This window comes from Amblyomma mixtum, chromosome 4 (assembly GCF_055824585.1).
Source record: "Amblyomma mixtum isolate Tamu chromosome 4, ASM5582458v1, whole genome shotgun sequence".
In the NCBI taxonomy this organism is placed as follows: Eukaryota; Metazoa; Arthropoda; class Arachnida; order Ixodida; family Ixodidae; genus Amblyomma; species Amblyomma mixtum.
The window spans coordinates 18041049-18113137 of NC_143015.1; the positions used below are offsets into that span (position 1 = coordinate 18041049).

General features: G+C 44.7%; 1 pseudogene; it reads left to right on the plus strand.

Annotated features, from left to right (window-relative positions):
- Positions 1 to 2970: 2970 nt before the first annotated feature.
- LOC149345799 (uncharacterized) lies at positions 2971 to 47228 on the plus strand (annotated as a pseudogene).
- The last annotated feature ends 24861 nt before the right edge of the window (positions 47229 to 72089 follow it).

Here is a 72089-nt window from a genome sequence, read left to right on the forward strand (position 1 = left end):
TGAAGCATTGCAGAAGTTGTAAAGGCTGTATCCCTGTATATGACGCTACGTCTGTGATGCATGCGGGAGCCGACAAAAAAGAAAGGGAAATTATCGAAGCCTTTCGTATTCAAGAGGCGGGCGACATGTGTGTAAGCACTCCCTCCCTGGCGTTGGCAGAAAAAGAGATTGTTTATCTGCGCAACCGTATGCCTTGCAGGAGAGGGGAGGGCGTAGTTAGACCTGATGCGGATGACGAGGCACCTGCGTGTGCTCAGTGATACATATTTATATCGTACAAGTGTCCAGTAAAGATAGTTGAAGTCTAGCGGGTGTCCTGTGTGTGTGTATCTTGGTGTTGTGTCTGTTTCTTACCGCTAAGAATATGATTCCTTCAAGCCGTTACCAACTAGCCCAACTTAATGTTTTAACCATTTCAGAACGCTGTAGTCGATATTCAGTTGGGTTAGCTTTAAAAATATTAAGCGGTGACATACCTTGTCAAATGCCTTAGAATAATCAAGGAAAATGCAGTCAGCTTCTGATGCGCGATCTAAAATATGATGAAGTTTGATAATGAAGCTGGCAAGCTGGGTTTATCAAGAAAATGACTTACGAAAGCCGTGCTGTGCGGGTGTAAAAAAAGAATTAGACTCGAGAAAGTTCACAAGGTTAGCGAAAATGACGTCTTCTAATAGTTTGCAACAAGTATTAGTAAGCGAGATGGGGCGATAATTTGTAGGAGAGGTTCGATTTCCTGATTGGAATAATGGAACCACCTTCCCGACTTTCCATTGTGTTGGCAGAATGGAATTATCGTGAGTCTGCTGAAAAATCTTTGTTAGTATTAAAGAGCTAAAGGCAATTGTATTTTTTTTTAATTTAGCATGAATGCAGTCAAAACCGGGTGATGAATGAAGTTTTAGGGCATCAATAAGTTTAGCAACGCCAGAGGTATCGATGAAAATTTGAGGCATAGAAAGGTAATTATGCCGGAGTGGAACGGGATGTGTGCTGTTTGATGTGCGCGAGAAGTTCTGAATAAAGGTTTTGTTAAGTTCTGATGCGCATAAATGAGCCGGAATAGGGTCCCCTGACACGTCAGTTAAGTTAATAGATTCTTCGGTATGTGGGTTGATGACGCGCCAAAATTTTTTAATGTTAGTAGATAGCATGGATGGTAACGTGTTGGAAAGGAAGTTATCTTTTTCATGCTTAAGTGCAGTAGTATAGGCATCAGCGGCAGTCTTGTATGCGTCCCAGTGTGCGTTACACGGAGATAGCGTAGCTATACGATATCGGCGCTTTTTTTCTGTTAGAGAGGCGTCTTATATGGGCGGTGTACCATGGGGCTTGAGGATTAGAAGTGATGGTGCGTCTTGGAATATATTTCTGAGTTAGTTCGGGAACTTTGGCCGTAAACATATCCCAGTTAGTTTGCACAGAGCGATTGTCAAAGTTTTTCAGGAAGTTTCGAGAAAACACTGATAATTCATTGTTAATGGCATCGAATTCTGCTCTAATATAATCTAGTATGGTATTTTTCTTTCTTGCAGGTTTAGGACAGGCAGCGTTAATGCTGAAAACAAGCAAAGAGTGATCGCTTATATTAGGTAAATAGGTGATGGCGGAAGCAAAGTCGGCTCGATTGGTTAGGATCCAATCTAAAGTGTTGGCAGTGTTGACAGAGATTCTGGTAGCATTAGTGACTAATTGGGTAAATGAAAAAACAGAGCATAAATATAGAAAATCACTGGCATCGGATGAAAATTTAGAAAGGATGGGAGGCTGCGTATCCCAAGAAATATTGGGAAAGTTAAAATCACCTAGCAAAAACAAGGAAGCCGATGGAAATCTAGTGTGTATTATGTTAAGTTCGTCGTGAAGCTCGTTAATAAACGAGCGCGAAGAAGAAGGAGCGCGATAGCATACGCCGAATATTATTTTCTGATGGTGCAAAGTAACTAATGCCCATACAGTTTCCAAGACGCAATTAGTGTAGATGCATGATGACAGTATGTCTTTCGGAATAGCAAGGAGTACGCCGCCTCCCCGCTGAATAGTTCGGTCATTGCGATATATTGTGAAGCGGTGTGCGTTGTGAAAGATTTCGTTATCGTGGATTTGATGTGAAAGCCAAGTTTCAGTAAGTGCGATGATATGTGCAGAACAGGTGTCGATAGTCGATGAAAGAGGTGTTTTCTGGTTCAAGATACTTCTGATGTTAGTGTACAGAATCGTAGCATCAGATGGTGATGAATGACCACTGCCCCACTCGCGCCCCTAGGACGCAACAAGTGGCGAAGCGTCTGATCCTTGGGGCACGTGTTCGGATGACAGCTCGATTTCATCAACTGTGTCGTTGGATAGATTGTACATGAAGCATTTGCCGCGTATGAGTAGCTTATTGTAGCGAAGGCGAAATTTGGGTGATCCCGGATAGCCGATTCCAAATTCGGTTAGTTTCCGTCTCGCAGTTCGAGTAGCGGGTGAGAAATCTTCGCTTATTCTTCGCTTATGGCTGAAGACGAACACCCACGGGCCGCCCCGATTACCCAGCCGGTTTTCTGCTCTGGCTCCTTGCGCCAGCGCGACCCTGCGCTCTTTAGCGGCACCGACGACACAGCCTGCGATGACTGGCTTGCTTCATACGAGCGAGTTAGTTCCTACAATAAGTGGGACGACCTCACTAAGTTAATAAATGTCATCTTTTATTTGACCGGAGTTGCCAACTTGTGGTATCGTAACCACGAAGCCGATATCACGACATGGGACACATTCAAGGCCAACCTTACCACCGTGTTTGGTCGTCCTGCTCTACGCAAGCTCCGCGCCGAACAACGCCTGCACGATCGATCACAGCGGCTCGGCGAAACTTTCAGAAGTTACATTGAAGATGTGGTCCATCTCTGCAGTCGCGTCAACGCACAGATGTCCGAGAAAGACAAGATCAAGCACATCCTGAAGGGCATCGAACATGACGCCTTTCAAATGTTAACATCCCGGGATTTAACTACAGTTGCCCAAGTAGTCGACCTTTGTCAGAGCTACGATGAGTTGCGCAAGCAGCGCTTCATCACTCCACCGCCTTCCGGGCCTGTGGCACCACTTTCTGGTCTCTCTACACCTGGGAGCTCCACGCTGCTGCAGCAGCTCAAGGACTTAATCCGCGAGGATGTTGCTCGCCAGATATCGTTACTCCCCACGAACTGCGAGCTGTCCCAAAATTTGACGCCCCTTCGACAGGTCATCGCCGACCGCGTCGCAGATGCCCTCCCCTCTGTCGCTCACCCAGCGCCCATGACTCAGCCCAGACCAGCCGTTGAGCCCCTCGCATACGCCGACGTCCCCGTCGCTTCACCAATCACGCCCGCTCCTGTCGTACCGCTGACGTACGCTGCCGTCGCTGCCCGGCCCCGGCCATCTAGCTACCCTTTGGTCTACACTACACCTGCAGGACCTGTACAGGAATTTCTTCAGGCGCCGCAGCCTTTTATTCCACCTCGTCCGCAGCGCCGCAATCCATGGCGAACAAGTGATAACCGTCCCATCTGTTACTCCTGTGGGTTTGCTGGCCATGTCGCCCGGTACTGCTGAAATCGCTCTCCCGATGATTTTGTACCGCGCCGAATGACAGCCAGCCGCCCCGAAATCAGTACGCCGCTGCCGATCCATCTGCAAGTTCCGTCGCGGATGACTATGCGACCTTTTCTCCTCGCCGCTCAACCTCGCCGCGTCGCCGCTCCCTATCTCCTCTGCGACGGCGTCCCAACCTTCCGCAAGAGGAAAACTGAATGCCGCAGTTCCTGAGGCGAGAACTGCGCAAGGAGCGAACTCTCAAAGGCCTCACGTATCCCCCGCAAATCTGCTTGAAGTTTCTATTGAGGGCGTTGTAGTACTGGCTCTGGTCGACACCGGCGCTGCTGTTTCTGCCATGGCGGCAAGTCTTTGCCGTTGGTTGCGCACAGTAACCACACCTATTTCAGGATTCTCACTATGCACGGCAAGTGCCCAGCCTGTAGAGCCTATAGTGGTGTACACAGCACGAGTCGTCATTCAGGAAGTTGTGTACGCAATAGAGTTCGTCGTTTTGCCATCCTGTTCTCATGATCTTATCTTGGGATGGGATTTTATGTCGTGTAGTAATGCAGTGATCAACTGTGCCCGTGCCGAACTGGAGTTTTTTGCGCATGAAGAACCGTTGCCGGACGTCCCTTCTCCCAATGTCGTCGTTGCCGAAGATACTGACCTCCCTGCGTGCTCTATCGTTCTTGTGCCCACCGCTTGTGCTTTTTCCCGCAGTACTGATGTCCTTTTCACACCATCGCCCATCTTTCTTAACAGCAAAAGTCTTCCCCTGCCTTATGCCGTACTTTCTATATCAGCTGGCCTCACCGCGCTCTGGATTTCTAATCTGTTCTCCTTTCCTGTCTCCCTGCGTCGTGGCGAATGCCTCGGCACCGTACAGCACATTGATTCCACTCTCTCCGCTGACGCAACCACCGCTTCGCAGCCTGGTGACTTGGCTGCACTCACACCACCTGTTGTGGCGCCGGACTAGTCTTCTCCCGACGTTTTCCTCCGCTCCATCGACGCCAATCTTCCTGGCCCTCAACGCTCTGCACTTCTCGCACTGCTTCCTCAGTTCCGTTCTTCATTCGACTTTCATCAGCCTGCTTTGAGCCGCATATCAACTGTCGCCCACCACATTGACACCGGTTCTCATGCTCCTCTGCGTCAGCGCTCCTATCGTGTCTCTGCCACCGTGCACCGAGTTATTGAAGACCAAGTTCACACTATGCTTCAGAATGGCGTGATCGAGCCTTCTAACAGTCCGTGGGCCTCTCCTGTAGTCCTCGTGAGGGAGAAAGACGGTACTATTCGCTTCTGCGTTGACTACCGTCGCCTAAATAAAATCACGCGGAAAGATGTATACCCTCTACCGCGTATAGATGATGCATTGGACTCTTTACAAGGCGCTGAACTCTTTTCTTCGCTCAATTTACGCTCCGGTTACTGGCAGGTACCCATGGCTGCGGAAGATCGCCCTAAAACCGCATTTGTCACCCCCGATGGCCTTTTTGAATTTACCTTCATGCCTTTCGGTCTGTGTAATGCTCCTGCTACATTCGAGCGTATGATGGACACTATTCTGCGTGGCCTGAAACGGAAGACGTGCCTGTGTTACCTTGACGACATCGCGGTGTTCTCGCCGGACTTTGCGACCCACCACTCTCGCCTGAAGCAGGTCTTGACATGTCTTTCGAATGCCGGTCTGCAGCTCAATTTGAAGAAGTGTCGTTTCGCTGCTCGTGAGCTGACTATTTTAGGCCACGTTGTGCCCAAGGAGGGTATCCGCCCTGATCCCGCCAAACTTCGAGCTGTGACTGCCTTTCCAAAACCTACTACCATTAAGCAACTCAAGAGCTTCTTGGGCTTGTGCTCATACTTTCGGCGTTTTATACGGATTTTTGCTTCCATTGTTTCCCCGCTGACTCAGCTACTTGACAATAACTCAGACTTTTCGCTGTGGTCACCAGCATGCAACACCGCCTACAACACCTTGCGCCGCCTCCTCACAGCCCCGCCCATTCTGCGCCATTTTGACCCCCAGGCGCCCACCGAAGTGCGCGCAGACGCCAGTGGTGTCGGCCTCGGCGCTGTGCTTGCTCAGCGCCCCTCTGCTTTCGGCGAATACGTGGTCGCTTACGCCAGCCGTACTCTCACGAAAGCCGAAACGAACTACTACTCAGTAACGGAAAAAGAGTGCTTGTCCAGTGTCTGGGCACTCACAAAGTTTCGACCTTACCTTTACGGCAGTCCTTTCGATGTAGTCACTGACCATCATGCCCTCTGCTGGCTTTCATCGCTCAAAGATCCCTCCGGCCAGTTGGCATGATGGGCTCTTCGTCTCCAAGAATATAATATCCGTGTCGTTTACTGATCTGGTCGCAGACATACAGACGCCGACGCTTTGTCTCGCTCGCCGCTTCCGGCCGACCTTGCCAGCCTCTCCGCCTTGGACACCGTGGCGTTTACGCTCGACGTCAGTGACATGCCCGCCGAAAAACGAAAGGACCCATGGATCGCCCCTCTTATTGACTATCTCTCCAACCATTTGAAGATTACCCCTTCCGTGCCCTTCGCCGCCAAGCTTCCCACTATGAGATTCGGGATCACCTCCTTTGCCGGCGCAACTACAATTTAAGTGGACGGGATTGGCTCCTCGTGATCCCGCGCCATCTACGGACAGAAATATGTACAGCTTTCCACGCCGATCCGCAGTGCGGTCACGTCGGAGTTTTCGAGACGTACACTAGAATCCGTCTTCGCTACTATTGGCGCTACTCGGTTCTTCGGTACGTCCGCTCGTGCCTGGCTTGCCAACGCCGCAAACCTGCCCCTCACCGTTCGGCTGGTGAGTTACAGGCTCTCATATGTCCGCTTAGAGCCTTCGACCGCATTGGAATTGCCTCTACGGCCCACTTCAGTACATAGCTGCCGGTAATCGCTGGGTCATTGTCGCGGTCGACCATCTGACGAGATATGCCGAAACCGCCCCGCTCCCAGCTGCAACAGCCCGTGATGTGGCCGGTTTCTTATTGACGCACTTCATTCTCCGTCACGGTGCTCCTCGCGAATTTCTCAGCGACAGAGGCCGTGCTTTCTTATCTGACGTCGTTCAAGCCCTGCTTGCCCAGTGTAAAATCATTCACCGCACTTGCACCGCCTACCATCCGCAAAGAAATGGTCTTACTGAACGATTTAATCGCACCCTCGGTGACATGTTCGCGAAGTACGTCGGATCCGATCACACCGACTGGGACATTGTCCTGCTTTACATCACCTATGCATACAACACTGCTACGGAATCTAGCACGGGTTTCTCTCCGTTATTTTTGCTTTACGGTAGGCATCCATCACCTCCCCTTGATACTGTGCTCCCCTACAAACCTGATGCATCTGAATCTACCACCGTTACCGAAGCTGCACAACATGCCGAAGAATGCCGCCAGATTGTCCGATCGTTCACGACTGACTCTCAATGGCGCCAGAAACATCACCATGACACCACTCAGAAGAATGCACTACACTTCGAGCCCGGCTCACTCGTGTGGCTATGGGTTCCATCCAGCAGCCCCGGCCTCTCAACAACACTACTCTCCAAGTACCATGGGCCCTACCGTGTCGTCGAGCGCACTTCGCCAGTTCATTACATTGTTGAGCCTCTTACACCACCTTCTGATTTTCGGCGCCGTGGCCGTGAAACTGCACATTTGCAGCGCCTTAAGCCGTTCTACGACCCCATCGTATCTTCGTCCCCTTAAGTCGCCAGGATGGCTCCTTTTTCTCTGGGGGGGGGGGGGGGGGGGGCATTGTGAAAAAGAAAATGGACCCCTTCGCTGGACGCCGACGAAGAAGAAGCAGCTGTGGGATTGTCATCGCGCAGATCGTGTTGGTCTTGGTCACCCCGCTCCATCGCCGACCTCGACGCCGTCCCCGACGTCCTTCTTCAACAGACTATTTATTTATTTCAAGTTAACCTCTTGGCCCAGAGGGCATTACAGAGGGTGAGTGATGGAGCACTAAACAAAACAGTGCAACATACGAAACAAAAAGTTCGACAATAATACAAAAGCGGCTAATGTTAGTGTACAGTATTTCGGGAAAGCGGGATAAAGAATGATAATAATAATAAAAAACTACATATAGAAAAAAAGACAGGCAAGACTGAACACAGCCGTGAACAGTGGATTACTCTCCTGTCTGGTCTGAAAAGCAGACAGGACAACAAAAAGCACTGACATCGCATGGGAAACATAACTAATGAGCGGCAACACTCGTTAACGTTGGTCGTTAAAAACGGCGAAGAAAGTAGAACACAATATGAAACTACAAAAAACTCACAACAATATAACTGAAAACTTGCAAACTAAAGGCGTTACAAGAAAGAGAAGAAGAAAGAAAAAGCAGAGGTTTTCTTAAATACTTCGATATTGTTATTGTTATGTCTTTAGTTATTGTTAATTAAATATGGTGCGCCACAAGGATCTATCTTTCGCCCTTTGATATACATGTTATGCATAAATGATACAGTTAACATGACACCTAATATTATCCCTTATGCCGAATACACGGACGTTTTCTTTTCTGGTCCAAATCTAGCCTCAGCTGAACAAAATGCCAATCTTTGGCTTACCCAGTTAGAGATATGGTTGGATAATACAAAAACTTTTTTGAATACAAAGAAAACACACTATATTATTTTATGCCCAAAATTAGACCCTTGTATCGAAATGTTCAACTAAGGTTTATAACGCCATTCTATTTACAAAAACTTCTTGCGTATCCAAGGCGTCTGTTTCATACATGATGTTTTATAGCTTTATTTTTCCCTAGTTCACTCCCATTTCATGTGCTGCCAACTAGTTTGGGGCACATGTAACAAAGCAGAGTGATACCATCTTTTCGTCACCTTAGAACTGGGTAGTAACGGCGGTATTCTGTACTCTAACCTTTACTAAAGCGTCCCTGCACGGCACAGTTAGAGTAGTACCGTATTATCAGCTTTATGGTTTCTCTGTGATTGTATGTATTTTTCATATGGCTAAGAACGACTCTATATCTTTTCCGGTCAGTATTTAAACAGAAATGTCATTTATAACTTGCGCACTATATCCATAGCTTGGTCTAAGTCACACAGAAACTGTGGCACTCAGAATATAGGCAACCAAACAGTAATTTTATGTAACACACATCCCTCCATGATGAACACCACGTAGGAATGCCAAGAAAAGAGAAGGAACTCAGATGTATGTTTCTTTTTTTTACTCTGCCTCTGTTTCTTGAACCTTTTTTCTGTCTCTTCTATCTTGAGTGAGTGTAAATATATATCTAGTGTTAGTCAAATGTTTAGGGGAATCCCCCAAGGTGGAGTAGATTTGTAATAAGGGAGTAGTTACTCATTGGCATCCACCCGAGCGCAGCCATACGGCTACAAAGGAAAACTATACAGCTTTCTCAGAAACGTCGTAGTTAAAGAAAAATTAAAAAAAAAAATTTGTGGTCCTGGGTTCGAACCCCGGACCAGGACAAATTTCTCTTTAACTACGAAGTTTCTGAGAAAGCTGTATAGCTTTCCTTTGTAGCCGTATGGCTGCGCTCGGGTGGATGCCAATGAGTAATTACTCCCTTATTACAAATATATATCTACTTTTACTACATCGTTCTTTTTTAATTAAAACTCTAATCTGGGCAAGTTGATTCAGATCTTGATAGGGGTACGTACTTGCGCAAAAGACGGGACCAAATCGAGTAAACACAAACGACATGTACAATGCGCATTGTACATGTCGTTTATTTGTTTTTTGTGTTTTGTTTTTGTGGGGTTTAACGTCCCAAAGCGACTAAGGCTATGAGAGACGCCGTAGTGAAGGGCTCCGGAAATTTCGACCACCTGGGGTTCTTTAACGTGCACTGACATCGCACAGCACACGGGCCTCTAGAATTTCTCCTCCAGAGAAATTCTAGCCGCCGCGGCCGGGATCGAACCCGCGTCTTTCGGGCCAGCAGCCGAGCACCATAGCTACTGAGCCACCGCGGCGGCACATGTCGTTTGTGTTTCCTTGATTCCGTCCCGTCTTTCGCGCAAGTACGTACCTCTTTTAAGCTATGAACCAACTCGCCCAGATTAGAGTTTTAATTGAGCATCTTTCTCCTAGATTGGGCTCTGTTCAGTCTACTCAGAAGACTCTGGACCCGGCCATCACGTGCGTTAATTTCATTGCCAGCACGGTCTGCCAAGCAAGATTTCTTACCCCATTGCGTACAAAGGAAGCAAACACCGTTATGCGCATTGTACATGTTTATGGGCCGCCGCGGTGGCTCAGTGGCTATGGTCCTCGGCTGCTGACCCAAAAGACGCGGGTTCGATCCCGGCCGCGGCGGCTAGAATTTCTTTGGAGGAGAAATTCTAGAGGCCCGTGTACTGTGCGATGTCAGTGCACGTTAAAGAACCCCAGGTGGTCGAAATTTCCGGAGCCCTCCACTACGGCGTCTCTCATAGCCTTAGTCGCTTTGGGACGTTAAACCCCATAAAACCAAACCAAACATGTTTATGTTTTCCCAATTTCGTCCCGTCTTTCGCGCAAGTACGTACCATGTTCTTTTTTGTCAGTTGTCAATGACGTAATCAATGTGCACTGTCCAATCAGATAATACATGATGGGCAAAGTAGCATGCTTTGGTATATTGCCATTGATCGCCTTGACTTCTCATTGTTTTTTAGTGTTCTGTGTGTTGTATTAAAAATGCTAGGAGCGCCAATCTACTGTCGTGACGCGTAACCACGAGGTAAAAGCCTTGCCAGGAGGCATTGTTGTCTCCTTTTGACATCCCTCGTGGCCATACCGCACCATCTATGCATGTCCGAATAAACGATCGGATGATTCATTCATTGATTCAATGATAAACAGTCTAGCTCGAAAGAAAGACACAGGCAAGCACAGTGGATATTTTTAGAATGCTTCCTTCTACGGATAGCTAGGGATTTTTTTTTTTCAGCTTCACGTTTTTGTACTTTTGTTGCTCTCAAAATCTGAGCGTCGCCATTCGAGCTGGTTGAGTTGGAAAGTTGCGGAGTGTTGCAAATCTAGAGTGAAATGAACCGTTGTTTTGAGCTGTACTGCTTTAAGTATAGCTTTCGGAATTGAACCCGACAACAGTTTTAAATAGCAGCCGTACAAAAAAAAATGCGAAAATAAAGGGCAATTTTGTAGCAAAACTGTGATCAGAGCTAGTTGTGCATCTTCACAACTCCACCTTGTCCCTGTCCTTCCTTCTCTGTCTTTGTTCCTCGTCGCAGTGCTGGTGAAGTTGTGGCAATTTTGTCTACCGCAGAGAACTGAAACACACACAGAAAAAATAAACGTTAACAAAGAAGCCAGCTCAGAGAGAGTACTACAAAAAAGTGTATTTTCAGGCTGTAAGCTAAGAAAGAATACCGATATGCGCGAAACCAAAATATGTGCGAACACAAAGAGAACGGTATGACAAGGCGTAGAAGCTGCGAAGCTACAAAGAGCTGCGTTGAAACTCCGTACTTGGGGTGAATTCGTTTAGCGACCGCCTTGCCGCCACCGAGCGCCGTCAGCAGAGCGGGGCTGTGATCGCACGAAGAGAGGGGGGGTTAGCATAGCCAGCGGCAAAGCCTCACATCAAAGGGAAGTGAGCAGGCGGACATACTGAGGCTCGCTGCGGCCTCCAGAGGGTCGAGGCTACTGCAGTATTGTTCCACTCATTTTGCATCAGAAACACACAGGGAAGAAAGGAGCCTGCGGTGGTCACTCAGAAGCGGCCAGGTCTACTATCACCCTGAGGGAAAAGGGCAGGAAATAAAATTTTTGGCGCCCGCTGGCTGTGTGCAATGCTGATCCGGTGTCAATTTCAAGGCAGCAAGGGAAATCAACTTCGCGAGTCGAGTTGACCAGGCTAATATTGCGCATTTTTTAAAGCATTCTTCGCGATCTCTTAGTAAAACGAATTCACAGCTACTGCCAAAAAATAAACCGCCTAATGAAAAGCTAGCCCCAACTATTCTCTCAGGAAGAAAGCAGATAGGTTCTTTAGTGATAACCGGGCATGTTAGCGTAGTAATGCACGTGATAGGCGAATAAACATCCAAGGATGACATGATATACTGTCTGAAATCACGTCCATTTAAGGTTCACATTTATTCCTGTCACCTTCAAAAATATGCAAAGTGCTTTTACGCGCACGTTAGCCAGGCTAGGGTTAGATCCCTCACTTTTCTACGCAACAACGTCAAAACGAATGCATATGTGAAACGTATTCTTCGTTTTCACGAACAACGTATGTTTATTATTGCTTATTAGCTTGGATATCTCCACTGCGTGTAGATCAGACCCGAACAGTGCACGCTGTGAATCCTATTCCTTGCCACTGTTCACTATTGCAATTTCGCGCATGCATACTTCTGTGCACCGCAGAGTCAAAGTGCTTGTCATGAGAGTTGCGTGAGGAACGCGTATATGTTCATGTGTTCAGTAGCACACTGGTCCTGAGAGCGTTATTATCTGCTGCATATCAAGAGCGGGCGCCAGTTCTTGTAGTTTCCTGAAAAATGCTTATTTCTTTGAGGATCCATTCTTAAAAGATGCACGAAGATTCTGGAAGGGAGCGCCCCCAGAAAAAAAAATAACCCAATTGCAAATGATCCACTCGTCACGGACGATTATTAAAATTTGTGCGTACGGAAAAGCACAAGAATTTATGCATGCATTTTTGCCTCCGTGAATGATCGCCTCCGTGAGCATAATCGCAATGTAAGTAATACAAATGAAAATGATGGAGAACTCGTGAAACATTACAACGCATGTGTAAAGTGCAAGCCGTTACTACACAAGTGTTTATTTAGTTGCGAAAAATAAGGACAAGCGCACTCGTGAAATTATCGAAGCAGAAAAGATAGCCAGATTAGGAAGAGCTTGTGTAAGCACTCATTCTGTCAGACTCTCAACAAAAGAAATAGCTTACCAACGCTCGCAGTGAATTTGCGCATGCCTTGGGATGACATGGCAAAAATGCATGTATAAATTCTTATGCTTTTGTTTCTAATAAAGTTGTTGGAAGTTAGTGCTGTGTGTGTCTACTCATTCTTGGTCCCTTGTCCTGTTTGCGCTATTGCTCCGAAGTATGAACTAACAAGCCCGAATTTCAACGCTATTGTAACTTCAGTGTGAAAGAGCATTACGCGAGGAACTAACCTGCAAAACCAGCTGAGGACGCTGAGCCAGGCGGTCCCACAGGCGAGTGCCACGCTCAGAGGGTGGCCGCTTCTGCATACCTGCCGCAGATGACGGAAGTGCAGGGGAGAATTTGAGAGCGAAATTGCAACGTAACGCTTTGCAGTTCAGCAAACCGGAATATCTGCAAGGGTAGCAATCACGTAGTAGCATTCCGTGATGCGCCGCCTGCTATGGAATCCGGCAGGTCGAACAGCAGCACATTTGAAACTGTTGTTTGTTGCATCCAACAGCCACGATACGACCTACAAAACAAGCAGAAGGCGTTGAGACATGCTGTCCCACAGGCGAGCGCTGTGCCCTCTGCTTGCTAACGAGTAACCCTTAATTTCATCATCATCATCAGCCTGAATACACCCACTGCACGGAAAAGGCCTCTCCCATGTCTCTTCAATTAATCCTGTCCTTTGCCAGTTGAGGCCACAGTATCCCCGCAAACTTCTTAATCTCATCCGCCCACCTAACTTCTGCCGCCCCCTGCTACGTTTGCCTTCTCTTGTAATCCACTCCGTTACACTTAAGAACCAGCGGTTATCTTGCCTTCGCATTACGTGCCCTGCCCAAGCCCATTTCTTCCTCTTGATCAACTAGGATGTCATTAACCCGCGTTTGTTCCCTCACCCACTCCGCCCGCTTCTGATCTCTTAACGTTACACCTATCATTTTTTTTCCATAGCTCGCTGCGTTGTCCTTAACTTAAGCTGAACCCTCTTTGTTAGCCAGGACAGCAGCTTGGGCATGTTGGTTAATCATTCTTGATGGAACAGCGCAAAACATCGGGACAAGAGACAAGCGCTGACTTACAATTGGTTTTTATTTCGAAGAAACATTGCTTCTTATACCTTCTTCACCCTCTCAAAAAGCACATGCGTCGCAACCATATCGTTCAAGCGTCCACAAAAAAGCATAAGACAAATAATCACAGATATTTATAATCACATTTTTAACATGTCAAATTCTTTCTTAGTCAAAGCAACAGACGGCGTGCTGACACAATCGTCGCGCAGACTCGCTATCGAAGCTGCCTCGATTATTTCCCGGACTAACTGGTCTTTGTGATTAGCCAAAGCTTTGCATTTTTGGAAAACCGGTGCACAACTAGTTGAAGGGCAATCTCTGCAATGGATTCCCAGGTTCCTGCAAGCTTGCTCGAAATTATTTTTGTGTTCTAGCAGCCTTTCATTCATGCACCTGCCAGTCTGCCCAATGTACTGTTTACCGCAAGTCACTGGCAACGAATAAACAAGGCCTTCGGTGCACTCCACAAAGGGGGTTCGATGCTTTATCGTGCATCCCTGCTTCTTTTTGGTCGGATCGGAGTTGACTCGTCTGCACAGACTTTTGAGTTTATTAGGAGCAGTCATCACTACATTCACGCCAGCTTTTCGACCTATGCCTTTCAGGCGATGGGAAATATTGTGAAGATACGGAATTGCTACTATCGGCCTCCTTTCTTTCTGTTTCTGTGCATCATCTTTCTGCTCGGGCCTAGCCTGCATCAGGTGCTTTTTAATCTGCTTGGCAACAGATACCAACAGGTGCGAGGGGTAACCCCAGTTGCCAAGCCGTTCCGCCTGGCGAAGAAAGCTCACATTCATTTTGTGAACACAGGATTTCCTCAAGGCATTCGTGAAACACAAGTTCACAATAGCCCTCTTGGTCAGCTTAGAGTGAGCTGATTGGAAGGGCATTGGCGCTTTCTCCGCTCTGCCGCATGCTCAGTTGATGTAAAAGATTTGTATTATTCCATACCGCATGACGAGCTGATGGTGTCTGTAGAAGAATGCATAGATACGCATGGTGCTGTTGCATTTCAAAACGCCTGCGGAATGTCTATTAGAGGGTTCCTGGAGCTATTAGCAGTGTACCTCAGGTCAACTTACGTCTGTTGAGAGGAAAAAGTGTATCTCCAGAAACGCGGTGTTTGCATTGGTTCATGTATCGCGCCTCTACTCAGTGATTTGTACATGGCGCGAAAAGACAGGTTCCTGAACGTAACCATTGCTGGTACTAGTGTTAAAAAGGTATTTAGGTACGTTGATGACTACCTAGTTCTTTGTGATGGCCAAAGGGCGAATACGCTAGAAGCAGTAATGGAGGAGGTGGGTCGCTTTGCGCGGGCTTTGCAGCCACTTATTATCACGCACGAGCTTCCTGCTCAAGGGTCACTCAGGTTTTTAGACCTGAGACTTGAGTTCACTAGAGGGCACGCCTGCTGGGCCTATGAGCCCAGAGCGGAGAAAGCGCCAATGCCCTTCCAATCAGCTCACTCTAAGCTGACCAAGAGGGCTATTGTGAACTTGTGCTTCACGAGTGCCTTGAGGAAATCCTGTGTTCACAAAATGAATGTGAGCTTTCTTCGCCAGGCGGAACGGCTTGGCAACTCGGGTTACCCCTCGCACCTGTTGGTATCTGTTGCCAAGCAGATGAAAAAGCACCTGATGCAGGCTAGGCCCGAGCAGCAAGATGATGCACAGAAACAGAAAGAAAGGAGGCCGGTAGTAGCAATTCCGTATCTTCACAATATTTCCCATCGCCTGAAAGGCATAGGTCGAAAAGCTGGCGTGAATGTAGTGATGACTGCTCCTAATAAACTCAAAAGTCTGTGCAGACGAGTCAACTCCGATCCGACCAAAAAGAAGCAGGGATGCACGATAAAGCATCGAACCCCCTTTGTGGAGTGCACCGAAGGCCTTGTTTATTCGTTGCCAGTGACTTGCGGTAAACAGTACATTGGGCAGACTGGCAGGTGCATGAATGAAAGGCTGCTAGAACACAAAAATAATTTCGAGCAAGCTTGCAGGAACCTGGGAATCCATTGCAGAGATTGCCCTTCAACTAGTTGTGCACCGGTTTTCCAAAAATGCAAAGCTTTGGCTAATCACAAAGACCAGTTATATTATATTTATATTATATTTTTATTTATTTATATTTATAGATACTGTGATCTTCTACAGATCATAGCAGGGTGGGACAAAACAAAATACAAGCATATAAACACACACGAATTCACAACATTTACAGGCACTTTTCAAACAGAAGTAAAGAATTTTGATTAACAGTCTCGCTATTAAGTTTATTCCAATCAGTACTTGTCCTCGGGAAAAAAGAATATTTAAAGCAGTTATTTCGCGCGTTCAAAGGGGTGATTGTTAGTGCATGCCTTTGTCTCGTGTTATAACCTGAGGAGTAAGAAAAATAATTAGAGGTATCAACTTTATAATGTCCTTTTATAAGCTGGAAAAAAAACTTTAGTCGACAAACACGATGGCGCTCTACGACGGTGGGTAACCCACTTCGCCTCACGAGCTCACTTATAGATGCACGGCCATATGAGTTAAAAACAAATCTAACCACTTTATGCTGTATTCGCTCTAATTTCTGAATGTTTGTTAACGTGAAAGGGTCCCAAATGATTACGGCATATTCTAGTAATGGACGGATGAGATAATTGTAGGCCAATAGACGAACACTAGATGGGGATGACTTTAGGGAGCGCCTCAAGAAAAATAGCTTCCGCATTGAGTTTGCTACTACAGCGTCTATGTGTTTTGACCACGAAAGGTTGTAGTAATCCATAGGCCCAAATATTTATACTCTGTCACTTCTAATAATGATATGCTGTTAGTACCGTACACATAATGAAGAGGCATTTTCTTGTTTGTAATTTTCATGAACACGGGATTTTCAAAATTAATGCACATCTGCCATTTGTTGCACCACGCAACCACTTTCGCTAGGTCATTATTTAGACGCACCTGGTCGTCAACTGAAGACACCACTTGATAAAGGATACAGTCATCCGCGTACAGCCTCACGCGAACTGAAATATCTGCCACAATGTCATTAATATACAAAAGAAATAAGAGTTAGTCCGGGAAATAATCGAGGCAGCTTCGATAGCGAGTCTGCGCGACGATTGTGTCAGCACGCCGTCTGTTGCTTTGACTAAGAAAGAATTTGACATGTTAAAAATGTGATTATAAATATCTGTGATTATTTGTCTTATGCTTTTTTGTGGACGCTTGAACGATATGGTTGCGACGCATGTGCTTTTTGAGAGGGTGAAGAAGGTATAAGAAGCAATGTTTCTTCGAAATAAAAACCAGTTGTAAGTCAGCGTTTGTCTCTTGTCCCGATGTTTTGCGGTGTTCCATCAAGAAGCCTCTTTGTTAGCCTCCACGTTTCTGCCCCATAGGTGAGCACCGGTAAGATACAGCTGTTGTATACTTTTCTCTTGAGGGATATTGACCCCACAGTTTCTTTCTTATTGCTCTCTTTGCTCTAGGAACACATCTTGAAGAAAAATAGTACCGCACCTGTGTCCTTTGTGTGAAACTGTATAACGAAAGTAGCGGGGGTATCCTTCGGATTTCTCTTTCCTTCAGGACGAAAAGCTCAGCACATCTTTATATTCGATATTCGTTCTACTTGACAACATAGAGAGGACACACTTTGGCGCTTCCTGTGACCTCCCCCTGCCCTCCTTTCGCGGTCTGTTTCAATCCGGAGTCACAAAGCCTTAAATTTTCCAGTCGTTATACGCCAGGAGTTAAGGAGCTCCATTTTGAAGATTTTGTCCAAAAAATTCAAAAGCAGCAGGTGACCAAAGAGCCTCCTGAAAACAAAAATTCATTTGAGTTCTTGGAAGTAATCCGAATTCTGAAGGGAAAAGAATAATGCAGTAATGGTTTTGTAAGCTCAAAACTTGCGGTGCTTGCAAATCTTCCTCCCCTAGAAGACGTTCCACTAATTGCAGTTATTAGCATGAGAGGGTGCTTCAGATCACAACTAGGAAACTTTTGCACGGTCGGGGAAAAACGTGTATTGTCTCATTCTTCTTCCCAGTGGACGGCGAACGAAAATTAATGAGGGAGACGGTAGCTCAGGAAGGAAAAGAAAAACGCCGGAAATGCGGTTTCCAAATGGCCTCATTAGGGTTCCTTGGGAATTCCTTACGCCTCCAGACTGCGCAAAGTTTTTTATTTCAAGCGGTTGATTTCTTTTTTCTTTTGCCGTAGCATTTGCATATGTACCTGCTCTTCTACAGCCACACTGAATAAAAAAAAGGATGTTTTTCGAAGATTGAGATTCTAGTTCTTGATGATATTATTAACCCTTTAGCATCACATTCCACAGTCTGATGCACCAGCGTTTCTCTTCCATACCAACAAGGCAAAAGGCGTGGTGTCTACATCTACTCCCTAAATATTTCACGAGCCTATTACCGCATCTGTTGTATCCGGATGGTTCGACTCCAAAACACATTTTCAGACGGTGAACTCTCCTTCTCTTGTTAGTGCGGTGTCGCGTACATGTGTCTGGAGACTCCGATAGAAAACTTTAGCTACTCGTGGGAACAGAAGAGGCAAGAAGAAAATTCTGAGGCGCTGGAACTCAAACAACGGGGCAATTATTAAGTTTGCATGGTTGTTATGGGTTAGGAGTAAAATGGCCATAGGCACCACACTGCACGCCCGCTGGGAGACCTCGAATGCTTACGTTCTTCGCAGAAAGAAAAACCGCGACTGAACTATTCGTGAAGGAATTATTGGGGATGCAAAACTCATTTAAATACCATGTCCTGCAACAAACGTCCAACAAATGTTGCCCAGGGCCTCGAAAACTTCAATAACTTCTCTCAGTAGAGTAAAGGACCAATTTGAGCTTTCATATCGCGATTCGCAATGTTAAGCCAAGTTAGTGTCCAATTAATGAGACTCGTTTAACTGTACGGGTATTTTCTTTTCTGCTTTTTGCGCATAGCGTCGCGAAGCTTGCGTTAATCTAGGGTTTTTTGTGACGATGGAAGTGCTTAAGTAAGCGCACTCGCTCTGCCCCAGTTTTCTCTCTGGGAGCACTTCTCAACAGAGCCACCCTTTATTTCTCTTGCTCAAGAATTAAAGAAATAGATGGCCGAAGCGTTTTAGGGCCATCAATCTTTATTCAGCTCACAAACAGATTTTAATCTAATCTTTAGTCCAACATCAGCAAGGCTGAGGGTTGTGAACGAAAAAGGGTCCGAATTGATTCGACTGGGTTCAAGACTCTTTATTACATCGCAGCATTCTACAAATCTAGTAATTTTTTTCGCTGCACAAGTACACAGCTGCGAAACACAAGTAAATGTCATAAAGCAAACATCGAACTTTAGCTCGATGTAAACAAAAAATATGAGATTGCACTGAACTATTCCATTAATTCTGAAAGAAAAACTCCACCACATGACATTCGGAAACGTAATACCCTCGGACTTTTTAAATGCCTCAAACAGAATGCCATTCGTCTAAATTTCCAGTCAATCGGTGCTACACAAACTCTCGCAACGGCATCCGGTTGTGCTAAGGCAATCAGTTGGGCTTGTTGGTTGTCCTAATCAGACATGCTAACTAGATCATCCCGGCGTGCGTCCTGTACCCTCTCTCTGTCCGTGCCTGTGCATCATCATCAACATCATCAGCCTAAATACGCCCACTGCAGGGCAAATGCCACTCCTATGACTATCTAATTAACCCTGTTCTTTGCCAGCTGCGCCAACTGTATCCCCGCAGAATTCTTAATCTCGTCCGCCCACTTAACTTTCTGCCGCCCCAACTGTTCCAAACTCAGGCCTCGGAACACCTGCTGTAAACAGGGGGTGAATAGCATGGGCGAGATCGTGTCTGCCTACCTGAGAGCCTTCTTTATAGGAATTTTATTGCTTACTTTACGAAGTGCTATGCTAGCTGTGCAGTCGTTATATGTATCTTCCAGTATTTTTTCACATAAGACTCTTCTAGACACTGATTCCGCAATGCCTGCATGAGTGCTGAGATTTCAACTGAGTGAAGGGGTTTCTCGTAATCAGTGAACGCTTCATATAGTTGTTCGTCACATTCTGCGAAGTGCTGTATCACCTAATTGATAGTGTGAATATGGTCGCTTTTATAGTGTCATTTACGAAAGCCTCCCTGGTCATTTGGCTCAAGTCTGAGGTTGTCCTGATTCTTTTTGCGCAAGTTAACATGTGTGAATTCGGTTGAGATGTCATTGGAGTCGACGGCACCCCACGGACACATTCGACACATCGCCTTGTGCGGAGCCTTTTGACACCTTGAGTCTGAACACAAAAGTTTTACGTGTAAGTAAATGCTTCAGTCATGAATTTTTATCACACGTTTGAGAGAGTAGCTTTTACTTAATTCATGTGACCTATGTACCTGCAGCCATGGCAGCGTTGTTGCTGTTTTTTTACCTCGTCCGCTCAGGGTTTGTGTCCTGAGTTCGGGAGGTAGAATGCCTAAGAGCAGCCGTCATTAAAGGAAGCTTAAGGCTATTATTGGGTGTGTAATACTATTTGTAATTCTAAATTGAAAGCAGCAAAAACTAGTGGCTATGAAAAATAGACGACACGGACGCTGACCTTCCCTTTGCTATGCTAAATCTTCAAACTGTATGTTACCAACCAGCCCAATACGCCGTACTGCTGCCGAATTGTAAAATCGCATGCGCGAGAGACCTGCACCGTGAGCGAAGAGACAGTAACAAAGCTTGAGAGCAGCAGCCGAACTTGGACATAAAGAGCGAATGTTGAAGGTTTCGAACGTTTGGAAAGTTTTGAGCAACGCGGACTGTGCAGAGCCCGAGCGCCATCCACAGTCTGGAATGTCATTCGACTGAAATTTCTTTCTTTCTTTCTTTCTTTCTTTCTTTCTTTCTTTCTTTCTTTCTTTCTTTCTTTCCTTCTTTCTTTCTTTCTTCCTCTCTTCCTTTCTTTCTTTCTTTCTTTCCTTCTTCCTTTCTTTCTTTCTTTCTTTCTTTCTTTCTTCCTTTCTTTCTTTCTTTCTTTCTCTCTCTCTCTCTTTCTTTCTTTCTTTCTTTCTTTCTTCCTTTCTTCCTTTCTTTCTTTCTCTCTTTCTTTCTTTCTTTCTTTCTTTCCTTCTTTCTTTCTTTCTTTCTTTCTTCCTCTCTTCCTTTCTTTCTTTCTTTCCTTCTTCCTTTCTTTCTTTCTTCCTTTCTTTCTTTCTTTCTTTCTTCCTTTCTTTCTTTCTTTCTTTCTTTCTCTCTTTCTTTCTTCCTTTCTTTCTTTCTTCCTCTCTTCCTTTCTTTCTTTCTTTCCTTCTTCCTTTCTTTCTTTCTTCCTTTCTTTCTTTCTTTCTTTCTCTCTTTCTTTCTTTCTTTCTTTCTTTCTTTCTTCCTTTCTTCCTTTCTTCCTTTCTTTCTTTCCTTCTTTCTTTCCTTCTTTCTTTCTTTCTTTCTTTCTTTCTTTCTTCCTTTCTTTCTTCCTTTCTTCCTTTCTTTCTTTCTATCTTCCTTTATTTCCTTCTTTCTTTCCTTCCTTCTTTCTTTCTTTCTTTCTTTCCTTCCTTCTTTCTTTCTTCCTTTCTTTCTTCCTTTCTTTCTTTCTCTCTTTCTTTCTTTCTTTCTTTATTCAATACTGCAAACCTTATACAGGTCCAAGCAGGGCGGGTAAAATGACAAACAAAACAATAATAAGAAAGTTAGTAAACATCAAAGTGTGGCTAAAGGCAATAAAGAATCATTCCAGTCCGTTACTGTGCGTGGAAAAAATGAAAACTTGAATAAATCTGTTCGTGCAAAATACGGCGTCAGAGAATTAGGATGATGGTGGCGTGTATACCTCGACGTTGAAAGCGACAGATATGGGGCAGGGTTAATAGCTAATTCTTGTTTCCAAAGCAAGTAGAGAAATTCCAAACGTAAATTTTTTCTTCGTTGTGCAAGACATTGAATACCATTATCCTGCATTATTTCAGAGGGTGCGTCATATGGGGAAAATTTAGAGTAAAAAAACCTTACAGCTTTTCTCTGTACTTTTTCTAGGCGAGTGATATTGTGTTTAGTAAACGGGTCCCAGACAACGCATGCGTATTCGAGTTTCGGTCTAATCAGTGAATTGTAAGCAAGTAATTTTACGTTAGGTGGAGAAGTTTTAAGCTTATGTCTTAAGAAGTATAGTTTGCGGAGTGCGGAAGAGCAGATGTATGTAAATTTCATATATGTAAATTCCATGATAAAGTGTTAGTAAGTGAGACACCCAAATACTTATATTTAGTCTCTTCCAGCAAAGGCGACGAACCTAGCCTGTAGTTAAAAGAAAGAGGAGCTTTTTTGCCAAAGAAGCTAAGAAAGACAGTCTTATCAGTGTTAAGTTGCATGTCCCACGTTTCACACCATTCAAGAATCTTAGCAAGTGAGGAGTTAAGATGGATTCGGTCGTCAATTGAAGTTGTTTCATGACAGAGCACGCAATCATCCGCAAACAACCTCATTTGCACATTCGGATCGAGTTCAGTGGTAATGTCATTAATATAGAATAAAAATAATAATGGCCCCAGCACACTTCCTTGAGGCACACCAGAGCCGACTGGAAGGCAACCTGATTGTTGCTCATTAACTGCGACAAATTGGTAGCGATTGGTTAAACAATTAGATATCCATATGATCAAAATTTCCGGGAGGCCAATGCGTCTGAGTTTTAATATCAGTTTGTCATCGATATCGAAAGCTTTGCTGAAGTCAAGAAATATTGCATCAATCTGGCCGTTCTTATCAAGACATGAAGCGAGTGAATGTATAACTGTCACTAGTTGTGCAATTGTTGAGTATCCTTTTCTAAACCCGTGGTGTAAATTAGAGAGGACTGCATGCGCATCTAAAAATTCATTAATCTGGTTGGCAATAATATGTTCGATTAGTTTACAACATGATGATGTAAGCAATATTCGACGGTAATTTTGTAATAATGCACGCTCACCTTCCTTGTGTATTGGCGCAATCCTGGCTATCTTCCTGTCGCTCGGTAGGCGTCCATGAAGTAATGAAATACGAAATATAATAACGAGAAACTTTGCAACAGATTCAGCATATCGCTTCAGGAACACGTTAGGAAGGTTGTCGGGACCACATGATGATTCAGTTTTTAAATTCTGTGGCATTGAAACTACGCCAGGGTATGAAATAAAATTTACATCACAGAGGTCAAACACTGCGTCACTGGATGTACAAGCACCGGAATTTGCAAACACACTGTGAAAGTAGTCATTGAAGTGGTGCGCAATATCCCCGTGATCGGTAACTACAGAACCATCAACCAAAATTTTCGACACTGGTTTCTTTTTTTCGCTTACATAATTCCTAAACTTTTTTGGTTCCTCTACAATGAAATTTGGAAGCACTGTATTAAAATAGTGTTCTTTCGAAGAGTGTACTGCGCGTGCAAGCCCTTCCTTTAATTCCTTTAAATGATCTAAATTCAAGCGCCCTTTCTTTAACCTTTTTATCTTTCGCTTTAAGTGGATTATTTCACGCGTCATCCACGGCGTTTTTCTGTGACCAAGTTTACGTTTGCTCGGCACAAACTTATCTATACAGTAGTGGTACATATCTTTAAAGCGGCGCCAAAGTGCGTTCAAATCAGTATCATTAAAATCGATGAGGCATGTTTCCAAATGTTTTATAATGGATGCATCATTGCACGTGAGTAGTCTTTGAAAGAACGTTTCACAGGGTTATTTGATTGAGTACAAGCGACAATGAGCAAGCGAACACTGACAAGCAGGTGGTCAGAGATGCCTTCCACAACTTCAACAGTGTATTCAGGTAATCCTCTAGGCAAAAATACCAAATCCAATACAGATTTGCTAGTTCCTTGCATACGTGTCTGTTCCTGGACTATTTGAATTAGGTCATGGGTTAACATCATGTTAAGTACATTGTTTAAATTATTGCTGTTTTGAGGAAGGGATTCAAAACGCTCCCAATTAGCGCCTGCTAGGTTTAGGTCCCCAATAAGTAGCAATTTGCTTCTTTGGAACCCAGAAATGTGCTCTTCCAGTTTGAACAGATAATCAGCTGAGGCCTCAGGAGGTCTATAAATGGCAATCAGAAGGAAGTTATGGCCCCAGCATGAGATATTTAAGCACAAACATTCAAGGCCGGGAATTTCCTCCAAGAGAACAGCCTGTATGTGGCCTTTACTTAGGACTGCAACGCCACCTCCTCTGAAAGGCCGATCCCTACGAAAAACTTGGTAACAATTAGGGAAGACATCCTCGTCGGCTATTTCAGTCCGCAGCCACGTCTCGGTTATGACGGCAATGTGTGGGTCATGTTCTAGTAAAGAAACCTCGAGAGGTTCTGTTTTGTTTACTACGCTACGAGCATTTAAGTTGATTATACGCAAGTGCTTGTCACATTCTTTGGAAAGGCGTCAAGGCTCGGGCTGCTCAGAGCGTTGATTGTTAATCTTGACGCGCATGTTTACTGTCTCATCCCAAAAGAACAAATCTTTATCGACCTTAAGTTTATCTTGAAGTAGGTGTACTTTTTTACCCTGCAGTTTCTCATCTTTCGCACTTTCCCACAGGAGCTTCCGTTTCTTTAGCGTTTCTTGCGAGTAATCGTTTTGTACAGACATGCCTGAATCTTTAAGCTTGCTGCAGTTTTGGAATATAAGTTTCTTTTCGTTAAAATCTTGCAGATAGATGATTAACGGTCGTTTGCTTCCTTGTCGGCCGAGCCTGTTCGCACTGTACGTGCAGTTTATCCCTCATTAGCTCGGTGAGAACTTTTTCCTTGAGGGCCGCTTCCGTTTCATCGTCGCATTCAGAAATGCCATGAATAATTACGTTCGACCGCCTATTTCTGTCTTCGAGATCAGTTAGTTTCTTCGACTGGAAGCCAATAACGTTTTCTATAGACTTTAGAGTAGTTTGAACCTGATCCCCTTCCGTCGCAGCAGATTCAGACCTTTTGTCAAATTGAGTGTACGTCTGTTGAAGGCTGTTTATTAATGTTTCGATGTTTGATATTTAGACTTTCATGTCTGAAATATCGTTACGGATAACAGCTTGACCCTCAAGCAACTCTTCAAACATTTCCTTCTGCGTGGGACCTGGGTTCGTTTCAATGTCCCCGCTGAGAAGCAACTTGCACACAAGAAGACATTCATAGGCAAGGTCAAGGCACTTCCGTGGGCACGGCAGGACAATATAGCCACAATCGATCAGATTTCTCTGAGTAGCAAGAGTATAAGACTGTACGTCGTGAGAGAAATACATAATAAAAACAAAAAAGGTGTTCTAATAAAATATAAAGCGAAAAAATACAAATTAAAGTTACTGATAACCAAGAAAAGGAATACACACCGAAGATAATTTTTAGGAAGGGCTTTAGTAGATGCTACTTTAAAGGCAATAATTTGCCCGTTGTTATAGAGCTGCTCAGGTTTCGAAATATCAGGTGATGCAAATAACAAATATTTCTTTTAAGCTGCAACGCTGTGCTTAAGGTAACCACTGACAGAATCTCAGCAACCTTAGACTTCTATAATTCCAAGGACCCGGAAGACTTCATTAAAGGGCTACTTGAGAATACATCTTGTTCATACTATTACTAAGACAACAGAGAAGTCGTAGACTATAACCAACGCCTCATATATAGGCTCCATAGATTACGAGAAACCATTCAACTCAGCCGAAACATGAGCAGTCATGCCCGCATTACAGAGCCATGGTCTAGAAGAGGCAGATGTAAATGTACTCGAAAATACCAATGACGCCGGCATTGCCAAAACAATTCCTTATAGAGAAAGTAATAAATTACCAATAAAGAAAGGTGTAAAACAGGACGACACGATCTCTCCAGTGACATTAGCCGCCTGTTTACAAGAGGTATTCAGAGACCTGGATTTGAAACAGCAGGGGATAAGAGGTAATGGCGAGTACTTCAGTGATCTGCAATTCGCTCGTGGTGTTCCCTTTGTTAGCAATTCCAGGATCCACTTACAAAGCATGATGGTTCAGTTAGGCAAAACAGTACGGTTGGTCTGAGAGTCAGTATGAAGAAAACTAAGTAATGCTAAGCAGGCTCGGAAGGAAACAGCTTTTTACGATGTGTAGGGAGGCGCTGGAAGCGGTAAGGCAATACACCTAGACAAGCCCCAGCTGCCCTAGCGGGCCTGGCGGCTCGCAGCGGCACATGAAGACGTGAACTGAGGGCTACACTCAGATAAAGACCAGAATACTATACTTCATAAAATTTGTTCCCCCTCTTCTTCCCAAGCATTTCAGTTTTGAAAAGCCGAGCCCGAGGCAGGGGATATCTTGCACCCATTATAAAGCCGCTAGGTACTCGGCGGCACTGCGTTCAAACCCAAAAGCTTCCTTCCTAGCCTGTCATAACGAGACCCTCATTACCTACTCTTGTCTGCTCAGTAAGAGCACACAAGTTGGGTAGAGCTCACTGGACAGGTATTCTCGTGTCATACATAGCAGTTTACCAATATACCTCAGGCGAAAAGTAAATAACCGAGGGCATGCAATGCGATGGCATGATAACCGATGGCTTTTAGGGTAACCGACTGGATACCAAGAGAAGGCAAACGTGGAAAGGGGCTGGCGGAAGTTAAGTGGGCGGACGCCATTCGCAAGCGGGCGTATAGTGACTGCAGGTGACAGAGGATAGGGTTAATCTTAAAAGTACGTTAGAGTCCTTTATTCTGCATTCCGCGCAGTTACGCTCATGATGAGATTCGGTAAATTATAATTTCGAAGAGATGGCATCAGAGCGGGAATCGTTTATTTCCGCGCGCCAACACGGGAGCTGCCTGTCCTTTGTTCTTAAATACTTCTACAAAGCACTTGTCTACCGAAAGATCGGGAAAAAAGAAATTGTTGAACGCTACTTAGCCGGAGGCCCCGGGGTCGAACTCGGCCGCCGCGGCAGCGTTTCGATGGAGTCGAAACGCAAGAGGCGCCCGTGTGCTGTGCGATGTCATTGCACATTGAAGATCCAAAGGCGGCCAAAATTATTCCGGAACCCTCAGCTACGGTACCACTTTCTCTCTTTCTTCTTCCTGCTCTCATCTTAACAGATCTTGACCGGGAACAGAAGAAGGAAAACTACATAAAAAGACAAAGAACGAGGAAAAATACAAGTTATTTCTTATGTTCACAAGGTGGAAAACAACCTTAAGAAAATTGCCGGCAAAACACGAACATGAGTTTTGTTCTGAGTACCTCGAGCAACTCGGAGGCCTACGCAAAGAAGTGAATAGCCAGGGCAAGCTGCATCATAAAGCATGCTATCCGCTATGCGGATAGGTGGACCAACGTGCCATACAAGATATTGCCAACGGGTGCACCGTGCAACAGAGGTCAGACCGGGCGCTGTATAAACAAACGGCGGAGTGAGCACGCTCGTCTTAAAAGCAACGATGGGAAGCAGTATGGTAATTCATTGTAGCAAATGCGAAATCTGCAAGCTTTTCCTTAAAAAGACTAAAACAATAGTAACATACAGCACGGAAATAAGGACTGCGGATGCGTCAAGAAGAAGGCACTTTCGTCAGCACACCTTCGACATCGCTCGAAACAGAATGAATCAAGTACCTTGGGGGCTAGCAGTGCTTTGTTCTGTGTTTTGTATTGATTTTATTTCTTTTACCCGTCACTATTAGACATTCTGGTCTCCATTCAAGCCGTGGTGATTATTCTTCCCATATGCACAGTTTATCTTTACAAACTTTATTACAAACACGTGAACGCATCATTATGCTGCACGAGATCGTTCACACGTCATCTGGCATTCAGGCACCCTTCACATTTGTGTCATCAAGCGCACGTGCAACCCGACGGAACCACTCATTAAACATGGTTCCCTTCAAGCCACATGTAGATTGTTTTAAATTTTCTTTTTTCCCTCTAACTGTTGAAATTTGGAATGGATTAAACGGCTCACTTTGTTTATTGCCAATTGAAGAGTTTGTTTTTCAGTTGACTGACAATTTGACCTGTTGATCTGTTTTTAATACTTCTGTATTATCCATTTCTATGCTACCCATGGTATTTCATCATCACCATCATCATCAATTATTTGACCCTTAAAGGCCCCTGGGGGAAGGGTATTACATAAGGGGGGGGGAGTAGTACATTCTACATCGCTCACATTGGTGGGGAAAAAAGAATTAAAAAAAGAGACAACAAAGAATAAAGAGAAATAAAGTCACGAAAAGGAAATGAAACAATTCATACAGCAAGATAACACATCAGACGTTCTTTAAACCTTACTGGATCGCTTTCAATGACAACAGACTCTAGAAGCCGATTCATTTCATTTGCCATTTATATATTTATTTACCACCACAGTATACATGGTGACAGGGTGCACTAGTGAAAGCGGCCTCTTGGACCACTTGACTTGGCCATGGACACCCAGCTGCGAGCTTTGGCAACAAAACCGTGGCACACTTTCAAACTAAATACAATATTGCAAAAAAAATCGCGACAGGTTCTTCCCGCAAGAAAAACAAAATGACAAACAAAGCAATGAAGAGTGCAATACAGTCAATTCGGTTCACAGATTCAATGCACTATCTGTAAATAAAAAAATATTCTAAAAGCTTACTGTGTGAGGTGGTTTTTAGGTCAATGTCATTGACACCAAGAGCATTTAGTAGACGCGGTAATATGTTTTCAAGTGTTTGACAGCCATATGTTGTTCTGTATGTTTTAATGTGCCACTGATCGACGTTTCTTGTGTTGTGTACTTTATAGCTTACTTGAATGTTGGAGAGTTCATGAAGGAAGGACGTGTGATTAATAATTTCGCGCTTCAGTGCGTGGTTGATTCGAAAGGTGTACAATTTAGTTACCGGGAGTATTTTGTATTTATAAAAAAGTTCTTGTGTATGGAATGTTCTAGGAACATTTTCAATTATTGTGTTAAAATTTTTCTGTAATACGAGTAGCTTGTTGATGTTTTCTTGCGAAGTTTTTCCCCACACTAAATTACAGTAATTGAGGCGAGAACTAAAGAGTGAATGATATATGGCCAGCAATGCTCTTGTTGGCAGTAGTTGGCGATATCTGCAAATTAAACCAATAATTTGCGACAGTTTGCTGGCAATAAAATGGCATGTTCATCTAAAGTCATTTTTTCATTAAATACAACGCCCAGTGTTTTAAATGTAGGTACTATATCTACATGAGCGTTATTGAAGCAAATGTCTTTTACAAGTGTAACTTCCTCATTTTTTGCTCTAAAAATAACTGCTTTTGTTTTCGCGACATTTACCTGTAAACCATTTTTTTGTCCATTCATATAAATTTGAGAGAGTAGAATTCCCTGTATCTATTAAAGTATCAACTTGAGTTCCTGAAAAAAAATATACTGGTATCGTCAGCATATATTATGTATTTTGCAGGGGCGATTTGCACAATATCATTAATAAAAATATTAAAAAGAAAAGGACCCAGTATGCTTCCCTGGGGAACACCGCGGTGAAGTGATACTATTTCCGATATATACTCATTATTACTGACAGCTTGTCTGCGATTACTCAAGTAAGACTGTACAAGGGATCCTTCGTGACCTCGGAAACCATAGCGGTCAAGTTTGCGGGTTAGTAATGCATGATTCAACAAATCAAACGCTTTTGTAAAGTCTATGAAAATGCCGATGACTATTTTATTTTGGTCAAGGTGTTTTAGTATGCACTCTTTTTGAGCTAGTAATGCGTGCTCTGTAGAACGGTGCTTACGAAATCCATACTGTGAGTCAGTTATTATATTTTGTTTCTCCTCGAACTTTGCGAAACGTTTGTGAATTAGCTTTTCAAGTGGTTTAGAAAATACTGGTAGCACAGAGATGGGTCTATAATTGCCGAAGTCATTTTTGTCGCCTTTTTTGTATATGACAGACACACGTGCAATCTGCATTTTAGATGGAAAGATAGCATTAGCAATGCACAAATTAAAAATATGTGTGAGACATGGAAGCAGGACATCAAGGGCAAACTTGATGGATTTTAGTTACATCCCGTCAATGTCTATACTTGTGGTATTGTTCAGCTCCTGGAAAACATGCAGTACCTCACCTTCTTCAATAGCGTCAAGAAATATTGTTTCACTGCTCAAAGGGATGTTGCGAAGGTCGTTATGCACGTATGGCGGGATTGAAAGATTAACGAAATGCTGGTTGAATTTGTTTACTAACTGTTGTCCCGATATCTCAACCCCATTTTGCTTGATAACATTAATATCATTGCGAGTATTACTAAAATTGAAAAGATTGCTTAATTTTTTCCACATTATCTCCGTCTTACCTCCTGCAGAACCAAACTGGTTAACGTAGTAAGCGTTTTTGCTCGCTCAAGTTCTTTGTTCAGGCGGTTTCGGTATATTTTGAAAGTCTGCAGTTCATTAATCTCTTTTGATTTGATGAATTTGGGATAGAGTTTGTGCTTCTTATAAATTTTATTTTTCAGGCCAGGTGTGATCTATGGTTTACGGGTGTGATGACTGCGCTTTGTCGTTCTTACAGGAAAGCATTCTTGGTAAACACTCTTCACTAGTTCAATCGACATTTGTCAACGTGCCTCTGAATTTAAGGAGGTTGTCGCTGTTCATAACCTGAAAACACTGCTTTGAACTCTTGAACTTATTTTTTCTGTGTTTTATACAGAGGAATATGGGCAAGTGGTCACTGAGATCAGAAATAATAATCGCAGCTTTGAGATTGTCAGTTTCAAAATTTGTGATGAACACATCTAGTAATGACGAGCAGGTAGCTGTAATTCGCGTTGGTGAATTAATTACATTGCAAAATACGTTTACCTTTTAGTGTGACTATCTGGCATTAATAAATTAATATTTATATCACCACCAAACAGCAGTCTTAAACAGTTATCATTAGCATAAGAAAGCGATGATTCAAGAAGACTAAAGAAATTCGAAGTACAACCTTGAGGGGGCCGATAACAAACAACAAAAATCACATTTTCGACATGAGTGGACAAAATTTCATAATGACATGTAGAAATTGTGAACATGGGTAGTAACTCGGGTTGCCATGCCTTCTCAAACAAAACACACACACCGCCCCCGCGGCCAAAGACACGGTTTAAAAATAAAGTCCGGTAGCTGTCTAACCGAGGGACGTCTATTTCACTCGTACACCAGGTTTCAGAAATCATAATGACATCAAAAGAATCATTGCAACATTGAAGTAAAGCTGATAGCTGCGATTCCTTGTTTCTTATTGACCGAGCATTAATATGGAGACATTTTAAGTGCTTTGAAAACGTTGAGCCGATATGGCCTCTAAACTCACCCGGAAGAATGTACGGGGTGGTAGGATGACGTACAGTACCAGCCATGGGATGGGAATACAACCTTAGGTTAGCCGATCGAGTTCAGACGCTTCAGTGATGTGAATGGCTGACATGCCATCAGACTTCCTTAGCAATACCTTGCCATTTGTGTGCCACACATACTTGTGATCGTGTACTTTTGCCCAATCCTTGACAGTTTTCAAAAGTTCCCGATTTCTTCTAGTCAGGTTTTCGAGCACATGCACTCTGTCGCCAGCAGCGATCAGTTTCTTTCGATTCATCCACCACATGTCCCTGACGGCTTGCCTAGCGAACCGGCAGATAACGCCCGGAATTTTATCGCGCCTTGCTGGCAAGCGATGGAGTGTATCTACATCATGGTTACTAAGCAGTGGCACTTCAAGTTTTTCGGCGATAGCGTTCAGTTTCCCCAAAAGATCTTCGCTTTCCGTTTCCTGAATTCCATGAAATTCGAAGTTTGCTCGCCGATGTCGCCATTCCAGTTCATCGATGTAGCTTTCAAGTGATTCCACACTTTTCTCTTTCGCCTCAAGTCTGTCCACTCTAATCCTGATTTCTTTTATTTCCCGTTCGTTCTGTTCAGTGCGCCGAAGCAAGTCAGACATCTGATCAGACATGAACTGCACGGCATCCTCAATGCCATCGACTGTTTCTTTCAATGGCATTAAGATATTAAGTTTTTGATTGATTGCGTTGAGAATGAGCAATATATCCTGCTGTTCTTCTACGCTGTTGATTTCGGCTTTCTCAGTTCGTTGTGGGCGACCTTTCGATCCTCTGCATTGCTGACACCTCCAAGCTTTGCGATATACATCGCCTTTTGATTTCAGAGTAGCCTCAGACACTCCGGCGCATTTACCCATGTGATACACAGTGCTACAAACTGTGCAAAGCACGGCATCATCAGACTTTGACACACTATCTTTACATTCAGGGCACAAAGAAGTTCCAGACATTGCGATAGTTTTGGAAGCAGCAGCAGCAGCAAATAAACAAAAATCAGATTTGGTTAATGATGACAAAAGGCCACCAACCTGCAATAGTACAGACGACGGTTTAGCAGTGTGTTTCCGCGGCCACCGCAGCTGCCAAAGTGCTGCTGTTGATCCCTTGAGGTGATCTTATATCCAGTGCTGGCGACGGCGTTGGCGCCACTGCCGCGGTGGGCGTGTTCCAGAGCAGATGACGGGGCGGCTTTCACAGTGTGAAGGCGGCGTGCGCAGAGCCCACGTGCGGCCGTTGCTTGCGTGCAGCAGGAGCTCTGCAATAGTACAGACGACGGTTTAGCAGTGTGTTTCCGCGGCCATCGCTACTGCCAAAGTGCTGCCAAAGATTTGTTTTCCAGATTTGTTTTTACTAATGTATTTACGCACTTCTGCTGTGTGTCTCCTCAGAGACAGCAGTATTTATAAATAAATAAAATAATAAATAAAATATGTGTTACTGTCGGTCATGCATATTTCGCGTCACCTTTCTTTCCTGCTCTATGTTTCAAATCGATGGAATAAAAGCATTCAGTTGATAGTCAGCGCAACTTCGTGTCACCTTCTTCTTGTCCTAAAGCACGACAGCAGTGGTGATAGAGGACAACCTTGCCTCAATCCTTTGTGTACCTCCACAGTTGTCGTACTATTTATCCCTTTCCATGTAAGTTCAACTTTATTGACTTGTAGATTTCCGGCAGAAAATCAGTACCTCATCACCGATACCTATACCTTTTAATATGTTCCACGGGAGTTCCCTGTTCACGTTGTCGCATGCACCGCTTATGTCCAGAAAGGCTAAATACAGAGGTCTGTTTTCCGAGTTAGCTATTTATATGCAATCGGTACTACGGCCACTACTCCGCAACGCCCTCGCGTCGCTGTGGTCGACGGATGTACTAGAAGGCGAACAAGATCTGTGAGCGCTCTCCGCTGCGGCGGACGGTCAGTATCAACACCTAAAATATTCTTACAGCGTGCGATGCGCCCGGCGTTACTATTGGCTGCGCCGTCGGGCAAAGGCTCCCAGTAGTCCTTGCAAAAGCGCATGACTTCCGGCACACTTGTTGTCGTGCAGCTCGGATAGCGAGAACCTCTCCTGAGTTTTCCGTCTTTCATGATTTTCGAATTACGCTAAAGGCTTTGACAAGGTTTTCTACACTAAACTCATGGAAAAGCTTTACGCTACAAGAATCGCTTCTAACATTATTGATCCTATTAGTGCGAACACTGATGACAGATTTCAATCCCTCCATACTGGCAAACAGCGTTAAGATGCTCTTCCTGTCTCATGCGGAGTGCTACAGGGATAAGTTCTGGGGCCCGTTCTTTCTTTATATATATCAATAATTTGGCGAGTTCGATCGATTCTGGAGTTAATATTAAACTATTAGCAGATGGCTGTCTTTTCTACACAATGGTTACATCCACAGCGGATCAAATAAAACTTGTAATGGGATCGACCGGCAGCAGTTCAAACAGCGCACCGAAGACGTAGATCTACGGAAACCCACAATATCTGCATACTGCACCGCTATTCCAGAAGCACAGTATTCTTAAAGATAATCAGATTTATCACTTTCATTTACTGCATTATATCCATCAGCAGAAATTACATGTACAAATTCCTGGTAAAAACTCAGTAAGATACGACCTTCGAATCCACAGAAAGTTTATTTCTAAAGTTCGAACAAACTATGGCAAACACTAATTTACCGAGTTCCCCTCTCTTCTCAATAGATTCAAACAGGACATTGACTTTTCTGTCAGCAATGCTACATTTAAAAGAAACATTTAACAATACCTAATTGCCAACAATGCTCAATTTTGTTCCCTGTAAAACTTCCTTCCGATGGCTTTGTTCGTGACAGTAGGGCCACGATCCACCCACGTCTGCAGTTTATTATTGCATGCATGCAATTGATCTTCCTTGCATATATAATTGTGATTATCTTGCTCATTTGACTCTGGCTTTATAGTTTGTGTTCCGGCAGCTCTTGCGTGTGTACATTTCTACACATGTATGTACTAATTGTGCTGTGATGTATGTTTTGCTTCTATTATTTCACCCGTCTTCTCTGTGAAACTCTTAGGGTGCCGAGGCCTCGTCAGGCTTTTCAGCCTTTTGTCTCGGCTGCCTCTTTCTGTAGAAAGAAAAAAAACAATAAATAAAGTGCGGTCAGGATACTGAGGGACGCCTGTGAGTGTGCCCATTCTGTCGCTCCTCTTCGAACGCCCACCGACCTGCGCTTCGATTAACTACCTTTACACCGGTTTCATGCCGGTGAGCAGCAGCCATTATGAGTTGCCTGAAGCGGAAGCGTTAGTTTAGGGATGAAAAATACTCAGCACCCTGCAAGCAATCCGGTGCGTCGTCGATTCGGAGCAGAAGATAAACATCCTTCCGAGTGATCTTGTTGAGACGGAGGTAGTCCACACGCAACCTGATGGAGCCAATGTTTTCGTCACCAGGACAACAGGAGACACCCAAGGGCTGTGAGAGGGATGCACAATGCCTCGCTTTAGCATATATCGCGGACATTGTCACAGATGAGGCGGCGCTCAGACGGCGAGACGCGGTACGTTCGCTGTCGCAAGGGACGTTGCATACCGGTGTTACTTTCATTAGAGACGGCCAACGCACGGCCTAGGGAAGGCTGGAAAAAACTGAAAGACTAGAAGCAGCGTAGGAGGCGTGAAAAGAGCCGGTCACGATAAGCGGGCCGAAGGTCCTGTAGCGCTGGTACGATGAAACAGGTCGAGAGGAAGCGGATCGGGAGCAGTCGCACAACAGGCCAGGTAAGCAACCTCGGTACAGGCACGGTGGTCGGAGAACTCATCAGCAAGAACAGGGTCAATTTCTTCAGTAGAGCTGAGGCATTCGCCGCGAAGAAAAGACGACAGGCAAGGAAATGGGCTGCTGACATAGATGGTACAGTGGCCTTCGGAAAACGAGAGAACGGCGCAAGGAAGTAGAAGGCGGTGATGGCGGGTGGCGGCTGCGGTATATTTTTTCCTGTCACCATTTTTTTGCTCAAATAAAACTTCCCGATTACACATTCATTCATTTCAAGAGTACACATTTCTGTCCTCTGGAGAAGCGTGTTGGTCAAATGTTTAGGGGAATTCCCCAAGGTGGAGTAGATTTCTAATAAGGGAGTAATTACTCATTGGCATCCACCCGAGCGCAGCCATACGGCTACAAAGGAAAGCTGTACAGCTTTCTCAGGAACTTCGTAGTTAAAGAAAAATTCGTCCTGGTCCGGGTTCGAACCCAGGACCACGGCTTCACCGGAGCAGTCGCTCTACCAATAGAGCTAACCAGGACGGCAAGCTTATGGTAGGGCGAGAGCGAATTGATCAATAACTCGAAGTGGGAACTGTGTTGGTCAAATGTTTAGGGGAATCCCCCAAGGTGGAGTAGATTTGTAATAATGGAGTAATTACTCATTGGCATCCACCCGAGCGCAGCCATACGGCTACAAAGGAAAGCTATACAGCTTTCTCAGAAACTTCGTAGTTAAAGAAAAATACGTCCTGGTCCGGGGTTCGAACCCAGGACCACCGCTTCACCGGAGCAGTCACTCTACCAATTGAGCTAACCAGGACAGCAAGCTTATAGTAGGGCGAGAGCGTTGGGGGATTCCCCTAAACATTTCACCAAAACAGTTCCCACTTCGAGTTATTGATCAATTCGCTCTCGCCCTGCCGTAAGCTTGCCGTCCTGGTTAGCTCAATTGGTAGAGCGACTGCTCCGGTGAAGCGGTGGTCCTGGGTTCGAACCCCGGACCAGGACGAATTTTTCTTTAACAACGAAGTTTCTGAGAAAGCTGTAGAGCTTTCCTTTGTAGCCGTATGGCTGCGCTCGGGTGGATGCCAATGAGTAATTACTCCCTTATTCCTTTGGAGAAGTATCGTGACCTACGTGATACTAAGCTGCGCGAGGAAGTCAACCAGTGCAGATCGTCACCTTACGAGGAATACATTTTCTATGGCCGTATCTGGCACACAGTTTCTTCGCACTGTACAACTTCCTGTCTGTCCTTCCCAACTCCATTTATGCTCTGAGGTAATAAACAACGTTATGAAAAAAAAACTTCCCCTCTTATCAAAGCTTTGTCGGGTAGCAACTTTTTTTGGAGCGTTTTGTGTCATGGAGCTGCGAGATGCTCTTCGGTAGCTGCTACTGCAGGAACCCCGTAATATCCAACCAGGAGGCCGAGTTTGCGGTGGCTCCTCGTTCGCTCTAACCGCCTAGTGCGGCCACTCGGGTCCGTTGTATCGGAGGCTCGCTGCCATCACCTTCATACATTATTTGAGAGGTAGCACCGCCCGCTTTTGTAGGAAGCTAGCGTTCGCTATAACTGTGGCCGTTATAAGTGAGCTTGGTTTTACTTTACTGATCGCTTAGTCAAGGTAGAAGCCTAAGAATTGAAACGAATTCTGGGCTAGATGCTTGCACAAGCTCTAGTTCGTTGGTGGCAGATGCTGTAATCGGAGTTTTCTGAGAACCTGAGAACATCGTTGCTAAGACAGTCATGAAGGTAATTAGAAACAGACGCCAACAAAGCAATGGCTTGAACGAAGAAATCGTGCGGCAGCAACGATTTGCTCATGACGAGGTTCAACTGTAGCGGCCATAGTTTATTTATTTATTTATTTATTTATTTATTAAACCCTCAGGGTACAAATGTACATTATAGAGGGGAGGGGCGGATGCAGAGGCATACACAATTTACACAAAAAAGTTATTAGTAAAAAATATACACAATCTCTGTAAAACCAGTACAAAAACGAAAGTAAGCATACAAAAAGAATGAAAAAGAACAAAGGTACAAAGAGTAAACTACGACATCAGTAACGGTGTTAATACAGAAAAATATGGCAAGGAAAACAAATAATAAACAAGGAATGCAGTTCCTAATAAACAAACAGTCGTATTGGGAATACGAACACCATCTATGAACGCCATGATGATGATATGAGCACTAGATATGAAAAGAAACTGTGTAATGCTGATTTAAAGTTCTCAATTTCCGATATACTAGTTAGTGATGCTGGTAGGTTATTCCAGTCATTGCTTGTCCGAGGAATAAACGAGTATGAATATGCAAGCGTATTTGAGTGTGGAATATGTACCTTTTTGCTGTGGTCACGGAAATAAATGGAAATAAACGAAACATTTAGGAAGGGAGCCGTTTCGATTGTAAACGAAAGTGTTGGGTGGCAGGATAATCATCCCCGTTGTTGTGTCGTAACATAGAGGCTCTGATGGATAGCACATCTTCCATGTTTTGGCCGCAACACTTGGTTTTCTACATCGTCAATGCCTTTTTTTCTCATGTAGCCCTTCATCGTGAAGGTCTTTGTAATAAAGACTAAGAGCTGCAAGAGAAGAAGGCTTACTGCTGCTGTGTAGCTACATCCTCCCATGTAAGCAAAAGAAGCATAACGTCTAAGGCATCGTAGAAGAAGATGATTTTACATAAGCTAGACACAAATGTTTATAGCCAAAAATGCGAAAGAGCTAACCGCGTAATCTTATCAAATGGTCTTTAGAGACTTCAACAGAGCTGTGATTTCACGTCACGTATCTTTCCTTGGCCATTGTTTGCAAATGATGCCATTTCCTGTGCTTACGGCAAGAACCAGTTCTTGTTTTTTGGGGGTGAGGGCCAGAGCAAGGCGGCCTTTTTTTATAGTCCCCGACCGCGCATTCGGCGACTCCATTGAAGCGGTGAACGCACGGGCTTAGTTCCTTGAAAGAAAAAGAGCAACTGGGCAGAACCCGTGGCTTCTCCGGCACACTCCGCAGACAGCTAGATAGATTAAACGCCACAGCGAGTTTTCCATGACTCGTTGCCTCCCAGATATGGCGTGATCGGCTTTGTGGGAGGATAAGAAGCGGAAGAGGAAAAAAAAGAACGCTGGCTCCCGCCGTTTTCCGCAGCTCCCGCCGCTTCATTTTACTGCTCGCTCTCTCCTCTTCCCCGCATTCTCCCATTTCGCTGGTCGTGCACGCTCTTACGCACCCCTCAGGAGCCTCGCTACGCTTCCTGAGCCCCGCACCGGAAAGCGGCTCACGATTCATTGGCTCGGATAACTTAAGCACCAGTGGAGCTTCTCCACCACCGGCGTCCATACGACCTTGCTGCTTCAGCGCCGCGGTACGGGCTTCCGCCATTTTGTTTCTGCGGGCTCCTGTATTCTCTATAGAAATCGGGCTCACTTCCATAGAAAGAAAGCAAGGTAATTAATAAAAAATTAGGAGTCACTTTGGCGACTAAAGTGGTGCAAGGCGAAAGCCTGAGTACAGCATTCTGCCACGAATGTGGTTGTGAATGATGATTCAAGTGCTGCCAGCGAATGACGCGTCCAGTGGCTGTCTGCGTGTGTTACTGATGTGTGGTTAACATGTTAAGCTTCGCCTGAAGAGTGGAACGCGACAGCGTCTTGCAACGCTGCCAGGTAGTCCACAGAACGCCATCGCCAATTCGGCGGTACGCCTTGCTGGACGGTAAATTTATTTTTTGAGGAAAGGAAATGTATCTCTCTCGCATATCTGGGTGGACACCTGCACCTCGCCTTAAGGGAAAGGGGGAAGATGGGAGTGAAAGAAGACGCCGTATTAGCTAGACGCGCCTTTGTTCATTCCAAAACCATTCAGCTGGCATTACGGAGTGGCTAGCGTGCTCGTATCGCATTCCGGAGACCCTGGTTCGATTCCCCAACTCTACCAATTTCGTTCTCGGTTTTATTGATTTATGCGGCCTAACTAGAAAGGTTAATTAGGCTATTTCATATTTATGTTATTGCATTTCTATCCATCTTGTTCTGTCATTCACCTGTCAAATGTTGGAACTGTCTAGGATGTTCGACACAACGTATATGAAACGAGCAACGTCGAACTGCGTGGGGAAGTGCGTGGTGGTGGAGCGAACGCGGCTTCGTACTTATCCGTTTTTTCAGCAGCGTCTCCTTCCGCGAACGCTGTTGTCGCTGCGACGCGCGTCCTTCTTTTCTTTTACTCTTTCTTCTCACCTCTTCATTCTCCTCTATCTTAATTAGGCTGCTTGATTAATTAAGCAATTAACTAAACTCAGTCCCACTTACTTGGAGCATCACTATACGATCCCTTTGATTGGTTGCATGGTTACTAGCCAAAGTACAATTGGCCCCATTTGAAATTCGCGCACTGTGACGTCACGAGCATTTCGACCAATTGAAAAGCGTGACATTTTCTGTCGACAACTCCTGCTAACAACGATGAGGCATTAAAGGCTTCTGCCTTAAAAGACAATTCCAGGTGTCCATGAGCTGTAGGAGGACGCCACTTAAACAAGAAATAAAAACACTTGGAAGCACTCGGACATCGCCCACAGGAGTCTATGTTACTCCAATAAATAGCAGTAAACGATATAGACAGCTTGCTGTTTCACTGTTTCAGAAGCATAAATTATATTGCACTTACAATTCTGTCTTTTTATTAGCTTCTTGTAAGTAATAAGTGAGTATTAAAAATTATGGATAATAAGTACAACGCCGAGCTTAATGACATAGTTTCGGTAGAGCATCAGGGACCTTGCTACAATCGAAACTACAAAAAAGACTTCTCCGGATTTCGTTATTCATTTGCTAAGTTAGTTTTGAAAGGTAGAGGACTCTAGTTCCAGTTGTTTCAGTTTAATGGGGCTTAGAGAAAAACGTACAGTCAACAGTTTAAAGGAACAAAAGTACCGAACATTCCTTTTTCAGATTTGTTGTTTTCAAACTATTGTTTGCAAGGAATATTTTTATTAAATTCTAAAGTATATAATTTTGATTGCAAAAAAATTTCACGCCCTCTAAGGTATGCTCGTCTTTCTGAGTACCACAAGTTATGAATCTAGTTCGCAGATGGCACAAGTCAAACTCGCTGTTAGCGTGTTTTCTGTCTTGTGCCAATTTAGCCATTAAGCTGCACTGCAACCCATAGCTGACGTCGAATTCTTGTGCAGTCCCATCGCCATGCTTGGTGCGGGCGCCTTCAGTACCTCGCCTATCTCGCGCACCTAAAGTAGAAATTTTACAAGGGCTACACAACCACCGTCGAGACGTACCGTGACCTCTAGCAGGACCGTACGCAAGCGATAGCGTGTCGTCCCTATCGTGCAACTAGTCCGAGTTTTGTGTCAGATCAGGTTGAGTCTTATTTTTAAGCAATGTCGTACAAACAGTTGATATTTCTCCGACGCACGTGCACATTGCATTTGTAGCAACGGAAATCAGTGTGGTCTCTTATTTGGAGATGCGACGTTTTCGGAGTAGTCTACACGCCAATTAGTGCGAAAGCATTATTCCGATGGGTCGACGCCGAGCAAGATTCTGAGACATTTGTAAGCTTGTGGGGTTTGTGGGTTAGTGGCAAGCGAAAATAATAAATCAAAAATGAAATCAAATAATTATTCATGACTGGGATTCGAACCCGCAGCAGCGGGAATAGATCAGCTTCGCAGGCTGGTGCGCGAGAGCACTAGGCTCAGAAGGCAAGGAAAAATGCCGAAAAGAAAAGTCTGAATGAACTCACACCGAAAACACCATGTTGCGTAATACGAGCCAGTCATACCCCGCAAGTCGCCATCTTCCCAAACATCAAAATTCTCGGGGGCACACACATGCGTATAGATAAGGCCGTCAGCTAGGCGGCTGGGCAATTAGTCGCCTTGTGACTGCACACTAATAGAACTTTGTGTGGAATCATAGATTTTCTAAGAGACTGACAACAAGACGTCTCTTTGTTCTCGTTCATTTTTTTTTCACCTGAAGCTGGCCCAATGGTATCAGTGGTGTTGGACATGCAACTGTGACTTCTACATCGGAAACCCCAAAAAGAAGAGGTAAGAGACGCACATCTGCGTACACCGCTCAAATCCTAAAGCGGATTGGGAAACTGCATTCTCGAGACGACAAATTCAGAAATACACTGGGCCGGATGAAAAAAAAAAGCACGAGACAAGGCGAGTGACACATCAGGAGGCTCTAAACAAGCTGAAATCGCATTTGCTACGAGAACTTTTTTTCAGATCAGACTCTACTCTTTTTCAAAACCTTAAAAGCGCTGGTCGAATCAAATGAAACAATTAGCTCTCAATTTGCTCTTTCACTCCTCGAAATCTTATCGCCCCTTAGAAGAAATGCTTTATTTGGTGCATGTGAGGACGCTGAGGCGATGGCTGGCAGGCATTCGAATGGCATCGGGTATCACTCCAGGTGCCATGAATGCCATAGAACAAATAACGAAAGAACGGTGCTGGTTGGTTTAGGTTGGTTTATGGGGTTTAACGTCCCAAAGCGACTAAGGCTATGAGAGACGCCGTAGTGGAGGGCTCCGGAAATTTCGACCACCTGGGGTTCTTTAACGTGCACTGACATCGCACAGTACACGGGCCTCTAGAATTTTTCCTCCAAAGAAATTCTAGCCGCCGCGGCCGGGATCGAACCCGCGTCTTTTGGGTCAGCAGCCGAGCACCATAGCCACTGAGCCACCGCGTCGGCTTGAAAGAACGGTGCGAAAGCAAAGTTAATTTTTGATCAGTTAAAAGTCAATAATACCCTCTATGCTTGGGACGAGGAAGCCAAGCAGCGGTTTAAACACCGGGATGATTCTAGCAATGAGTGACTGAACGATCATAAACCTGATTGCTTCAAGATTATGAATGTGAACGCCAGAAGCATGATTAACAAAGTAGATGCGATAGAAATTATATGTCTTGAACATGATCCTGATATTATAATAATCACCGAGACTTGGCTACACAAAGGTATCGGAGACTGTGAAGTTACACCCCCCGGCTACTCCATAGTAAGAAAAGACCGTGAAAGGAGAGGTGGTGGCGTTGCGATAATGATAAAGAGCAACATAGCCTTTTCTGTCATGGAAGGGCTTGGAGATATAGAAACTGCATGGATCAAAATCAGGCTGAATTCTCGCAGTGTCTTAGTGGGGGCTTTCTACCGAGCTGCAAACTCAACTACTGATGTGCTTGTTGCTTTGAAAAGATTATTGGACTCCAAAATTCACTATGGTGACAATATCTTGTTACTTAGTGATTTTAATCTGCCAGAAATTGATTGGTTGTCTATTTCTCCTGGCAATGTTGATGTAGCTACAGGTGAACAGCTGGTTGAACTCGCATATTGCTATGATTTGAACCAGATTGTTGATCAGAGCACAAGAGCATGTTCAACCACATCTTTGATATTGGATCTTGTCTTCTTGTCATCCGGTTTACAAGAGTTTTTGCAGAGTTGTGATGTGGAAGAGGGTTTGTCTGACCATAAGATGGTGGTTGTGTCCCTCAATATGATTCCTGATATCCGTCATAAACCTTGTAGAAGAGTTGTTTTGAATTTTGCTGCTGCTGACGATGTCGGAGTATTAGACTACCTTGAAAACTCGTTTGAGGAATTCATGAGCTTCTATGAAGACGGAGCTGGAACCGATGAGTTGTGGGAGTTCTTTGCAAATATGATAGCGCATGGAATCAATATATTTATTCCTAAAACCATGAAAACAATAAGAAGAAGGAATCCTTGGATTAATAGGGATATCATTTTCAAAAAAAGACAGCTAAAACATAAGCTCGGATCATCCAAGTCCAGTACTGAAAAACTCCATACATCTAATGAGCCAAGAATTAAAACGCCTCATCAAAGAAAGTAAAGACAAATTCTACAGTCAGACTCTCACAAGGTTTCTAACCGAGGCACCTAGCAAGTTTGGAGGTATGTAAATCGCTCAGGTAAAAATAAGCAAGATAAGCAAAATAAGCAATGATGAAGGGAGCGTAGAGTTGGCTGAGAGATTTAATTCATTTTTTACATCATTTTCCACAAGTGATGATGGCGAATCGCCGTGTTTTCAGCCTGCGGATAGTCCTCCCATATCGAATGTAGAATCAGTGAGGAAGGGGTCCTGAATTTGCTCTTGAATATAGACACCAAAAAGAGTCCAGGCCCAGATGGAATCCCGAATGAATTTGTATATAGATATGCAGAGTGGACCTCCAAATTTCTAGCTAAAATTTTTCAGTCGTCTGTTAACAGTGGTTGTGTGCCCATCGCTTGGAAAAATGCGAAAATAGTGCCTGTGCTTAAAAGTGGTCCTACTTCGAACGTTGAGAATCACAGACCTATTTTCGTCATTTGTGCTTGCTCTAAGATACTTGAACATATCATCTAAAAACATTTATTAATTTACCTTGATTGTAATAATTTGTTATTTGCTAATCAGCATGGCTTTCGCAAGGGACTTTCCACAAACACACAACTCACTGAACCTGTACACGACCTCTGCTTGTCAATTAATTCCCGCATGCAAACAGAGATAGTATTTTTTAGATTTCGCAAAGGCGTTTGATAAAGTCTCGCACCCGAAACTGTTACTTAAATTCTGATGCATATTTAAAAATGAAACGATAACTAAGTGGTTTACGTCCTATCTTTCCTGTCGAGCACAGTATGTTCAAGTTCATGCTCATAAATCCAGCATTAGTCCAGTAGACTCCGGCGTTCCGCAGGGCAGCGTCCTGGGCCCGCTCCTGTTTTTGATTCTCATCAATGACTTGCCTAACGAACTGACTGTACCGGTCCGATTGTATGCAGACGACTGCATCATTTATAAATAAATTGGTACTCTGGAAGATCACGTTGAACTAAATCTAAATTTCCAAAAAATCAACGAATGGTGCAAAAGGTGGCAGATGGTATTAAATCCAAATAAAACAGTTTTTATGACCATTACAAGAAAGAAAACTATCTCAGATTTTAGTTATAGTATCAATGATAGAATAATAACCAGGGTCAATAAATACAAATACCTTGGATTAACACTTACTTCTGACTTACGTTGGAATTCACACAGAAAATACATGTTCCAAGGCCTCAAAAACACTCTGGAGCCTCAGACGAAATATGCATAGTGCAACCCCTTCAATCAAATGTCTGGTTTTTAAGAGCTTGATAAGGCCCATTCTCGAATATGGAAAAATTGTTTGGGACCCCCACACTGCATTCAATTGCTCTAAGCTGGAAAGAATTCAGCGTCTGGGAGCTAGGTTTATATTTAATAGGTATCGACATTCTGATTACCCAACGTCTTTGTTTGGTTTAGTTTACTGCGGTTTAACGTCCCAAAGCGACTGAGGCTATGAGAGACGCCGTAGTGAAGGGCTCCGGAAATTTCGACCACCTGGGGTTCTTTAACGTGCACTGACATCGCACAGCACACGGGCCTCTAGAATTTCGCCTGCAAGAAATTCAGCCGCCGCGGCCGGGATCGAACCCGTGTCTTTCGGGTCAGCAGCCGAGCGCCGTAGCCACTGAGCCACCGCGGCGGGGCCAACGTCTTTGTGTAAACGTGCTGATTTGCAAGCGCTCGGTTTTAGAACCAAATGTGACAGGCTCAAGGATCTTTTTCCGATTAATAATCGCAGCTTGAAAATAAACCATTCAAAGTACTTTGAAATTATAACTGGAGAAATATCACGCCATCGTCACAGCTTGTACATACCAATGCCCACAGTCCGAAATGATTGCTTTAAATTGAGTTTTTTTCCAAGAACCATTAAGGAATGGAATGTGCTACCAAACTCTGTTGTTTACCTCACAATCTCTAAGGGAATTTTCAGATAAGCTGCATGATGTTTTATCGTCTACATGAAATATATGCCAGTGTTTTATTTTTTGTATAAGTGGTGAACGCTGTATGTAATGTATTTTGTGCCCGTTTCAATTGTTTGTGTTCTTGCAATTTTTCTTGCCTCATTATCCACTCCTGTTATAGCCCGTGATCTGGGCTGACAGTATAAATAAACGAAATAAATGAATGAATAAAAGATTGGCCACTGGAAGACAAATCATGTCGTCTTTTATTCAGTGAAATAGGTTTGAAAAGAAATTTTATGTATGGTAATTCAGAAGATATTGTATTTAGCTTCCTAGATGATGAAAATACAAGGACTTCCCTTATAGTCAACGCAGCTTTCGTTATGGCGGTGTCTGGCATATCAAGAACTTGGATTCAGCCAGTAGCCGTTATGGCCGCCAACAAAGCATAGTCAGCTGTTTTAGTATGCAAGCTGCTGTTAAATTTAATTGTGCGGCTTGAAACAAGAGGTAATTTGGTGACAGTAGTCATCTGTGATCCAGAATCGAATAATGTCAGTCTGTCAAGAATGTTCATCCGTCCTATCCATGAGCCATATTTGAACACACCAACTGATGATCCCAAAAGAAGGTTCATTTCATTTCATTTCATTTATTTTTCCCTTAAAGGCCCGAGGGCATTACATAAGGGGGGAGCAAACTCAAGATTTGTACGAACAAGACAAGAACACTACAAAGAAAGAAAAAAAAAAAAACATTGAAAAGGAATAGAGATGTACAACAGGTAAGGGGCGTCGAAAAGGTTATACAATATGTAACAAGTAAAAAAAAATTTAACACATGAGTAAACAAAGGCTAAGGAATGAAAAAAAGCAAGGACACTTGTCTGTCTCAAGCACAACATATAATTGAAAAGATTGCACTCACGAAAAATGGTCCTTTAGTATTTCACGGAATGATTTGCGATTAGTGCATGATACAATGGTGTTTGGCAGGGCATTCCATAGAGTTATTGCGTGCGGGAAAAAAGAAGAACTGAGTGCTAACGTGCGACAGTTGATGCGAGCGATGCTATGATTGTGGTTCAAGCGGCTAGACGTCCTATGGGGGGGTTCTAGTTTTGCGTGGCGCGAGCGCGGATGATAATAGAAATGATGCAGAAGACAGAGGCGAGATATGATGCGGCGTGACACGAGCGATGGAATGGAGACGGTCTGTTTCAGTGCAGTGATGCTGGTTTTTCTTGAATAGGAAGATGTTATAAAGCGGATGGCGCGGTTCTGTACGGCTTCGAGGTCGGCGGCGAGATAAGCTTGCGATGGATGCCAAATGGATGACGCATATTCTAATTTCGGGCGAATGAATGTCATGTATGCTAGTTTCTTTATTTCAGGGGATGCGTCCTTCAAGTTACGTCGTAAGTAGCCGAGTGTGCGTGAGGCTTCTGCGCAAATGTTTTGAATGTGGGTTACCCATGATAGTGATGGTGTTAGGTGGAGGCCAAGATATTTGTATGATAATGTGGGGTCGACAAGAAGTGAACCAATGCTGTACTGATGCGGATTCATAGTGCGTTTTCTCGTGAAAGACATAGATTTGCACTTGCTAATGTTTAACATGCTAATGCACTTGCTAATGTTGGCAAGAAACTAAAGGGCAACAAATTTGCAGGACACCCTTCGCTCACCTCCTCTATTCATTAAAGTTTCTACCTCTCCTTCGCTGAAATGTAAGTTAAATATGCCGCACAAGTACTCAACAAATCGATGTCTGTGGCACTATTAACTCTCATCACCATTTAGGGACTTCGTGTGGACGCCATATTCACGGCAGAATTCACGAAGATGGCAAATAAGCTTTTTGACGGCGTCAACACTTAGACCCTAAAAAAACAGGACGACTAATTGTGGTATGCAGTGTTTGGGGGCAAGGAACATCATGCCTTCCTTGAGTACCACATAAATAGGGCTGCCCAATGACATTTTGGTTGCCATCGGGGAAGCAACCGCACTCCATCAGAGGTTGGCAGATTACAATCAAAGCCTTGCTCCTGCTGCGGACTGTGAAAAAAAGATTTTGAATTTTCTCATCTTTCACTCGTTTCTCTTTGACACTGGTTGCGACATTTTGTGTAACTACTACCAAAGAAAAGGTGGTAATAGGACACATAATCTGCACCAGTTCTTTGCCACTGTAAAACATATTTTGCATATTGGCAAATTTTAAACTTTCTCAAGGATACAGCGAAGGGACAACAAATGCATTCTCATCAACTTGGAGACTGTATCGGCATTGTTGTCACGAAGCAGCACACCAACAACAAGCCACAGCAGCTCACAAGTCTCCGATTCATCTGACGTGCAAGGGTCTTCACAAAATTCCCCTCGCATTGTGCATGGAAATGTTGTGTACCATGTTGCTGGTACTATTGTGAAGTGCTTTCTTGATCTGAGAACTACAGAGTGCACATGTGATAGAACACTGCTTACAGCGTACGGTGGCTCTGTCCATGAGGAACGCCAACTTTTCGCACTTCTCAGGAAGAATAGTGACCTTAGTGCCTTTTCACGCCAGCTGCTGCAACCTCTGGATGCTGTCGATATTATACATGATGTTCCAGCTAAATGTAACCATGCTTTTAAAAAAGACGAAGTTCCCTAGCCATGTGAGTCCAACTGAGGGTTATTGTCAGTCGTGTGTCCTAGTCTGCCGAATTTTTTTATTACCCAAGGGTAATTAATTAGCAGGATTAATTAGCTATCTTTTTAATTATTGTCTTCAGGAAGAAAGTATCAATGTAGGAATTGTACATCCGATAGCAAAATACCGGTTGCCGTGTTTGCAACCAAATACCACTGATACAGCTTCTTTTATTTGTCTTAAAATAAAACCCGCGAATACAAAAAGAACCAAGTGAGAGGGAAGCAGTTTCAGCGCTTCCAGCCGATCGGTTAAGCAAAGAAACGACATCTGCTTATCTTTGCAACGCTGTCCCGAACAGGGGCATTTTGCGATTGTTGGGAGATATACACCAGCAACTCTCGCAATTAAGGTGCAAACACAAGTGAACGGAACATGACGATGGAATTTTCCTTGCTGAATAAAGTGTTCTGCTAGCAACATTTCCTCAAGGGTGAGTTTTCTTTTCTTTTATTGTCTTGAGAGCTCTAGCTCTATTCCACACTTTACGCCACGTCACGTCGAAGTGCGACCCACCGTCATAACCACCGCTTGCTCGGTGCGCCCGATAGTGATGCGGTAGGGGAGTTAGTCTCTAATAAGAATGTCAACGACAAAGGAACGCCGGGCCAGAGCGGTTTTTCTTCATTTTGGCTCCACATGGCGTGAGTAATGCGTTTTACAAATGAGCAAGTGGTAAATATTATTCTTGCCTTGTGAGCCGCTGACGGCAATAGGAGGCAGGCCTCGAAAATATACCAGTCTTGGGGCTGGGGAGGGAAGCCAACTGCATCCACAGTAATGAAGACCAACGAGACGTCAAGGCAGACGGGGACTCTCAAAAGAACGAGGCACGAACTTCGTCTATAAGTGAATAAGTGGAGGCGGATATCTTGGCGTTTATCGCTGCGAACCCACACGCAAGCTTTTGTGACGTGAGTGCTGACGCAATGGCGTAGAAGTCATCTGCCTAGAGAATCACGAAGAAGGCAAAATTTCACCCGCTCCATTTTCAACTGCACCAAAAGTTAGCAGTGAATGATTTTCAAAGCCGTCTTGACTTCAGGAATTGGATTCTGATAAAGTGTGACGATGAGCCATGCTTCCTTAATTACGTGCTCTGTGCTGATGATGCAAGCTTTTCCAAAAATGCCCAAGTCAGTCTCCACAATGCCCATCACAGGAGCGGAGAGAACCCGCACTGGCTGGTCCGATCGCGACATCAGTGTCGGTGGTCCTTTAATGTCTGGTGCAGAATTTTCGGCGGTAGGATTATTGGTCCCACGTTTTTCGACAACACGCTTAACGGGCAGCGCTACATAGAAGAAATCTTGAAGGGTCCAGCAGATAATTTCTGCAGTGACCTTTCCCTGAACTGCCTTCGAGACGCATGGTTCCAGCATGATGGTGCGCATCCCCACAGCACTAGTGCAGCTTGAAGCTGTTTTGATGGCGTCTTCGAAAAGCAATGGATCGGGTGGCGCGTACAATATTATGGTCTGCAAAGTCACAGGACGTGACCCCGCTCGACTTGTTTTTGTGGGGATTTGTAAAAGATTGGGTATGTTGAACGGAGGCAACCACGCCAGACTCTCTGAAAGCAAAAATTGCGCAGGTTTGCAGCACAATTCCTGAAGATCTCGTCAAAAGCGCAGCGGCAGACGTGTTGAAGAGGTATCAGTTGTGCATCGCTTCAGAAGGAGACTTTTTAGAGCACACTTAGCAATATGCAAGAACTGAGCTGAGGCGCACGTCAAGAATTTTTCGATGAGCACACCTAAACGACTACTCACCTTCATGACACCTTCTCGCACTTTATTGTTATCTTCTCCGGAGACAGCAGCGATCCTGAATAGCCACGGACGAAATTCCTCCTGCAATTTTATTGTTTGCTGGCATAATACATGGTGCCCTTTTAATGTGCTTTCTTTCATCTAAATTTTTTGTAGCTCATTTTCCTCCCTGGTGTGATGAATAAAATAATATTCTATTCGCTCGCATTCACAATTTAAGTCCGGCGGAATGGAGCTTTTTGCGAGCACCATGCGTGAAACGCACGTGACCCTACCACCGAAAATCCACGATCTTGGGCGCATGGGCGACCGCTTCTTCACCGCCTGACGGTGCCAGTTCGGCAGCCCGGCCACATGCATATCACGCTAGGCGAGCTTTCGCGTGAAAAAGCTCTTCATGCGATCCACCCTACACTTCCTTGAAAAGCAGCGCCCGCTAACTTTCCACGACGCATAACCAGTTCCTGGCGCATATCTTGCCACAACGTCAAAACGCCGAAGCCTGTTCGGGACAGCGTTGCAAACATAAGCGGATGTCGTTGCTTGACCGGTCATTTGGGAGCGCTGAAGCTGCTTCCCTATTACTTGGTTCTTTTTGGATTTCGCGGGCTTTATTTCAAGGCAAATAAAGAAGCTTTATCAGTGTTACTTGGTAGCAAACACGGCGACCGGTTATTCTTCTATAGGATCTACAACTCCCACATTGAAACTTTCTTCCTGAAGGCCATAATTAAAAATATATGTAATTAGTCTCTGCTAATTAATTACTTCTGTATAATGAAAAACTACTGCAGACTAGAGCACGCGACTGTCAACAAACTTCAGTTGGTCTCACGGGGCCTGGGAACATCCTCTTTTTTTACAAGCCTGGTTACATTTAGCTGGGAAACCATGTATAAATTAAATTGATTCTATCTTCAGGCAAGAAGTCACGTAGAGTTCCCACATGTGGAATGTGCGTAGGAATCTGGTTGATCGGATGCCATGAGGCAAGTTATTATCTGCTCACTAGGCTGGAGTCTGAAATTTCTTAAATTATTTTCAACACACGGCTGCATGCGTACATATCATTCATCAGCAGAAGCACAGATACAAAGTCTAAACACGGCGCTCCTGCTAGAAAGAAGTGTAAATTAACTGTTTATATTCATCGTGGATTATGATTGCCTGGGATTAAAATATTTGGTTTTAATTGCTGCCTACAGCAAACTTAAGTTGCACTATGTATAATGTGCGTTTATACGTTACGTATTTGTTTGTAAATATGCTGTGGTTGCACGTATAGTGTACTGACTGCTTTTGCTTCGTTTTCTTTTACAAAACCAAATGTTGCTGTCTGGAAGCCTTGTGCGCCTTTTAGTCTGAGCATTGTTATGACCAGGGATTTCGAATTTTCTTATTGTAGGCGAATACCAGCAGCTTACAAAAAATGCCAAGGAATCCCGTGTTATGGATTCTCTCTCTTCCTGTTCAACAAACAGAGAGCTCCAGAAGAAATGCTAGAATTATTTAATGATTCCTAGCTTTCAGCTGAAATCAGACTCTATGAGCAGTTATAGGGTGATGATCAGCATATCATCCCTCAAATCACAGTCCAGCCTACCTACCCTTGCTCATCGCCGCTACATTGCAAGTTTATATTTGTTTCACAAGTTTTTTTACTCTGAGCTACGACAGGAACCCTACATCTGCGCACCACCACCACGCATCTCCCTCCGCACCGGCCATCAGCAGCAAGTGTCACGACCTCGCGCCCGCACCACTACATTTTCTTCATCATTCTTCCCCGGACCGCGAACGACTGGAACGGCCTTCCCCGAGAACTTGCTGCTATCACATGCCACTCATTGTTCATCGAAGAAGTCACGCGTGTACTTGCTCAGTGATAATCTTATATTTGTATAACTTTCAACTTATCTGTTAGTCATTTTGTTTTTCATTTCTGTGTGCCCCACCCCTTATGTAATACCCTCCAACGAGGGTTTTTAAGGTATTACAGTGAAGTGAAGTGAGTGCAAAAATAAACTTGTGAAATTTAATGTTGAGAAATTCATGGCTGCAGGTGCCTAAAAAATCAAAAACGTACTCTGCAGGACACAGGCGATCTGTGGTATATAATTCACCAACCCTATGTCATCACTGTTGCATTGTGATGTGCTGTTGGAAAAATCTGTGATGTCTGGAATCTACAGGCAGCAAAAACAGACTGACTTACGTTTTCGACTCTGTAACCACTAAGAAGGGGGTACGCATAAGACGCGACATGGTTGATATGTATCCTAGGGTGAAAAACAAGCACGCTCAGACTATGATAAAGCGCTATCTATAGTGGCTTTCTTAGTAATTTCATTTGGAAGTTAAACATTTGTGGTGTCACTTCCTGAAGCAACACATGGGCTATGAGGGACGCAGAAGTATTGGCTGGCATGTTATATTGGACTATGTGGGGTCCCTTAACATGTGCGGACATAATGCGCATAACAAATACAAATGCAGAACTCTCTGCGTCGTCAAGCCCGCCACTTCGCAATACGGAAGGGCCTCCTTTACCGCCGCAACTACCTTGCCGGCGGGCGCAAGTGGCTCCTTGTAATTCCTCGGCACCTCCGTTCCGACATACGCGCCTCTTTCCACGCCGACCGCCAGTGTGCTCATGCCGGTGTGGTGAAGACCTACACGCGACTTCGACTCCGCTTCTACTGGCACGGAATGTAGTACCATCCGACAGTACGTTCGCTCCTGCCCGGAATACCAACGCCACAAAACCCCTTCTCGCCATTCCATTGCTCCGTTGCAGCCCTCGCCTTGCCCCAAGCGCCCATTCGACCGCGTTGGCATCAATCTCTACGGGCCCCTTGCCATCACTCCGTCTGGACACCGCTGGGTCACAGTGGCAGTCGATCACCTTACCCGCTACGTCGAAACATAATCTTTGCCATCCGCGTCTGCGCACGACGTTGCGTCTTTCATCCTGCATCATCTCGTTCTACGCAATGGTTTCTCTAAGGAGCTTCTGAGTGACCGCGGCCGTGTCTTCCTCCCAGACACCGTCGAAGCCCTACTTCGCCAAAGCCGCATTGTTCACCGCTCTATAACGGCCTACCACCCTCAAACGAATGGCATTACTTAACTTTTCAATCACACATTAACCGACGTGATCGCCAAGTATGTTGCCTCTGACCGCTCAAACTGGGACGGCATTCTCGCATTTGTGACATACGCGTACAACACTGCCACACAGAGCACAACTGGCTTCTCTCCGTTCTTTCTTTACGGCCGCAAGCCTACCTGTACCATGAATACCGTGCTTCTGTATCGCCCTGATGTGTCCGAGTCTCTTACCTTTTCTTAAGCAGCGACCTATGCCGAAGAATGCCGCCAGCTTGCCCGCTCTTTTACAACGCAAGATCAGAATCGCCAGAAGCACCTTCGCTCCCCTACCAGTCCGCTTCCGTCCTATACCCCAGACTCGCTCGTGTGGCTTTGGGTTCCCTCAACCAGTCCCGGTCTCTCCACAAAACTCATTTCAAAGTACCACGGCCCATACCGTGTTGTCTGCCAGACTTGTCAAGTCAACTACACTATTGAACCGCTTTCGCCGCCGCAAGATGCGCGCCGTCATCGCCGCGAAACAGTGCACGTTGGCCGTCTCAAGCCGTACTCAAGTAACCGTTAACCGTCTCAAGCCGTGTGCGCCCTAAGTCGGCAGGATGCCTCCTTTCTCGCCGTGGGGTAATTGTAGTGTAGCAGTCGCGCTCGCACACTGTGGTGAACTGTGGAGGTGAAAGACGACGACGATCTTTAGGTGTGAAGCTCACTCGCAGCCCGATCGCTTGGCTGAACCTTTGCTGAACGTTGCAGAGTGACCTAGGTTCTGCGGAGCCACAACCCTCTCCCAACCATATGTATGTTTTGTATCCGTGTGCTACTAACATTATATGATTTTATTCTTTTGGCTATTGAGCAATATAAATTCACTCCTGCTTGGGCCAAGCAGTGGCCTGCAGTATTCTGAAATAAATAAATAAATAGGGAAATAAATAAATAAGATAATGGGAATCGCACAGGTGCCTCTACCATTACCATAGGTGGTGCCAGGAGCATTATCGAGTTGTAGAGACGCGACGATGACAGGGATTAAATGGCGATGAAAAAGGGTAAGAAAAATGAAAAGTTGCTAGGCAATAGGCAGAGTCAGCAGGCTAAAAGCGAAAACAAAAAAACCGACACCAGCAAGTAACCCGGCAAAAAGTGAGAGTCGTATAAAAGAGAAACTAAAAGTAAAGGAAAAACATGAACCACCACCGGCCAAGCAATTAAGACGGTAAGAACCATTAAAAGCCTTTAAAACACAGAGGAGAAACGATCTGCATAAGGCCAACAAACAAACCAACGTGGCAAAACAAAATAAAACACAATGAGGTGAGGTGCGGGGAAAAACCGTTCGTCAGGATGTCTAGCGGTTAAAACGCAAGAATCGCGTCCGCTCCAGGAAGGACCTTTCTTCCTCCTGTAAACAGACAGAAGGGCTGCTGATGCACGCGTCCTTAGCCTTATCAATAAAAAAACCTTCAATCACTCCCCTTTCTATTTCACTCCTTGCGGTCGCCAGAAACTTGCTGTCTGATAGCACAGGCCGACAATCGTGACGGGGTTGGTTACAATGTAGTGTCATGTGGCTCCCAGACTTGCTTTTTTACGTTGAGGAAGTGTTCGCTTGCTATGTCATTGAAGCAACGTCTGGTCTGGCCGGTGTATACCTTACCGCAGTTTACCGCAGAGGCACCTGAGCAATTCCCATGCTTTTACGCCTTCTCGCCCTCTTAAATGTTCTATATAGCCCAAAGATTCAGTTTGCTTTGACCTACTCATTTTCTCTCTTTGCTGAGCTGTAGTTGTCGATGGCTGTAGCTGGGTCATGCAGATCTTTATCTGTTGGTCCTTTTATCATTATTTTATTAACGCTATATCATGGTAGTACATGCACTTCTCATGCATTCATTCGAGCTGTGTAATGACTCGCCAAGCGTGTGCGGCGTTCCTTTGCTGTGTTCCCTGGCTGATAGTGTATCGCGTGGTCCAGAAAAATGGTATAAATTTGTGCTGGTTTTTTCACGCAATAAAGAGTTGATAGTCAGCGCCCGTCTTTTGTTCCGTGTTCCTTCTCGTCCTCGTTTCGTAGCGATGTGTGAATCTGTTTATTAAAAAATAATTGATCTCGAGATGTTTCTGGGCAAAGCAACCGGCGTCTCACGAGCACCGCCTATGGCTACGGTTGCAACACCCACTTGCCGGGGCAACGGCGCATTTATTAACCACTGCACTGCAGCACGAGCCACGGTATGAGGACTCCTCGTGATCGTTCACCATTTGACGCGGAAGGAATATTTGCGAGAGAGTGATCTGTACTGCTATCGCGTTGTCTCTTACGAGTAGTTAAAGCGTTATGTTGCGGCGAACAAAAGAACAGTGTTCGGGTCTGCGTAGCGATTAAGGGGACCCGGGAACACTGAACGAACCCATTGCAGCTATCGCCTCATATCTCTAATGGGGAGCTAAATTGTCCTCAAAAGCTTCACCACCTCCCTCATCAACACTCCAGCTTTGCCAGTTTCGGAAAACCCATCGCGTGCCCTTAGGCTTGTGTCGGTTGGTTTTTTTCTAACGCAGAGTACTTACGCGGGTGCACTCAAGATCGGCGCATGCGTCTTCTGCCTTATCGCGTGCTACTGAGAGAGGAAGCTTTCCTATATCGGCAGTTACAGGAAAATACCTTTTTGTCTGTGCAAAACCGACTTGCCAATAACCCCGTTGCCGCCATATGCCCCCAACCATGTACCTCACGAGCTGATGCTGTGCGAGCATTCGGTCAATCCCGCATCCCTCACCCAACAAGAGCCCACTGAGAACACTGGATGTTCCTAACAAGCGAAAGGGTACCGAAATATTTAAAAAAAAAATAAAGCGCCAAACAGTGAAAGAGACGACGAGACAGGCGCTACTTGCAACTGTTTATTGAAACGAGAAGGGGCGGAATACATGGTCTGTTCTGAAAGTAGTAGGACTCATTTTTTTAAACAAAATTTATTCAAGAGAATAGTACAAACGATTACAATTTTTCAAGGTAGCACCCTTCCGCACCTACACGCTGCTGCCAATGAGTTTTACAGTTTTCGTACGCCTCCAGGACCACCTGGACCGGAATGCTGTTTAGCTCCCTCGTCATGGCCTGTTGAACCACCTGTACCGGTCCGTGATGTTTCCCCTCGAGCGTCGATTTCATTCTCGGGAATAGAAAAAAGTGTGGCGGGGCCAAGTAGAGGCTGTAGGGGGGCTGAGGCAGCGTTGCCGCCTTGTGGTGGACAAAAAATCGGGGTCCTCATTCAGATGATGAATGAGGACCTTTTCCTCCTCTGACAACACTCCCGGCACCAACTTCGCGCACGCTTTCCTCGTGGATAAGTTTTCTGTCACGATCCACAAAACTTGGGTTTGAGGAATGCTCAAGTCATCAGCAATCATTCTGATACTTATTCCACGATCACTGTTCAGTAAATGTTTCCCACGCTACAGATTTTCGTGGGTCTTGCTGGTGGAAGGGTGTCTGAAGCGGTCGTCTTCCTCCACTCTTTCCTTACCTTCTCGGAAAAGCTTGTGCCACTCAAATACACCTGATCGACCCATGGAAGCGTCACCGTAGGCCTCCTTAATCATATTGAGAGTCTCTTTGCCCGTTTTACCAAGATTTACTTAAAATTTGATCGCGTATCGCTGATCTAGTAAACACTCGACGATTCTGCGTGACGAGACGCTTCGACAGGGGTTCACAGTACAAGTGACCTCCTCTTTTCAACGGCCGAGAGCCGACTGCCGACTTTCCCCAGCATTCCCAATATCCCCCTTCAACGATCCTGCACGCGCAGACCACCTTTCGTCCTCCCGTTCGCCCAGGAAAAAACGAGTCCTACTACTTTCAGAACAGCTAGACCCTGTATATAGCCATGAGGGGAGGGAAATGGAGTTAAGGAATAAAAGGTGGGTGATCACGCGCTGGGTCATGGATAAAACATGGTAGAAACGCGTATGATTCAACAATTTCTAAACGTATCTAAGAACAGACTTTCATTCCTCTCAATTATCAAAGACGGAGCCCTAACACACGCTCTTAGTCTAAGGGCACTTGCTGCTGGGCTAGTTGGTTTTGGTTCATATTTGAATAGGTTTTACGCGAAAAAAAAACAGATGAGACACATAGGAAGGTACCAGGACGAAGCGCCTTAGTTACATTCCTATGTGTCTCGTCGGTTTTTTGCGCCTAAAACCTATTCAAACATGAACCAAAACCAACTAGCCCAGCAGCAAGTGCTCTTAGACTATGTTTCTAATACAGTGGGCCCTTCCTTTTGTTTGTCATCTCCACGTTTCATTGATGATTGTATCACATGTGTCGTCGCCAACACCTGTCGTGCAAGGACAGTCGCCCTTATGGCTCTTCGTCCTGTTACGTTCCTTTGTGTCTCGTCTGTTTTTTGCGGCTAAAACCTATTCAAACACGCTCTTAGACTTAAGCTGATCTGGTGCGCCTCTCTCACTTCAGCCGCCGCGGTGGCTCAGTGGTTATGGTGCTCGGCTGCTGACCCGAAAGACGCGGGTTCGACTTCGGCCGCGGCGGTTGAATTTCTTTGGAGGAGAAATTCTAGAGGCCCGTGTACTGTGCGATGTCAGTGCACGTTAAAGAACCCAAGGTGGTCGAAATTTCCGGAGCCCTCCAATACGGCGTCTCTCATAGCCTGAGTCGCTTTGGGACGTTAAACCCCATAAACCAAACCAAACCATCTATCACTTCACGCGCAACCTTGTCATTAATTCCGATTGTAATGCCAGTGTCTCTAAGCCTAGGTTCACGTTTCTTCTGTTCTCCGTCGAAATGCTACTGGCGCATGCTTCGGTGAACCTCACAACTTGCGCTTAGACAATAACCGCACACGGCATGAGAGCCCACTTATTGCAAGATATCGAGTGCTTTGCTCTCTGACGTGTCGCCCCATTGCGCTGCACTCCATTCTCAACGACTACACAAGCATTTGTGCTCGTGGTGTCGTAGCTGTATTTACAAGTGTAGCCTGCAGTGCCGAAGTCGTAGTTCCCTCACAAGAGCTCCATCTTGAATACAGTGCGCCTATCCGTAAGAGGTTCCAAAGTTGAGTGTTTTGCCCGAACGCCGTGTTTCTGTTTTCATCATCGTTATTCTTTGTCATTATCATCAGCTGGGGTGCCGTAGCGGCGCATAAAACAAAGAATTACCGAAGCGTAACGGCTGAGGAAGACCTGGCAGGGCGCGGAAAGCCTTCGGCAGAAGCAACGAAAGAATCCTCAGGCGCGTAATGACCAAGGTTCAAAACAAAAGCAGAGGGCTTGAAGAGCTTGCGTCCCAACGACGTAATTACGGGCGCCACAGTAATGGTGGGACCAGCATCGCTACGGTATTCCTGTTTTCAAGTCTTTTCATGCAGCCAGTGTTAGTGCGAAGACCGGCTAACCCGACACAAACATAAACAATCCCAAAACATGAAAGCGCCGCAATGATGTCGGCAGCGACAAAAATAGGAAACAAAAGTAAGCGTGACGCAACGCGCAGTTTACGGAGCTTGTTATGAGATGCAATATTCTTGCTTCTCGTTTTTCTTGCCGTAGTGGTCGCTCGTGAGCAGGTACTCAGCGAGGCGACGTCGCCGGACGTCTTTTCGCGCGCTTCTTGCGGAGCGGTGCCCCGCAGATAAAGAAAAAAGAACCAATTAGCGCGAACCGTGGGCGGGCGTCTCGAAAGTTCTCGCTTGCACGCGCCCGCAGGTGCCGCGGGATGAACACGTAATTAAGACGTCACGATACGAATTAGCCCCGCCATGAGCGCGGAACTGCGAAGAGACGTCCGGAAGGGTTTCAAAACAAACACCGCCCTGCGGATATTAACGGCTGGCAAGACCATGCTCCCACCCCTGACAAACAACTAGATAATACAAGCTAGAAACCATAAAAGCCGCGCTATGTTTTCCTCTTTTCGATTCTTATAAGTCCTCGAGGCAGCTACACGTCATAAAGAATTTCGATGAGAGGTGGCTATCCATGTGGAAAATACCGCGGCTGATGGCAATGATGTCGATTAAATATATGCTGAAGCTGTTGTGTATATATTTTTTGCTTTTTAATTGCTCCATTTACGGATGAAACTGCTTGTAGCTGCTTGGTCACAATGTGTGTACAAATCTGGATCTGCCTCGAGTTAACTGTATAATTCCTGCTTTTTTCTTTACCCGCGACTGGCCACGATTAACTTGCAGTCATCTGTAGTCCTACAGGAAGCCTCGTTTTCTGCAGTTGTATACCAATCTGTGTGCTCAGCATTACCCGACAGAAAACAAGCCACGTTAAAGAAGCAAAGCAATTTCCGTGGTGTGCATACCGTATGTTCAATAACACAACCGATCTAATCCAGGCACCAATGTAGTTAGAGTGTGTCACCATGATGCTAATTTCTGTTTAAAACCTTCTAAGTTACTCAAATTGTTCTCGTATCGCTAGATTCCTATAACCGTCAAGGATTTGGAATGTGGTGTTTGAGGATATTTTACTTTTATTTGTGCTGGCAAGACACAACATTCGTACTATAATTACGCACAAGTAAAGAGAGGGACGCAGAATTTTTTTCCCTTAGATGCGAGATTTCCCTGCTGAGCAACTACATATTAAGCGTCCTTTCCTCTTGTCCTTCAGGCTGAACTGGGCTTCTGCCGATGGTTGTGCCCGCTCCGAAACATGCGTTCACAACGTCACTGTATCAGCATTTACGCGCGTAGCCGCTCTGGGCAGTGCTTTTTACTCGTTTCGTCTCCAGTGTTTGTCATCATCATTATCATCCCCCCGAAAACTCCCACTGCAGGGCAAAAGGGGGGTGAAGCTTTTCGTAGAAAGACAAGGATTGTTTACTGGGAGATAACTGTACCAGTAAATGATAACTTTCAATAGACTGGATAACAATGCCGGGGTAGTAAATGGGAAGAACAGTGGCGAGATAAGGGAAAGAAAAGGTTGACGCCCGGCTGTGCAAAAAAAAAAAGATGAAAACAGTTCACGACCAGCCTGTGGACTATAGTGAACTAGGATACTTTCTAGTGGCGCGACCGGCGGCTGCTGGGACCAGCTCGGGTGAAGCGAATTGACACTGACGGCCGGCAGGGGCGCTGCTGCGCCTTTTCCTACACTCTAAAAAAAAGGTAGTTGAGGCTACTACATTTTAGGGTAGTAACGACTGTCACATATATGACTACCTAGGTAGTAACTGTACGTAGTAACTGCAAGGTAGTAACGTTTACTACCTCTCAGTAACTGTACGTAGTAACTGCGAGGTAGTAAAATTTACTACCTCTCGAGAGAAAACACCTTAAGAAATAAGCTAATGACTTTTGACATTAGAATCGTATGCATATAAGATAGTAATAGTGCAAAATAAGAGCAAAAAAAAACTAGAGCAAAAACAAAAGAAAAAAAAATCCCTGCTTCCAGGAGGATTCGAACCACGGACCTTTGACTTTCTATGCTGAAGTTGTTTCGATCCTGTTTCTATACCTTCTATCCTACCACGCTAACCACTACGCCACGCCACCAGACGTTAAGTTGTCAACTTATGTGCCGTGATATGTGCAACCACAGTTGTTTCTTGTTCTTTTCATTGCGTGTATATGTAGCAGCAGCATCTACATTCTCGCACGGGACAACAATGTTGTTGAGAAGGACCTTTCAGTGGCTGATGGCCAATGACATAAGGAAATCTTCTGTGTTAACGAAAAAGAGTCTCTGCTGAGTTTTTATTGTCGAAAGACATGAATACCTGACTTCGTGGTGACTTTCTAATGTGTCACAAGGAGTGCATGAACATGACATCAGAAACTCAACGCCCATTTTTGTGCATCTTGTAGTGAACCAGAAAGAAAAATGAGCACAAGTCAGGCACAATAGCTTGGGGTTAGTGAAAAAGTGCAATTAAGAAATCAAACTAAAGAGTGGAACACATACGCGCTGCGTATATTGTATTGAAAACAAGAAACAGCACTGGCAATTTTGTTAGATTTGCTGCCAATTAGGAAACCCTTTTCATTATATAAAAGCATGGGGCATTGAGTAGCAATGTCACCGGGAATGTTAGTATGCGTACATGTGCATATTCCGATCATCCATTTCCAGATCAAGGTAGTAATGGATACTACCAGGGTTATAATGAGGTAGTACAAGTGTAGTAACTGCCAAAAAAACGTAGTAACAGCAGAAGTTACTACCTTGTTACTACTTAATTTTCTTTCGAGTAGTAACAAGGTCGTAGCAACATAGTACATAGGTAGTAGGGGTTAAAAAAAGGTTGTAACAGCAGCCGTTACTACGTTTTCACTACCTTTTTTTCTAAGAGTGTAGCCTCCGGCGCGCGCGTTGGCAGGACATGGCAATGCGGTGTGTGGTTTAGCTCGCTTTGCGCGCGCGCTGTTACGCAGATAATTTCACTTCAGCGTTCGTATCTTGCTGCTAAGTAGTGATAGCAGTGAGCAGGAACTTTGTTGCACCAATGACAAGAAATTTGACGAAGCTCTAGCGATAAGAAGAACTGATTCCCACTGTTTGGCGCCAGGTTGCCGCACCGGCTATCCTGGCGCGCCAAAAGCATCGTTGTTTGCCGCACCAATATATGTCGGATAGCTTCGGTTGAGTATCATTGCATTGGGTAAATTTAAGTCTTAATTAGCTGCCAATAAAAAGTTACTTGTGATTCGATATTGAACTTCATGCTGCAGTTTCAAGACATATATCGATGGATAGCTTATTTCGAGTGCGATTGAAGTGCGCTAATTGCAGGTCATAATTAAGTTCCGTTAGATAATTATGACTAAAACAAATTCGCGATACAGCAGCAACTAATATCGTTTAAAAGGTCTCAACGAGTAGAATCCAAAAAACAAATGAAAACCACGCAAAACCGAGCTATCGCTCATCTATCTCGGTTGAACCACTGCCACTTTGTTGTTTAGCTAAATCTGGTATTAACGTAACACTTTGAATGGTTCTTAGCTGTACATGCGTCTCATTGTCAGATTGCTCTTGCAGGACCATTCATTGATGGTGTTATTCAAGTCATGACATCACGCTTTCCAGCTGAAGCATTGCCTCCTCTGCATGAGCCGAGAAGTTGAATTCTTTTCTGTCGTTTCTGTCAGAGTGGGAACGCCACACAAATGGGCAGCGAGGCTTTCTAAGTCAGTCCGCAGTAACTGGACTGCGTGTAACACTATGCAGTACCTTATCGCTGTTTAAGTAGTCAAGTAATGACAAGCAGGGTGAGCCATGACCCCGTGGAACATCTTTTTGGCATCGTCAGGCAGTCATCAGGATGCAGTACTCATCCTACACTTCAGCAATTCATTGCTCTTGCGCACTCTGTGTCAAGAGGAAACTGCGAGCCCGCTGTTCACTCTTGAATGCAGATGCTGGTGAGCAGGACACTTGCTCTGGGAGGGAGAAACTGATTGACATATTTCTCGATGCCGGAAACTTGAACGCAACCCACGCACTGCTCACAAAAGCTGTGCCTGACCATTCTTCCGTTGTTGTGGCATCAAGCGACAGCAGGCTAACCTTTTAAATTGCTGGTTACGTCGCGCGAAAGTTCGTTGCTTGGATGCCCTGAGCAGGCTCAAACCAAAGCTGCAGAAATAACTGCATTTTACCTCACAACTCGTCTGCATTTCTTCACGAAGAGCATTCACGGAGCCAGCGACAGCAGGCGTCTATGTTGTGTGCGTCCTTGTCCCGTTTTGCGCTAACTCACATACCGTGTCAAAGCGCCGCGTTGACTTAGCGCCTGTGTTGTGTGCGTCTTTCTCGGTACCTTGTCCCGTTTTTCGCTACCTCACATACCGCGCGTCAAAGCACCTTAAATTGATTAGGTGCTGAACAAGTCAATGGCAGGGAAGTTGTGGATTTTCGCCAACAAGATTTTTTTGTTATCATTTCTGCACTGAAGTCAGTTGCAAATAAAAGCTTCATATGGTGTTCATGTGTACATACATCAATTTAATAATTATTATTAAATCAACAACACCACCAAAACTCACATCATAGCGGTAAATAGATCATATTTACAAGCGCGTTGACTTCTCTAAACCATATATGAGCTCAAAACGCAGCATCAAATTTATCTTAAACGGTTTACTTCTGAAAGGGGGTGAGGAATAAATGACGGTGGGTACACACTCTAAATGGCATTGCTTTCGGGTTTTGATCTTCAAACCACAGTAATGGTCGCGCAATTAATCTGCTCCGCATGTGATGCTGACCGCTTGGTATTCTGCGATGGCGTTTCGCGCCAGAAAATCACTCTGGAAGTTGGAGTTTAGTCAACGACGCGACAGTAGGAGCGTTGTATCCTCGCTTAATTATGTGGTTTTCGGACACGCGTTTTAATCCTTAAGAAGGCTAGTCATTGTAACTAACAGGTGGAGAACAGCAAGAAAGAATAAATGAGCGATTATAATTAGTAAATGAGCTGAAAAACGCAAGATAACAGACGAACTTTTCAACACTCCGCGAACTCCCGTGCCTAATGGATGGATGGATGGATGGATAGGAGCGCCCCCTTTGAAACGGGGTGGTGGCAATTGCCACCATGCTCAGCTTTTCTTTATTTATTATTTTTTTTTGTTTACTATGTTGGCAATTCTCATTAAGATTCTCCATCAACTTTGCCTACGGTTTCCTACTATTCTAACCTTATGCCACATCTCTGCTTTTCAGCCACCAATCCTCCAATCGCTTTTTGCTGACTTCCACTGCAGATTTATTTACATGACCATTGTTATCTTTAAACCCTAGGGCCTCAGAAAGAGTGACTGTGCCTGCATCGACATCCGGATGGATACCATCACATTTGATTATGAGGTGTTCAATTGTTTCCACAGATCTACCACACACTGCACATGTGTCATCTTCTTCGTTAAATTTCTTTTTGTAGCTGCGCGTTCTAAGACACCCTGATCTAGCTTCAAAAAGTAGGGCACTGCCTCTTGAGTTATCATAGAAAAATTCTTTCCTGATCTGCCTTTTCCAGAATCGATATAGTTCTACACTATGTTTCTTTTCCATTGAATTCATCCAATTTTTAACTTCCGCGTTTTTAACCTGTCGTTTAATGCTCTTTCTTTCTCCGTCCTCATGACCGGCATACTTACTGGTTAGTTTTCTAGTTCTTTTCCGCCACTGTGAGTCAACGTTCTTTCTGTATAAATATTTAAATACCTTAGCTGCCCATCTGTTATCGTCCAATTTCCTCAGGCGTTCTTCATATAGTATTTTACTCTTAGCTTCCCGTGCCTCGAACGATGCCCAGCCCATATCCCCTTGTACTGCCTCGTTTGTGGTTTTGCCGTGGGCACCTAGTGCTAATCTTCCAACAGCTCTCTGATTTACGTCTAATCTCGACTGAACTTCTGCCCTTAAGCACAGAACCGCATTGCCGAAAGTAAGTCCCGGCACCATTATTCCTTTCCAAATACCTCTTAGTACTTCATATTTGTTGTACCCCCATAATGCCCTATGTTTCATTATCCCGAAAAGAAAAGTTGCGGTGGCGCCATCTGGTGGCGTCTGTTGGAAAATGTCTTGCCTGCGCCTCGCCGCTCGCGCCACTAGAGAGTATTCTAGTTCACTATACTGTGGACGCTAATTACTCCGCGTGATGATGAGTGAGAAAGTCATCACAGATATAGCTCTAATTTGTCAATCCGGTCACTTTATTCGCAGTTATAGGAATTTAACCCGAGAGTTTGCTCGGTGCACATTTTTCTTAATAACCCAACAGATTTGGCGGGCGTTTTCTCTGAACTTTACGGTAGTTCCAACTTGCTTCTAATTGTGGTAAATGATTTCGCTCCTAGAGCATTGCCGTGCTTTTTTCCATTAATCCTCATGCCCAGAATATATTGAAGTTCTTACCTGCATAACCACGACTTAAATCACCCTGTTCATGGCAGCCTCCAGCAGAAAGTATGTGCCATATTTGGCGCTGTAACCGAGTAACCAGCCAGCTTGGCTGAAGCACCAGTTGCCTGCTCTTCTTCCTTCCCGACCAAAACAAAAACAGAACAGCACTCAATGATGTGCATGATCTGAATGTTTCAAACTGTGCCAAATAATATTGTTACGTAGCCGTTGGGGCTCGTAACCGAAAGGCTTTAATAAGTTGAACTTAGCAAAGCGCAATAAAAAGACAGGGACAAGAAGAAGAAGAAGCACGCAGGACAAACGCTTGACATCAACTAGTTCTTTACTCGGGAAAAAACACATATATACAGATATATACAGGGCGGAAACAAATTATTAACCAAACAATGAATCGGCTTTATCACAAGTGTGTTTAGCGTTTTTTTCCGAGTAAAGAACTAGCTGATGTCGAGCGTTTGTCCTGCGAGCTTGTTCTTCTTCTTGTCCCTGTCTTTTTATTGCGCTTTGCTAAGTTCAACATGTATTACCAACTCGCCCAACTTTCTGCATTGCTTGAAGGCTTTAATAAGGGGTTGACCCGGACGGCACCGGAGAACAAGCCAAGAGCACCCAGAGGAGGCCGGAACCGATCTTCTTCTTTCACTCGCCGGTTCACGCGACTTGCGAAGAGCAGCCGCCTAGTGGCTGCTTGTGGAAACGGGGCATTACCCCCCTCCCTAAAAAAAAACATCGACCCGATGCATGCGCAAGAAAAGAAGGTAAGAAAAGCAGTTAACAAGCACATGGAAGAAAATAAGCAGTTTGTAAGCAAGGATGGTGAGAAAATGAACAGTAACAAGAAGCACGCGGTTATGGCGTGGCGGTCGGCTGCTAGCGGAGCTCGCGCGAAAAGTACGGCTTCATTCGCACGACGTGGACGACTTCAGGCTTCTGCTGGCGGGGATGAGTAGTAGAAGAGCCGTCGGGAAGAAGTTCGTATGTGACGTCACTCAGCTGACGGACCACTTTGTAGGGACCGAAGTCCCAGGCAGCACAACAACATTGGCCGAACGTCGCGCAAGTGTTGGCAAAACTTGGCACGAACATTGGTCCTACACTGGCATTTGGGCCGAGCGCTACCACTTCAGACATTGGCCTTACTTTCATGCCAGTTTTGGGCCAACGCTCGGCCGATCAAGCGGCCAACGCAGTCCCGATGTTCGTTCTGCAGCATGGACCAGCAAAGGTCTCATACTGGCATCCAACTTTCAAACATTGGTAGCCAACTTTCAAACATTGGTAGCCAGCTTTCGAATAATGGTTTCCAGCTTTCGAATATTGGCATCCAGCTTTCGAATAATGGTTTCCAGTTTTCGAATAATGGTTTCCAGCTTTCGAATAATGGCATCCAGCTTTCGAACGCTGGCACATGCAATTAACCCACTCGGCAATGACCGGCACTGTGGATGGATGTACATACATACCATTCTACCTAGCAAATATTCATAAATGAGGTTGCGAAAGAATTCCAGAAAAAAGACCCGTTTATTGCTTTGAGTTACAAGAATCACGCTTCTAGCGCACACAGGATGGTTTGCGCTACCACCAGCCACCGTGGGGAGTAAAGAAAAGGGGCCCAAGAGCATGGTGGCAGAGGCTGTGGGAAAACAATTTATTTTCAAATTTGGTGCGTGCCGATTAGGTTGGACAAAGCATCTCGGCAAGCTGCTGCGGCACGGCTAAGGCATCCATAAAGCGCTCAACGGAGCTGTCCTCCAGTGAACTGATCAGTCATATCCAAAGTAATCGTCGCACTCCACTTGCAAGGGGACTGCTGGACTGCATTCAAAGAAATTCCTGGTCCAGTTCTTGCACGATGGCCTCACGAAGCGCCAAGCCTGCAAAGAGATGCATGGTGTCATGGTAAGTTGAATTATGGCCATCACAGAACAAAAACAAAAATGATTAAATAACACCGAATTTTGTGAAACACAGTCCTCGTGAAGACACTAGCAACATATTTTACAGGATAATTTTTAATTTATTCTTAAGAACCAGCACCACATTAGTTGCACAAAGTGGAATTTAATTTACTAAACTTCCCTTATACCAAATGGTTTAATTTAGTTTAATGCGTCGTGTCGCACTCCCAGTAAATATATTCAATGCGAGATAAGCAAATTAATGTGATATTGAAAACAGATTAATGTATTATTTTGTTTTAATATAACTCGTATCTCTAAATTGCGAGGAAATTTTTTATTCCAGTAAACATGCACAGGTTGTAGCGTCTCTTCCACATGGACGTCAAAACAACATTTTTGATTAGTTTTATTTAATGGGGTTAAAAATGCGGCTTGCGATTTTTGACGAAATACGCTGAACGCAAGGAACTCAGGGCACCTTTGTTTTACCTTAGTTGCTTCGCATGCATGCTATAGTTGGATTCGAAACTGCAACTTGAAAACCACACAAAAATACTAGTCTTATAGTCCAGAGTAATGCCCTTTTTCATTGCGAGAGAACTTGGGCAAAAGCTTTAACCAGTAATTGCGGATTTTCTATTGAGTCTGCAAGAGTAGAAGGCAAAAAGAAACACTACGGAAGTATTACACATATCCTTACCAACTAGTCTGCAGTGGAAAATTAATTAAGCGGTTCTGATTTCCGTCGTGCATAAGCGGTAAAGGACATATTCCCGAATGCATCCTATCTCAAGTCATATGAGTTCAAACCCGCTGTTAGCCAAAGTAGTGAATCTTTAGTGAGTTCATCTCACCAAAGACGAAAAATTAAATTCTCACCATTCGGCCACAATTCCACTGCGCACGACGTCAAGCAAGCCATTTCGCAATGAGAGTGGGTACACAGAAGTCGTCCTCGTGCTTTTTGACTCGCTCTCTTCTCCTGCCTAAAAAATAAAGGCGCATGTAGTCGAAGCAACATTTACTACAAAAACCACTTTAACTTCCAGACGTATATCAAGGTAAAAGAGTTTTAGTACTTACAAAAGATCTTGCAGGCGGTACGAACAGCGTCGGAGCTCTCCTAATATATCTGTGGCTTTTCTCGTGCACAGACTATGAACGGTACTAGCTCGAGTGTGCATGCATTTTCGTCGCGTTGGTTGTGCACGTGGTTGAGCTCCGCCGTGCAGTCAAGAATGTCTTATTGTGATGAGTCGCGCGGTTCCAAGACGAGCAGTGGAGACGATGGTGTGTGTGTGTGGGGGGGGGTTGGCTGGAGGGGAGAGAGTAATTTTCCTTTACACAGGTTTTGTGGTTCCGAGAAAAGTCCTCGAGCTGAAAGGTGGAGACAGGGAGGTGGAGGAACAGCGAAGCGCGTAGCTGCGTGCGAGGGAAAACAGGTTTGAGAAAGTGACAACCAAAAAGAAAAAATAGCGCATCGCGGGGTGGGGGGTTAGCCCGCTCCCTGGAAAAGGGCACGGCCGGGAGAACAGGTGGGGAGATATTGGACTTGAAGACTTGAAAGAGAGAGGGAAAGAGGCCAAAACACGTGAAAAGGGTTTTTAATTTTTGGAGAATGAGTCACATGGCCACAGGCAGTACAGAAAGCAATATCTACAAGAGAGAAGTGGATGGGAAACACGGAAGCGTCAAAGTATTGCTACAAAGCTGCAGCAAAAGCCTGAAAATTTTGAAGTGAAAAACTTGGAGCTTCAAGATGCATTTCGCCAGAACGACTTGAGACACTCGCGTATTTTGTGGGGCCGTATGATGTGGCTTCTGTCAGTTCAAGATAGCTTAAAATGTTACCACATAACAAAAATATAAAGCAAAAAAAATATCCAAGCAGAATGCGCGCTCTTTCATAGTTTCATGTACCGTACATGCGCCAAACAAGCTAGGTTAACATGCGTCTAACGCCAGTTGTCAGTCCATTTATTCAGTGGTCGTCGAAGAATCCTCAAATTGTTTGTTGGGGTGGAAGTTTCGCGCAAAAAAAGCAAAAACAAACAAAGGCATGTTGAATTGTGGTTCGCAACTACTTTCGATGGTTTTCATCAATAAAGGTGATATTCGAAAGAAAAAAAGAACCTGCGAGTAAATATGCAAAGACGTGAGCAAGAGCTATATAGCCCCCAATGCAAATTACGCAACAGAAGAATAAAATGGTCAAAAACAACCATTTCCAACACAACTATTTGCAGAAAAGGAAGGAAATAGCAAATCAGAAAACACGGGAAAGGCGCAATCACAGGGCACGACGTAGGGAAGCGTAGGAATCGCTTAGCACGTGTCCGCGTGCGTTTATGAAGCACCCGCCTAATATTTCACGAGCGCAACGCATAATTCGAAATTACGAGGCGACTGCTTCGTTTCTGGACGTTGCCAAAACTGAGCACAATTTAGGTTTAGCGAATGCACTTGTGCTAATCTATTACGTTTGTATCGCGATCTCCCTGAAGCAGACACCAGCTGCGTACAGCGGCAGTGAATTCCTAGAGCGAATAAAAAAGAGTGATTTTTTTATTCCAAAAATTTAATCAAATGAAACTTATTTGATTTTTGTTGAAGGCACCTGTTGACAATTTTTGTTGAAGGCGTGTCGGGTGTAATCATAACGTTAATTCTGATCAACAGGACTTCGATCGCAATTCTCCTAAACGTATTATTGCTGCTCACTGCGCAACCAGAGTGCAGCTTTTCTAACGGAATCATGGGTAGCTTTGCTCACAAACTGCAAAAGTGTTCGGTTAAAATATAATAATAAATAAAACCAAATCTTTGAACTCGCATGTTTTAGCGCGTTCGAAAATTATGAACTGCCGATATGGTACTCGACAATAAAAATAATTTTGAACCCATTTTAATGGATGACACAATGTTTACCAATGTTTGCCAGTATACTTTGAACACTGGATAAGCGGTGGCAATCCTAGGCCAATATAGCCAGCTCCCGGAAATGGCATAGCCAATTCTGGCAAAGAGTGGAACAACACTGGCTAACATGGCCCATGATAGCCAGGATTCGATGATGGCACAGCCAGCAATGGCAAACAGTGGGGCAATCCTGGCTAACCTGGCCCATGATAGCCAGGATCTAATTATGGCTCAGCCAATACTGGTAAAGCGATGGACAACCAGGGCCATTGTTGGATGTGCTAAGGAGTGGCACAACCAATATCGGATGCTCACTGGCAACTCTGGGCCTAGTTAGGGCCACGCTTTGCCAGTGGATTTCCAATATTGGCCCGCTGCCGTGTGCTACCTGGGTACTGCTTTAGCAGTTTCACGGAAAGCCCTTGGCGTCGAATCAGTCCACACCCACACCCTGTCGTCCTGTTCGGAGGTCACTACTCGGTGGCAGTGATTGTAACGCCGAGCGTCTCGGCCTTGCTGGTTCCGGATGCGGAGTCGCGCAAGCTGCCGTGCTTCTTCGGCGCGCTGAGTAAATTCCTCGGTACCAACTTCGGGAGCATGGCCGTGATGGGCAACATGGCTTCTAGCTTGGTGGACACTTCGCGGCCATACAAGACAGAGAAGGGCGTCACGCGCGTGGTCTCTTGTTGCGCCGTATTGTACGCGAATGTGACGTACGGTAGGATGTCATCCCAAGACCGATGTTCAACATCCACGTACATAGATAGACAGCATGTCGGCGAGAGTTTTGTTGAGACGTTCGGTCAGGCCATTCGTCTGTGGATGGTAGGCGATGGATTTACGGTGGGTAGTGCCACTCAGCTGCATGAAGGATTCCAGCAGCTTGGCCGTGAAACCTGTGCCTCGGTCCGTGATAACAATTGACGGGACGCCGTGCCTCAGGACGATGCGCTCTACGAATCATTTCGCTGCTTCGGCGACCGTGCCTCGTTCGAGGGCCTTTGTTTCAGCATAGCGCGTGAGGTAATCGGTAGCGACTGTTACCCACCGGTTGCCCGAGGAGGAAGTTGGAAAAGGGCCCAACAAGTCCATGCCAACCTGTTCGAATGGAAGTCTGGGCACTTGGACAGGCTGCAGTAAACCAGCTGGCCTTACAGACGGTACTTTCCGTCGCTGGCAATCGTGGCACGTCCGTACATAGTGGCGCTGTAAGGGATCGGTAGTTTACCCGGGGTCATCAGAACGCGGCTGGGGCGCTCAAAGCGAAGCGTCTCCTGTCTTGGAACGCGGCCGCTCGCGAACGCGCCGGGAAGTACGGGTGTCCCCCCCGCCCCGCGGTACCGATTCGCGCACGTGCTGGCACGAATGTGTATTTGTGTTTGTTTTTACTTTTATTTTGCAATGGAAAGGGCGTTTTGCCCTACGGAAGCTGGAGGGCTGGCCATGCTCTCGGTAAACCAATCATGTGAGCAGTGTAACATGATTGGAAGCTACCAAATGTGGGCCGGGCCTTGAGGTCTTTAAAACCGGGCTCCGGCGCCAGAAAACGGGTTCTGGGCTAAGGTGAGATGCTATGCATCTTCGGCTATGCCGAGTAGGGGCCTCCCCTACTTCTTTTCTTACATTGAGAAATACGCTACTCCTATGGCTCTAAGAAGCAGTCTGAAAAAATTTAATCATGTATCGTCCCCACCAACTGGTAGTCCGCGCCACGCGAAAATCGCTTTTAAACAAAGTATTGTTTGTGGACTCTAGTGCTGAAATGTGGTAATCCTTTTGCACAGTGCTGGCTGCAAACTTGAGAAGAAGCAACTGAAGCATTTAAGCTTCCTCGAAGTGAACAGAAAAGAATGGAGGCAAATTCGTACAGAAGTCATATCAAAAACAGCATAAACATAAAGTGGACCCGCTAGAGCTGCGCGGACATATTACCAGGTTAAATATATTGTACTTGCAGCCGTATTTTGCAACAAGCGAACAATTTCAAAAATCTTTCATTCCTTAGTGAATAAATAATTTGAACAGAAAACATGTATTAATTGCAGAATACATATATACCGTTATACTTGGTTGGTTGTACGGCGTTCAACGTTTTATTGCGTTACTGCATATCAATGCGCAAAGTTTGCACAACAACTGGGACAGTTTTCTAGTTCGTCTTTCGCAATCTTGAGTATCTAAAGGTTCTTATTTTGATGGAAATTATTGTAACTAAAGATGAATGCTCCCAATTCTCAAATGATGATTTTAGATCAATTTCAAAGTGTGGAGAAGGAAGAAAAGGAGAGCAATTCTCATTGATGTAAAGAATAAGTAGATTTGCGAGAGTCTTAAAGTCAATTTCAAAGAAGCTAAAGTAGCAGCTATTTATATTGCCGCAAATAAACACAGATACGTGATCTGTGCAATCCAGAGACCTCCGAGTGCGAACTTAAATATCTTTCTGGAAGAACTTTAAAAGTTTCTCAGGAAAAACAGCCATTGTAAACATGCCACACTGACCGGAGATTTTAATATTGATATTTCTCTATCTTCTAAGCCGACTGTTACATAATATTTAATAACACTGGCCTGTTATGGTCTTGAAGCTCGAATACAAACTACCACACGAGACGAGATTCTTGGTAGCCAGGAAACCTCCATCGATCGTATTAATACGAGGCTAGATAGTCAAAAGACTAAGCCGTGTTATTGGCGGAAAGGTATCAGACCACTACTTCGTGGCGCTGGCGGTACTCGGAGAAAATGAGCAACGAATAGGCCTTCGCAAGGGAAAATATATACTAAATGACGCTAGTGTAAATAGCCATACTAGGAGTTTTAATTGCAATTCCATCTTAGTTTATGACCACTTAGATGCCTATGAGATACTTGTTCAAAAGCTTAAGCATACCTATGAAATGTCACAAAGCTAGGTTACCCTTAAATGTAGAAACGCTTCAAGCCCTGGATAAATAGATTATCGAATATTTTCATCTAAATGTAAGCTACTAAAAAAATATCCGAACAACCCCAGCAACTCTCCTTTAAGGGAAAAATATATAATAATTAGAAACAAGATAACTGCTAAAATAACTATAGTAAAAAAATTACAATTCCGGATGCTTACGGGTTGTCCAGAGTGGAAAAAGCCTGGGGCTTAGTTAATGCTTTTGTTGGAAGAGCCCCTAAAAAGAATGTTGGCACTG